This window comes from Coregonus lavaretus (genome assembly GCF_964263955.1).
Source record: "Coregonus lavaretus genome assembly, contig: HAP1_SCAFFOLD_217, whole genome shotgun sequence".
In the NCBI taxonomy this organism is placed as follows: domain Eukaryota; kingdom Metazoa; phylum Chordata; class Actinopteri; order Salmoniformes; family Salmonidae; genus Coregonus; species Coregonus lavaretus.
This window is the reverse complement of record NW_028165332.1, coordinates 646,453-718,541: the sequence shown is the minus strand read 5'-3', so window position 1 is coordinate 718,541 and position 72,089 is coordinate 646,453. Positions and strand designations below refer to the sequence as shown.

Sequence of the window (72,089 nt, the reverse complement as noted above, 5' to 3'; positions counted from 1 at the left end):
ACAGTAGTTACAGTAGAGGATGTATAATGACAGTAGTTACAGTAGAGGATGTATAATGACAACAGTTACAGTAATGGATGTATATTGACAGTAGTTACAGTAGAGAATGTATAATGATAGTTACATAGAGGATGTATAATGACTGTAGTTACAGTAGAGGATGTATAATGATAGTTACAGTAGAGGATGTATAATGACATTAGTTACAGTATAGGATGTATAATGACAGTAGTTACAGTAGAGGATGTATAATGATAGTAGTAATAGTAGAGGATGTATAAAGATAGTTACAGTAGAGGATGCATAATGACAGTAGTTACAATAGAGGATGTATAATGACAGTTGTTACAGTAGAGAATGTATAATGATAGTTACATAGAGGATGTATAATGATAGTTACATAGAGGATGTATAATGACTGTAGTTACAGTAGAGGACGTATAATGATAGTTACAGTAGAGGATGTATAATGACATTAAATACAGTATAGGATGTAAATTGACAATAGTTAGAGTAGAGGATGTATAATGACAGTAGCTACAGTAGAGGATACATAATGATAGTAGTTACAGTAGAGGATATATAATGATAGTAGTTACAGTAGAGGATGTATAATGACAGTAGTTACAGTAGAGGATGTATAATGACAGTAGCTACAGTAGAGGATGTATAATGATAGTTACAGTAGAGGATGTATAATGACAGTAGTTACAGTAGAGGATGTATAATGATAGTAGTTACATTAGAGGATGTATAATGATAGTAGCTATAGTAGAGGATGTATAATGATAGTAGTTACAGTAGAGGATGTATAATGACAGTAGTTACATTAGAGGATGTATAATATAGTAGTTCAAATAGCGGATGTATAATGATAGCAGTTACAGTAGAGGATGTATATTGACAGCAGTTACAGTAGAGGATGTATAATGATAGTAGTTACAGTATAGGATGTATAATGACAGTAGTTACAGTAGATGATGTATAATGATAGTTACAGTAGAGGATGTATAATGACAGTAGTTACAGTATAGGATGTAAAGTGACAGTAGTTACAGTAGAGGATGTATAATGACAGCAGTTACAGTAGAGGATATGTAATAATACTATTTACAGTTGAGGATGTATAATGATAGTAGTTAAAATATAGGATGTATAATGATAGTTACAATAGAGGATGTATAATGATAGTAGTTACAGTAGAGGATTTATAATGACTGTAGTAACAGTAGAGGATGTATAATGATAGTTACAGTAGAGGATGTATAATGACAGTAGTTACAGTATAGGATGTATGATGACAGTATTTACAGTAGAGGATGTATAATGATAGTAGTTACAATATAGGATGTATCATGATAGTTACAATAGAGGATGCATAATGATAGTAGTTACAGTAGAGGATGTATAATGACTGTAGTTACAGTAGAGGATGTATAATGACAGTTACAGTAGAGGATGTATAATGATAGTTACAGTAGAGGATGTATAATGATAGTAGTTACAGTAGAAGACGTATAATGATAGTAGTTACAGTAGAGGATGTATAATGATAGTTAAAATAGAGGATGTATAATGATAGTAGTTACAGTAGAGGATGTATAATGACTGTAGTAACAGTAGAGGATGTATAATGATAGTTACAGTAGAGGATGTATAATGACAGTAGTTACAGTATATGATGTATAATGACAGTATTTAAAGTAGAGGATGTATAATGATAGTAGTAATAGTAGATGATGTATAAAGATAGTTACAGTAGAGGATGTAAAATGACAGTTGTTACATAGAGGATGTATAATGACAGTAATTACAGTAGATGATGTATTTTAGAGGATGTATAATGACAGTTACAGTAGATTATGTATAATGATAGTAGTCACAGTAGAGGAAGTATAATGACAGTAGTTACAGTATAATATGTATAATGACAGTAGTTACAATAGAATATGTATAATGAAAGTAGTTACATTAGAGGATGTATTTAGAGGATATATAATGATAGTTACAGTACGGTAAACTAGAGGATGTATAATGACAGTAATTACAGTAGAGGATGTATAATGACAGTAGTTACAGTAGAGGATGTATAATGACAGTAGTTACAGTAGAGGATGTATAATGATAGTTACAGTAGAGGATGTATAATGATAGTAGTTACAGGAGAGGATGTATAATGATAGTAGTTACAGTAGAGGATGTATAATGACAGTAGTTACAGTAGAGGATGTATAATTATAGTATTTACAGTTGAGGATGTATAATGATAGTAGTTACAATATAGGATGTATAATGATAGTTACAATAGAGCATGTATAATGACAGTAGTTACAGTAGAGGATGTATTGTGACAGTAGTTACAGTAGAGGATGTATAATGATAGCTACAGTAGAGGATATATAATGATAGTAGTTACAATAGAGGATGTATAATGACAGTAGTTACAGTAGAGGATGTATAATGATAGTAGTTACATTAGAGGATGTATAATGATAGTAGCTACAGTAGAGGATGTATAATGATAATAGTTACAGTAGAGGATGTATTATGACAGTAGTTACATTAGAGGATGTATAATATAGTAGTTAAAATAGCGGATGTATAATGATAGTAGTTACAGTAGAGGATGTATAATGACAGTAGTTACAGTAGAGGATGTATAATGATAGTAGTTACATTAGAGGATGTATAATGATAGTAGCTACAGTAGAGGATGTATAATGACAGTAGTTACAGTAGAGGATGTATAATGATAGTTACATAGAGGATGTATAATGATAGTAGCTACAGTAGAGGATGTATAATGTCAGTAGTTACAGTAGAGGATGTATAATGATAGTTACAGTAGAGGATGTATAATGACAGTAGTTACAGTATAGGATGTAAAGTGACAGTAGTTACAGTAGAGGATGTATAATGACAGTAGTTACAGTAGAGGATATATAATAATACTATTTACAGTTGAGGATGTATAATGATAGTAGTTACAATATAGGATGTATAATGACAGTAGTTACAGTATAGGATGTATAATGATATTAGTAATAGTAGATGATGTATAAAGATACAGTAGAGTATGTAAAATGACAGTAGTTACATAGAGGATGTATAATGACAGTAGTTACAGTAGAGGATGTATAATGATAGTTACAGTAGAGGATGTATAATGACAGTAGTTACAGTAGAGGATGTATAATAATACTATTTACAGTTGAGGATGTATAATGATAGTAGTTACAATATAGGATGTATAATGATAGTTACAATAGAGGATGTATAATGATAGTAGTTACAGTAGAGGATGTATAATGACTGTAGTTACAGTAGAGGATGTATAATGATAGTTACAGTAGAGGATGTATAATGACAGTAGTTACAGTATAGGATGTATAATGACAGTATTTACAGTAGAGGGTGTATAATGATAGTATTTACAATATAGGATGTATAATGATAGTTACAGTACAGGATGTATAATGACAGTAGTTACAGTATAGGATGTATAATGACAGTATTTACAGTAGAGGATGTATAATGAGAGTAGTAATAGTAGATTATGTATAAAGATGGTTACAGTAGAGGATGTAAAATGACAGTAGTTACGGTAGAGGATGTATAATGACTGTAGTTACAGTAGAGTATGTATAATGATAGTTACAGTAGAGGATGTACAATGACAGTAGTTACAGTATAGGATGTATAATGACAGTAGTTACAGTATAGGATGTATAATGACAGTATTTACAGTAGAGGTTGTATAATGATAGTAGTTACAGTATAGGATGTATAATGATAGTAGTAATAGTAGATGATGTATAAAGATAGTTACAGTAGAGGATATATAATGATAGTAGTTACAGTAGAGGATGTATAATGACAGTAGTTACAGTAGAGGATGGATAATGATAGTAGTTACAGTAGAGGATGTATAATGATAGTAGTAATAGTAGAGGATGTATAATGACAGTAGTTACAGTAGAGGATGCACCCCTCCTCAAAAAACCTAATCTCGATCCCTCCGATGTCAACAACTACAGACCAGTATCCCTTCTTTATTTTCTCTCCAAAACTCTTGAGCGTGCCTTCTATAGCCAACTCTCCTGCTATCTCTCTCAGAATGACCTTCTTGATCCAAACCAGTCAGGTTTCAAGCCTGGTCATTCAACTGAGACTGCTCTTTTCTGTGTCACGGAGGCTCTCCGCACTGCTAAAGCTAACTCTCTCTCCTCTGCTCTCATCCTTCTAGACCTATCTGCTGCCTTTGATACTGTGAACCATCAGATCCTCCTCTCCACCCTCTCCAAGTTGGCCATCTCCGGCGCGGCTCACTCTTGGATTGCTTCCTACCTGACAGGTCGCTCCTACCAGGTGGCATGGCAAGAATCTGTCTCCGCACCACGTGCTCTCACCACTGGTGTCCCCCAGGGCTCAGTTCTAGGCCCTCTCCTATTCTCTCTATACACCAAGTCACTTGGCTCTGTCATATCCTCACATGGTCTCTCCTATCATTGCTACGCAGACGACACACAATTAATCTTCTCCTTTCCCCCTTCTGATAACCAGTTGGCGAATCGCATCTCTGCATGTCTGGCAGACATATCAGTGTGGATGTCGGATCACCACCTCAAGCTGAACCTCGGCAAGACAGTGCTTCTCTTCCTCCCGGGGAAGGACTGCCTGTTCCATGATCTCACCATCACGGTTGACAACTCCGTTGTGTCCTCCTCCCAGAGTGCAAAGAACCTTGGCGTGACCCTGAACAACACCCTGTCGTTCTCCGCTAACATCAAAGCGGTGACCTGATCCTGTAGGTTCATGCTCTACAACATTCGTAGAGTACGACCCTACCTTACACAGGAAGCGGCACAGGTCCTAATCCAGGCACTTGTCATCTCTCGTCTGGATTACTGCAACTCGCTGTTGGCTGGGCTCCCTGCCTGTGCCATTAAACCCCTACAACTCATCCAGAACGCTGCAGCCCGTCTGGTGTTCAACCTTCCCAAGTTCTCTCACGTCACCCCGCTCCTCCGCACACTCCACTGGCTTCCAGTTGAAGCTCGCATCTGCTACAAGACCATGGTGCTCGCCTACGGAGCTGTGAGGGGAACGGCACCTCCTTACCTTCAGGCTCTGATCAGTCCCTACACCCAAACGAGGGCATTGCATTCTTCCACCTCTGGCCTGCTGGTCCCCCTACCTCTGCGGAGGCACCCCAATGGTGGAACAAGCTCCCTCACGACGCCAGGACAGCGGAGTCACTGACCACCTTCCGGAGACATTTGAAACTCTACATCTTTAAGGAATACCTGGGATAGTATAAAAGTAATCCTTCTACCTCCCCTACCCCACCCCCACAACAAAAAATATATATATAATAACAATAATAAAATAATAAAAAAATATGTATAATAATAATTAATCATAATAATAAAAAAAGATATATAAAAATAAATAAATAAAATATATATATTTTTTTAATTACAAAACAATTTAAAAAAGAAAACATTATATATAAAACAAAAGAAAATAAAAAATATACTAAAAAATTTAAAAAATTGTAAAGCGGTTGTCCCAATCGCTATCATAAGGTGAATGCACCAATTTGTAAGTCGCTCTGGATAAGATCCCGTCCATCGTCCCTTTGATGCGGTGAAGTTGTCCTGTCCCCTTAGCAGAAAAACACCTACAGCATAATGTTTCCACCTCCATGTTTGACGGTGGGGAAGTTGTTCTTGGGGTCATAGGCAGCATTCCTCCTCCTCCAAACACGGCGAGTTGAGTTGATGCCAAAGAGCTCGATTTTGGTCTCGTCTGACCACAACACTTTCACCCAGTTCTCCTCTGAATCATTCAGATGTTCATTGGCAAACTTCAGACGGGCCTGTATATGTGCTTTCTTGAGCAGGGGGACCTTGCGGGCGCTGCAGGATTTCAGTCCTTCACGGCGTAGTGTGTTACCAATTGTTGTCTTGGTGACTATGGTCCCAGCTGCCTTGAGATCATTGACAAGATCCTCCCGTGTAGTTCTGGGCTGATTCCTCACCATTCTCATGATCATTGCAACTCCACGAGGTGAGATTTTGCATGGAGCCCCAGGCCGAGGGAGATTGACAGTTACTTTGTGTTTCTTCTAATTGCGAATAATCGCACCAACTGTTGTCACCTTCTAACCAAGCTGCTTGGCGATAGTCTTGTAGCCCATTCCAGCCTTGTGTAGGTCTACAATCTTGTCCCTGACATCCTTGGAGAGCTCTTTGGTCTTGGCCATGGTGGAGAGTTTGGAATCTGATTGATTGATTGCTTCTGTGGGCAGGTGTCTTTTATACAGGTAACAAACTCAGATTAGGAGCACTCCCTTTAAGAGTGTGCTCCTAATCTCAGCTCGTTACCTGTATAAAAGACACCTGGGAGCCAGAAATCTTTCTGATTGAGAGGTGGTCAAATACTTATTTCCCTCATTAAAATGCAAATCAATATATAACATTCTTGACATGTGTTTTTCTGGATTTTGTTGTTGTTATTCTGTCTCTCACTGTTCAAATAAACCTACCTTAAAAATGTCTTTGTCAGTGGGCAAACGTACAAAATGAGCAGGGGATCAAATACATTTTTCCCTCACTGTATATAATTATAGTAGTTACAGTAGAGGATGTATAATGATAGTAGTTACAGTAGAGGATGTATAATGATAGTAGTTACAGTAGAGGATGTATAATGATAGTTATAATAGAGGATGTATAATGACAGTAGTTACAGTATAGGATGTATAATGACAGTAGCTACAGTAGAGGATGTATAATGATAGTAGTTACAGTAGAGGATGTATAATGATAGTTATAATAGAGGATGTATAATGACAGTAGTTACAGTATAGGATGTATAATGACAGTAGCTACAGTAGAGGATGTATAATGACAGTAGTTACAGTAGAGGATGTATAATGATAGTAGTTACAGTAGAGGATGTATAATGATAGTAGTTACAGTAGAGGATGTATAATGACAGTAGTTACAGTATAGGATGTATAATGACAGTAGCTAGAGTAGAGGATGTATAATGATAGTAGTTACAGTAGAGGATGTATAATGATAGTAGTTACAGTAGAGGATGTATAATGATAGTTACAGTAGAGGATGTATAATGATAGTAGTTACAGTAGAGGATGTATAATGATAGTTACAGTAGAGGATGTAAAATGTATAATGATAGTAGTTACAGTAGAAGATGTATAATGATAGTAGTTACAGTAGAGGATGTATAATGATAGTTACAGTAGAGGATGTATAATGACAGTAGTTACAGTAGAGGATGTATAATTATAGTTACAGAAGAGGATGTATAATGATAGTTACAGAAGAGGATGTACAATGATAGTTACAGTAGAGGATGTATAATGATAGTAGTTACAGTAGAGGATGTATAATGACAGTAGTTACAGTAGAGGATGTATAGTGACAGTAGTTACAGTAGAGGATGTATAATGATAGTAGTTACATAGAGGATGTATAATGATAGTAGTTACAGTAGAGGATGTATAATGACAGTAGTTACAGTAGATTATGTATAATGATAGTAGTTACAGTAGAGGATGTATAATGATAGTTACAGAAGAGGATGTATAATGATAGTTACAGAAGAGGATGTATAATGACAGTAGTTACAGTAGAGGATGTATAATGACAGTAGTTACAGTAGAGGATGTATAATGATAGTTACAGTAGAGGATGTATAATGATAGTAGTTACAGTAGAGGATGTATAATGATAGTTACAGTAGAGGATGTAAAATGTATAATGATAGTAGTTACAGTAGAAGATGTATAATGATAGTAGTTACAGTAGAGGATGTATAATGATAGTTACAGTAGAGGATGTATAATGACAGTAGTTACAGTAGAGGATGTATAATTATAGTTACAGAAGAGGATGTATAATGATAGTTACAGAAGAGGATGTACAATGATAGTTACAGTAGAGGATGTATAATGATAGTAGTTACAGTAGAGGATGTATAATGACAGTAGTTACAGTAGAGGATGTATAATGACAGTAGTTACAGTAGAGGATGTATAATGATAGTAGTTACATAGAGGATGTATAATGATAGTAGTTACAGTAGAGGATGTATAATGACAGTAGTTACAGTAGATTATGTATAATGATAGTAGTTACAGTAGAGGATGTATAATGATAGTTACAGAAGATGATGTATAATGATAGTTACAGTAGAGGATGTATAATGATAGTAGTTACAGTAGAGGATGTATAATGATAGTTACAGAAGAGGATGTATAATGATAGTTACAGAAGAGGATGTATAATGATAGTTACAGTAGAGGATGTATAATACAGTAGTTACATAGAGGATGTATAATGATAGTAGTTACAGTAGAGGATGTATAATGACAGTAATTACAGTAGAGGATGTATAATGATAGTAGTTACAGTAGAGGATGTATAATGATAGTTACAGAAGAGGATGTATAATGATAGTTACAGAAGAGGATGTATAATGATAGTTACAGTAGAGGATGTATAATGACTGTAGTTACAGTAGAGGATGTATAATGATAGTTACAGTAGAGGATGTATAATGATAGTAGTTACAGTAGAGGATGTATAATGACAGTAGTTACAGTATAGTATGTATAATGATAGTAGTTACAGTAGAGGATGTATAATGATAGTTACAGAAGAGGATGTATAATGACAGTAGTTACAGAAGAGGATGTATAATGCTAGTTACAGAAGAGGATGTATAATGATAGTTACAGTAGAGGATGTATAATACAGTAGTTACAGTAGAGGATGTATAATGATAGTAGTTACAATAGAGGATGTATAATGACAGTAGTTACAGTAGAGGATGTATAATGACAGTAGTTACAGTAGAGGATGTATAATGATAGTAGTTACAATAGAGGATGTATAATGATAGTAGTTACAGTAGAGGATGTATAATGATAGTAGTTACAGTAGAGGATGTATAATGATAGTTACAGAAGAGGATGTATAATGATAGTAGTTACAGTAAAATATATTTTGATTTGTTTAACACTTTTCTGGTTATTACATTATTCAATATCTGTTATTTCATAGTTTTGTTGTCTTCACTATTATTCTACAATGTAAAACATTTTTAAAAGGTGTTTCTAAACGTTTGACTGGTAGTGTACATATATATTCCGGACTCTGACATTACTTGTTCTAATATTTATACATTTCTTAATTCCTTTCTTAACATTTTTGGGATTTACGTGTATTGTTATGTATTGTTAGATATTACTGTACTGTTGGAGTTAGGAACATAAGCATTTCCCTACACCCGCGATAAGCTCTGCAAAATATGTGCATGCAACAAATAAAATTGGATTGTATTTGATTACTACAGCTGCATGAAGTCCTCAATTCAGGGGGAAGATAAGAGAAGGAGGGAAGAGGAGAAAGAAAGAAGTGGATATCAACTTTCATTAACAAGGGTCACTGGCTATTGGCTAACGACCTATGATGACTGGCTAATGGCTAATGACCTAGGATGACTGGCTATTGGCTAACGGCCTAGGATGACTGGCTATTGGCTAATGGCCTAGAGGTGACTGGCTATTGGCTAACGGCCTAGGATGACTGGTTATTGGCTGACGGCCTAGAGATGACTGACTATTGGCTAATGGCCTAGGATGACTGGCTATTGGCTGACGGCCTAGAGATGACTGACTATTGGCTAACGGCCTAGGGTGACTGGCTATTGGCTGACGGCCTAGAGATGACTGACTATTGGCTAACGGCCAGAGGCATTGTCAGGGGGTTGTAACATGCTTTTAACACTCTTGTAGTAGGGAATATATGGATCTTTACAAGGGCTTTCATTGTTTTAATTAAACAGCAAATAAATACACATCTTACACAGACACACCCGCCTGCACATGCACGTTAAACACCCATTCACATCTGCACATGCACATTACACACCTGCACATGCACGTTAAACACCCATTCACACCTGCACATGCACGTTAAACACCCATTCACACCTGCACATGCAAGTTAAACACCCATTCACACCTGCACATGCACATTAAACACCCATTCACACCTGCACATTCACATTAAACACCCATTCACACCTGCACATTCACATTAAACACCCATTCACACCTGCACATTCACATTAAACACCCATTCACACCTGCACATTCACATTAAACACCCATTCACCTGCACATGCACAATAAACAAAGCAAGAAATAAACCGAGTATGACAACAAGTCTCTCTCTCTCTCTCTCTCTCTCTCTCTCTCTCTCACACACACACTCAAAATAAATCTTACACATTCAACTCAGAGAACATGTAGTCTTCCATTCTCAGAAAACACCATTATGGGGCGCTACAATCTAATTCACAATTTTTTCCCCTGTGGCCACTTTCCGATTTTCTCTAAGGAGAGAGCTCCAAATCTGCACAATCTGAATCACAGCAATCATATATTATGGTTGATTTAACAGATAATGAGTTGTATTAGGTTATGGGACATTGTGTGTGTGTGTGTGTGTGTGTGTGTGTGTGTGTGTGTGTGTGTGTGTGTGTGTGTGTGTGTGTGTGTGTGTGTGTGTGCGTGCGTGCGTGCGTGCGTGCGTGCGTGCGTGCGTGCGTGCGTGCGTGCGTGCGTGCGTGCGTGCGTGCGTGCGTGCGTGCGTGCGTGCGTGCTTGCGTGCGTGCTTGCGTGCGTGCGTGTGTCCACAGTCCGTTAGATGTCTGGGTGAACTGACGGGCCTACAGATCAGATCTCCTGCAGTGACGTAAGGTACAGAGAACGGCTCTTCATGATGCCTAAACAGATATAAACTATACCATGACCTCTCTCTGTTACTTGGATATGATTCTCATTCTCACCACCGTCACCATCACCCTTCACCATCACCACCATCCCATCATCATCACCCGCACCATCACCCTTCACCATCACCAACATCCCTCATCATCACCCGCACCATCACCCTTCACCATCACCACCATCCCTCATCATCACCCGCACCATCACCCTTCACCATCACCACCATCCCTCATCACCACCCGCACCATCACCCTTCACCATCACCACCATCCCTCATCATCACCCGCACCATCACCCATAACCACCACCACCATACCCAACACCATCACCACCATCCCAAAATACCATCACCATCATCACCCTCACCACCATCATCACCTTCATCACCATCTTCTATCGTGTTGGCCCAGAGAGACACATCACAGACCACTGAACTGAACCCAGCAACACAGTTACCATGGGAACCCAGAGGAGAGGAGATCCCTATCAAAGTCAGGACCAGGGAGAAGGTTGGACTGTGTACCAAATGGAACCATATTCCACATATATAGGCCCTATAGGCTCTGGTCAAAAGTAGTGCACTACATAGGGAATATGGTGACATTTGGGACATTACCCTGGTCATATCAACACCCTTCTAATCCTACACTAATCCTAGAAGTGGGAGAGAGAGGGGGAGTAGAAGGGGGAGGGATGAGGGCTGAGGGAGAGTAGAGGGAGAGAGAGAGGGATGAGGGAGAGGGAAGAGATAGAGGGATGATGGAGAGGGAGGAGAGAGAGGGAGGAGGGAGAGGGAGGAGGGAGAGGGATGAGGGAGAGCAGAGGGAGGAGAGAGGGATGAGGGAGAGGGAAGAGATAGAGGGAGGAGGGAGAGGGAGGAGAGAGAGGGATGAGGGAGAGGGATGAGGGAGAGGGAGGAGAGGGAGGGATGAGGGAGAGGGAGGAGAGAGAGGGAGGAGAGAGAGGGATGAGGAGAGGGAGGAAAGAGAGAGGGAGGAGGGAAAGGGAAAAGAGAGAGAGGGATGAGGGAGAGGGAGGAGAGGGAGGGATGAGGGAGAGGGATGAGGGAGAGGGAGGAGAGGGAGGGATGAGGGAGATGGAGGAGAGAGAGGGAGGAGAGAGAGGGAGGAGAGAGAGGGATGAGGGAGAGGGAGGAGAGAGAGGGAGGAGAGAGAGGGATGAGGGAGAGGGAGGAGAGAGAGAGGAGAGAGGGATGAGGGAGAAGGAGGAGAGAGGGATGAGGGAGAGGGTGGAGAGAGAGAGAGGAGAGAGAGGGAGGAGAGAGAGGGATGAGGGAGAGGGATGAGGGAGAGGGATGAGGGAGAGGGAGGAGAGATCTTGGATGAGGGAGAGGGAGGAGAGAGGGAGGAGAGAGAGGGAGGAGAGAGAGGGAAGAGAGAGAGGGAGGAGAGAGAGGGATGAGGGAGAGGGAGGAGAGAGAGAGGAGAGAGGGATGAGGGAGAGGGAGGAGAGAGGGAGGAGAGAGAGGGAGGAGAGAGAGGGATGCGAGAGAGGGAGGAGAGAGAGAGGAGAGAGGGATGAGGAAGAGGGAGGAGAGAGGGATGAGGGAGATGGAGGAGAGGGAGGAGAGAGAATGAGGATAAGGGACAATGGAGGGAGAGGGAGGAGAAATAGGAGAGACGAGGGAGAGAGGGAGGGATATCAATAATATGATGGCACGGTATAATAGCTTATTTCAGAGCGCATTGACCAACTACATTAATGTTTCACAGTGCACTCAGAGCAAACACACACTCCCAATTCAACTTTGACAGAAGGATGCGCTGAGGATGTTTAAAATTACTCCAGAACTGCAGAGCAGCCCACTTTTAAACCCTAAAAATAATTTGATGGAACAGACTGAATCTGTTACATTTTCTGCCGTTTCTCAACAAAATAGATTTCTATTGAGTTTATCACAGCTTTATATAATTGACTTTCATCAGAGGTTACACTAGAATTAGAATTAGTCAGACTGTAGACCTGCTGTTCCTATCCTACAGGGGGCAGCGTTGAGCCATGTTAAATCGATATTGATGGGATGCTCTCTCTGTGTCTGTGGCTGTGCCCAAAATGGTATCAAATTCCCTTTATAGTGCACTACTTTTGACCGGGGCACATTACTTGTTAAAAAGTAGGGCACTATATGGGGAATAGGATGCCATTTGGGACTATTTGTCTGAGGTGGCGGAGGAAAGACATTTCTTCAAATATTGAACAAAGGCTGAACTCCACAGGAGCAACTGGTCCCCTACAAAGTGAATCATCACAAATCTCTTACGCACAACCCAGTTCCAGCCACAGTGTCTCTGTTATAGAGAGAGACTTGCAAGATGTGTGACCTGTTGCCACAAGAACCAGTGAAGCACAAATACCATAAATACAAACCATATTATTTATTTATTTGTTCTTGAACTATTTGCACATTGTTACAACACTGTACATAGCCATAATATAACATTTGATATGTCTTTATCCTTTCAAAACTTTGGTGTGTGTAATTTAACTGTTCAGAGAGAGAGCGAGAGGGAGGGAGAGAGAGAGAGAGAGAGAGAGAGAGAGAGAGAGAGAGAGAGAGAGAGAGAGAGAGAGAGAGAGAGAGAGAGAGAGAGAGAGAGAGAGAGAGAGAGAGAGAGAGAGAGAGAGAGAGAGAGAGGAGAGAGAAAGAGAGCGAGAGAGAGAGGGAGGGAGAGAGAGAGAGAGAGGAAGGAGAGTGAGAGAGAGGGGAAAGAGGAGGGAGAGAGAGAGGGGGGAGAGAGAGGAGGGAGAGAGATAGGGGGAGAGAGAGAGGGGGAAAGAGGAGGGAGAGAGAGAGAGGGGGAGAGAGAGGAGGGAGAGAGAAGAAGGAGAGCGAGAGAGGGGGGGAAAGAGGAGGGAGAGAGAGAGGGGGAGATTGAGGAGGGAGAGAGAGAGAGGAGGCGAGAGGAGGGAGAGATAGAGAAGAGATACACTAATAAATAAATATGTATTATTTAAGGGGTATAAATGCCTTTATTCCCGCTAGAAATGCTCAGAATTTGAGAAAATGCACTTTCTCTCTCATGTCAAACTACCAGGAAGTCTGAAAAGACAGACTGAGTGGGCGGGGAGCTCACCTTGACTGGCAGCAGAGTATGTGAGCGGAGCTGGAGCGGAGCGAGGAGTGTAGTGGAGCCCAATTTGACTGGAGAGCGGAGCGAGATTCCCAAAGGCTGGAGCGTCGGCCTTCACGCCCTCTCGAATATCGTTCGCGTCACCAGGCCCAGCATGCATTTGTAGTCTACTTGTGTGCTGCTATAGCCCTTTGCTTTAGCTACCGTCATGGAGTTCAATAAATATATTCATAAAGAAACTGATAAAACACACAAGAGCTAAATTAAGGTGACTTCCAAAGATGAGGACCAAGAGCAAGAGAGGGAAAGTGGTGATGTAATGTCCACAACTAAAGAATCATTGTGGAATCTGAAAAGACACGTACAGTGGGGAAAAAAAGTATTTAGTCAGCCACCAATTGTGCAAGTTCTCCCACTTAAAAAGATGAGAGAGGCCTGTAATTTTCATCATAGGTACACGTCAACTATGACAGACAAATTGAGGAGAAAAAAATCCAGAAAATCACATTGTAGGATTTTTAATGAATATATTTGCAAATTATGGTGGAAAATAAGTATTGTAGCACTCACTTCTGTAATTATTAAGTGCTTTGAGAGGCTCGTTATGGCACACTTTAACTCCACCATCCCAGACACCCTAGACCCACTCCAATTCGCACACCGCCCCAACAGATCCATAGATGACGCAATCTCAATTGCTCTCCACACTGCCCTCACCCACCTTTATAAGAAGAATACCTAGGTGAGAATTCTGTTCATTGACTACAGCTCAGCGTTCAACACCATTATCCCCTACAAGCTCGTCACAAAGCTTAGGACTCTGGGTCTGAACACCTCCCTCTGCAACTGGAAAAAAATATATATATATATTATTATATTTTTTGTGTATATATATATTAGCTAGCTACAGTGCAGGCTAACTCAAATGAGCTGCTAACGTAGCAAGCTAGCTACTGTATCTAGCCAACTTTACATACTATATAGCTAGCTACAGTGAGGGAAAAATGTATTTGATCCCCTGCTGATTTTGTACGTTTGCCCAATGACAAAGAGCAGTGAGAGACAGAATAACAACAAAACTATCCAGAAAAACGCATGTCAAAAATTGTATGAATTGATTTGCATTTTAATGAGGGAAATAAGTATTTGACCCCCTCTCAATCAGAAAGATTTCTGGCTCCCAGGTGTCTTTTATACAGGTAACGAGCTGAGATTAGGAGCACACTCTTAAAGGGAGTGCTCCTAATCTCAGCTTGTTACCTGTATAAAAGACACCTGTCCACAGAAGCAATCAATCAATCTGATTCCAAACTCTCCACCATGGCCAAGACCAAAGAGCTCTCCAAGGATGTCAGGGACAAGATTGTAGACCTACACAAGGCTGGAATGGGCTACAAGACCATCGCCAAGTAGCTTGGTGAGAAGGTGACAACAGTTGGTGCGACTCCCTCGGCCTGGAGCTCCATGCAAGATCTCACCTTGTGGAGTTGCAATGATCATGAGAACGGTGAGGAATCAGCCCAGAACTACACGGGAGGATCTTGTCAATGATCTCAAGGCAGCTTTGACCATAGTCACCAAGAAAACAATTGGTAACACACTACGCCGTGAAGGACTGAAATCCTGCAGCGCCCGCAAGGTCCCCCTGCTCAAGAAAGCACATATACAGGCCCGTCTGAAGTTTGCCAATGAACATCTGAATGATTCAGAGGAGAACTGGGAGAAAGTGTTGTGGTCAGATGAGACCAAAATCGAGCTCTTTGGCATCAGCTCAACTCGCCGTGTTTGGAGGAGGAGGAATGCTGCCTATGACCCCAACAACACCATCCCCACTGTCAAACATGGAGGTGGAAACATTGTGCTTTGGGGGTGTTTTTCTGCTAAGGGGACAGGACAACTTCACTGCATCAAAGGGACGATGGATGGGGCCATGTACCGTCAAATCTTGGGTGAGAACCTCCTTACCTCAGCCAGGGCATTGAAAATGGGTCGTTGATGGGTATTCCAGCATGACAATGACCCAAAACACACGGCCAAGGCAACAAAGGAGTGGCTCAAGAAGAAGCACATTAAGGTCCTGGAGTGGCCTAGCCAGTCTCCAGACCTTAATCCCATAGAAAATCTGTGGAGGGAGCTGAAGGTTCGAGTTGCCAAACGTCAGCCTCGAAACCTTAATGACTTGGAGAAGATCTGCAAAGAGGAGTGGGACAAAATCCCTCCTGAGATGTGTGCAAACCTGGTGGCCAACTACAAGAAACGTCTGACCTCTGTGATTGCCAACAAGGGTTTTGCCACCAAGTACTAAGTCATGTTTTGCAGAGGAGTCAAATACTTATTTCCCTCATTAAAATGCAAATCAATTCATAACATTTTTGACATGCATTTTTTTGTTGTTATTCTGTCTCTCACTGTTCAAATAAACCTACCATTAAAATTATAGACTGATTATGTCTTTGTCAGTGGGCAAACGCACAAAATCAGCAGGGGATCAAAAACTTTTTTCCCTCACTGTAGTTAAAATCTGGACCCCTGTAAATCATCTGGGCTAGACAATCTGGACCCTTTCTTTCTAAAACTAGCCGGCAAAATTGTCGCAACACCTATTACTAGCCTGTTCAACCTCTCTTTCGTAACGTCTGAGATCCCCAGAGATTGGAAAGCTGCTGCGGTCATCCCCCTCTTCAAAGGGAGTGACACTCTAGATCCAAACTGTTACAGACCTATATCCATCCTGCCCTGCCTTTCGAAAGTTTTTGAAAGCCAAGTTAACAAACAGATCACCGACCATTTCGAATCCCACCGTACCTTCTCCGCTATGCAATCCGGTTTCCGAGCTGGTCATGGATGCACCTCAGCCACGCTCAAGGTCCTAAACGATATTATAACCGCAATCGATAATAGACAGTACTGTGCAGCCGTCTTCATCGACCTGGCCAAGGCTTTCGACTCTGTCAACCACTGCATTCTTATTGGCAGACTAAATAGCCTGGGTTTCTCAAATGACTGCCTCGCCTGGTTCACCAACTACTTCTCAGATGTGTCAAATCGGAGGGCCTGTTGTCTGGACCTATGGCAGTCTCTATGGGGGTGCCACAGGGTTTAATTCTTGGGCCGACTCTTTTCTCCGTGTATATCAATGATGTCGCACTTGCTGATCCACCTCTACGCAGACGACACCATTTTGTATACATCTGGCCCTTCATTGGACACTGTGTTAACAAACCTCCAAACAAGCTTCAATGCCATACAACACTCCTTCAGTAGCCTCCAACTGTTCTTAAACACTAGTAAAACTAAATTCATACTCTTCAATCGAACGCTGCTGGCACCCGCCCACCCGACTAGAATCACTACTCTCGACGGGTCTGACCTAGAGTATGTGGACAACTACAAATACCTAGGTGTCTGGTTAGACTGTAAACTCTCCTTCCAGACTCACATGAAGAATATCCAATCCAAAGTTAAATCTAGAATCGGCTTCCTATTTCGCAAGAAAGCCTCCTTCACTCATGCTGCCAAACATGCTCTCGTAAAACTGACTATCCTACCGATCCTTGACTTCGGTGATGTAATTTACAAAATAGCCTCCAACACTCTACTCAGCAAATTGGATGTAGTCTATCACAGTGCATCCGTTTTGTCACCAAAGCTCCATATACTACCCACCACTGTGACCTGTACGCTCTTGTTGGCTGGTCCTCACTACATATTTGTCGCCAAACCCACTGGCTCCAGGCCATCTATAAATCACTGCTAGGCAAATCCCTGCCTTATCTTAGCTCATTGGTCACCATAGCAACACCCACCCGTAGTATGCGCTCCAGCAGGTATATCTCACTGGTCATCCCCAAAGCAAACACTTTGGCCGCCATTCCTTCCAGTTCTCTGCTGCCAATGACTGGAACGAATTGCAAAAATCTCTGAAGCTGGAGACTCTTATCTCGCTCACTAACTTTAAGCATCAGTTGTCAGAGCACCTTATCGATCACTGCACCTGTACACAGCCCATCTGAAATTAGCCCACCCAACTACCTCATCCCCATATTGTTATTTATTTTGCTCATTTGCACCCCAGTATCTCTATTTGTACATCATCTCTTGCACATCTATCATTCCAGTGTTAATACTAATTGTAATTATTTAGCACTATAGCCTATTTATTGCCTTACCTCCATAACTTGTTACATTTGCACACACTGTATATATATATTTTCTGTTGTATTTTTGACTTTATGTTTTGTTTACTCCATATGTAACTCTGTGTTGTTGTTTGTATCGCACTGCTTTGCTTTATCTTGGCCAGGTCGCAGTTGTAAATGAGAACTTGTTCTCAACTGGCTTAAACCTGGTTAAATAAAGGTTAAATAAAAATAAATAAAAATAAACATATCACCCCAATTACCTTGACTAATCCGTACCCCTGCACATTGACTCGGACCGGTGCTCCTTGTATATAGCCTCGTTGTGGTTATTTTATTGTGTTACTATTTATTTAGAACATTTATCTTACTTACTTTTTTTAAACCTCTGCATTGTTGGTTAAGGGCTCGTGAGTAAGCATTTCACTGTAAGGTCTACACCTGTTTTATTCGGCGCGTGTGACAAACAAATGTAGATTATGATTGGCTCTGGGATTCAAACAACCTTTCGGTGGCTGGCCCAACACTCTTAACCGCTAGGCTATCTGTCTCCCCTCCAACCATCCACACAGCTCAAGTACTTATCTGCCAGTTGAGACAATCAATCAGGAATGAATACGGCTACTGCATAATTACATCTAGATAAGGTGAAAGATAGAGAGAGAGGTTTGGAGAGAAAGAGCGAGAGAGAGAGAGAGTGTCTGTGTGTTGGTGAAAGGGAGATCAATTCAGAGAGAGAAAGAGAGAGAAAGAGAGAGAGAGGGGAGAGAACAGAGACACAGAGAGACAGAGAGACAGAGAGAGAGAAAGACTGACACAGAACCGCAGACACACAGACAGAGAAAAGGGATTCCACTGCAGAGTGAGATTACTATTTAATGAGGCTATATCGTCCGTCTTTTCTGCCTCCCCACCGTGTGTCAACACTGCTCTCTCTGAGTGTGGACACTCTAACTGTTAGTCTGTCAGACTTCGCTGTCTGCACTGTGTTAGACTGAGATGAGTGATGACAGAATACTACAGTATCCTCAAACAGTAACTTCAGACAGTAACCTCAGACAGTAATCTCAGACAGTAATCTCAGACAGTAATCTCAAACAGTAATCTCAGACAATAACCTCAGACAGTAACCTCAGACAGTAACCTCAGACAGTAATCTCAGACAGTAACCTCAAACAGTAACCTCAGACAGTAACCTCAGACAGTAACCTCAGACAGTAACCTCAGACAGTAACCTCAGACAGTAATCTCAGACAGTAACCTCAGACAGTAACCTCAGACAGTAACTTCAGACAGTAATCTCAGACAGTAATATCAGACAGTAACCTCAGACAGTAACCTCAGACAGTAACCTCAGACAGTAATCTCAGACAGTAACCTCAGACAGTAACCTCAGACAGTAACCTCAGACAGTAATCTCAGACAGTAATCTCAGACAGTAACCTCAGACAGTAACCTCAGACAGTAATCTCAGACAGTAACCCCAGACAGTAACCTCAGACAGTAACCTCAGACAGTACCTCAGACAGTAACCCCAGACAGTAACCTCAGACAGTAACCTCAGACAGTAACCTCAGACAGTAATCTCAGACAGTAATCTCAGACAGTAACCTCAGACAGTAACCTCAGACAGTAACCTCAGACAGTAACCTCAGACAGTAATCTCAGACAGTAACCTCAGACAGTAACCTCAGACAGTAACCTCAGACAGTAATCTCAGACAGTAATCTCAGACAGTAACCTCAGACAGTAACCTCAGACAGTAATCTCAGACAGTAATCTCAGACAGTAATCTCAGACAGTAACCTCAGACAGTAACCTCAGACAGTAACCTCAGACAGTAATCTCAGACAGTAATCTCAGACAGTAATCTCAGACAGTAACCTCAGACAGTAACCTCAGACAGTAACCTCAGACAGTAACCTCAGACAGTAACCTCAGACAGTAATCTCAGACAGTAACCTCAGACAGTAACCTCAGACAGTAACCTCAGACAGTAATCTCAGACAGTAATCTCAGACAGTAACCTCAGACTCCCTCAGGAGGTATATCTGTGTGTGTAGCAGTATATTACAGTCTCCTACCTCTTTCCTACCTCTTTCCGGTGGTATGTGATGGCCAGTTTGAGTCTATCTGTAGTGTAGCAGTTTAGTAATGTAGAGTAGTGTAGTAGTGTAGTAGTGTAGTAGTGTAGTGTAGTAGTGTAGTAGTGTAGTAGTGCACTGTAGTAGTGTAGTAGTGTAGTGTAGTAGTGTAGTGTAGTAGTGTAGTTTAGTAGTGTAGTGTAGTGTAGTAGTGCACTGTAGTAGTGTAGTAGTGTTGTAGTGTAGTAGTGTAGTGTAGTAGTGTAGTGTAGTAGTGTAGTGTAGTAGTGTAGTAATGCAGTGTAGTGTAGTGTAGTGTAGTAGTGTAGTAGTGTAGTGTAGTGTAGTGCAGTGTAGTAGTGCACTGTAGTAGTGTAGTGTAGTAGTGTAATGTAGTAGTGTAGTGTAGTAGTGTAGTGTAGTAGTGTAGTGTAGTAGTGTAGTGCAGTGTAGTGTAGTGCAGTGTAGTAGTGTAGTGTAGTGTAGTGTAGTGTAGTGTAGTGTAGTAGTGTAGTGTAGTAGTGTAGTGTAGTGTAGTGTAGTAGTGTAGTGTAGTAGTGTAGTGTAGTAGTGTAGTGTAGTAGTGTAGTGCAGTGCAGTGTAGTGTAGTGCAGTGTAGTGTAGTGTAGTGTAGTGTAGTGTAGTAGTGTAGTGTAGTAGTGTAGTGTAGTAGTGTAGTGTAGTGTAGTAGTGTAGTGTAGTAGTGTAGTAGTGTAGTAGTGTAGTGTAGTGTAGTGCAGTGTAGTGTAGTAGTGTAGTGTAGTGCAGTGTAGTGTAGTAGTGTAGTGTAGTGTAGTAGTGTAGTGTAGTAGTGCAGTGTAGTGTAGTAGTGTAGTAGTGTAGTGTAGTAGTGTAGTGTAGTGTAGTAGTGTAGTGTAGTACTGTAGTGTAGTAGTGTAGTAGTGTAGTGTAGTAGTGTAGTAGTGTAGTGTAGTAGTGTAGTGTAGTAGTGTAGTGTAGTAGTGTAGTGTAGTGTAGTAGTGTAGTGTAGTAGTGTAGTGTAGTAGTGTAGTGTAGTGTAGTAGTGTAGTGTAGTGTAGTGTAGTGTAGTGTAGTGTAGTGTAGTGTAGTGCAGTGTAGTAGTGTAGTGTAGTGTAGTAGTGTAGTGTAGTAATGCAGTGTAGTAGTGTAGTAGTGTAGTGTAGTAGTATAGTGTAGTGTAGTGTAGTGTAGTAGTGTAGTGTAGTGTAGTGTAGTAGTGTAGTAGTGTAGTGTAGGTTAGTGTAGTGTAGTGTAGTGTAGTGTAGTGTAGTGTAGTGTAGTGTAGTAGTGTAGTAGTGTAGTGTAGTAGTGTAGTAGTGTAGTGTTGTGTAGTAGTGTAGTGTAGTAGTGTAGTGTAGTAGTGTAGTGTAGTAGTGTAGTGTAGTGTAGTGCAGTGTAGAGTAGTAGTGTAGTGTAGTAGTGTAGTAGTGTGGTGTAGTGTAGTACTGTAGTGTAGTAGTGTAGTAATGCAGTGTAGTAGTGTAGTAGTGTAGTGTAGTAGTGTAGTGTAGTGTAGTAGTGTAGTGTAGTGTAGTGTAGTGTAGTAGTGTAGTGTAGTAGTGTAGTGTAGTAGTGTAGTGTAGTGTAGTAGTGTAGTGTAGTGTAGTAGTGTAGTGTAGTAGTGTAGTGTAGTGTATTAGTGTAGTGTAGTAGTGTAGTGCAGTGCAGTGCAGTGTAGTGTAGTAGTGTGGCAGTGTAGTGTAGTGTAGTGTAGTGTAGTGTAGTAGTGTAGTGTAGTGTAGTGGTGTAGTGTAGTGTAGTAGTGTGGTAGTGTAGTAGTGTAGTGTAGTAGTGTAGTATTGTAGTGTAGTGTAGTAGTGTAGTGTAGTGTAGTAGTGTGGTAGTGTAGTAGTGTAGTGTAATAGTGTAGTGTAGTGTAGTGTTGTGTAGTGTAGTGTAGTAGTGTAGTGTAGTATTGTAGTGTAGTGTAGTAGTGTAGTAGTGTAGTGTAGTAGTGTAGTGTAGTAGTGTAGTGCAGTGTAGTGTAATAGTGTAGTGTAGTGTAGTGTAGTGTAGTGTGGTAGTGTAGTGTAGTAGTGTAGTGTAGTGTAGTAGTGTAGTAGTGTAGTGTAGTAGTGTAGTGTAGTGTAGTGTAGTGTAGTAGTTCACTGTAGTAGTGTAGTAGTGTAGTAGTGTAGTGTAGTAGTGTAGTGTAGTAGTGTAGTGTAGTGTAGTAGTGCACTGTAGTAGTGTAGTAGTGTAGTGTTGTAGTGTAGTGTAGTAGTGTAGTGTAGTAGTGTAGTGTAGTGCAGTGTAGTGTAGTAGTGTAGTGTAGTAGTGTAGTAATGCAGTGTAGTGTAGTGTAGTGTAGTAGTGTAGTGTAGTAGTGCACTGTAGTAGTGTAGTAGTGTAGTGTAGTAGTGTAGTGTAGTAGTGTAGTAGTGTAGTAGTGTAGTGTAGTAGTGTAGTGTAGTGTAGTGTAGTGTAGTGTAGTGTAGTAGTGTAGTGTAGTGTAGTAGTGTAGTGTAGTGTAGTAGTGTAGTGTAGTAGTGTAGTGCAGTGTAGTGTAGTAGTGTAGTGTAGTAGTGTAGTGTAGTGTAGTAGTGTAGTGTAGTGTAGTAGTGTAGTGCAGTGTAGTGTAGTAGTGTAGTAGTGTAGTGAAGTGCAGTGTAGTGTAGTGTAGTGTAGTGTAGTAGTGTAGTGTAGTGTAGTGCAGTGTAGTAGTGCACTGTAGTAGTGTAGTGTAGTAGTGTAGTGTAGTAGTGTAGTGTAGTAGTGTAGTTTAGTAGTGTAGTAGTGTAGTGTAGTAGTGTAGTGTAGTAGTGTAGTGCAGTGTAGTGTAGTGCAGTGTAGTGTAGTAGTGTAGTGTAGTGTAGTGTAGTGTAGTGTAGTAGTGTAGTGTAGTGTAGTAGTGTAGTGTAGTGTAGTAGTGTAGTGTAGTAGTGTAGTGTAGTAGTGTAGTAGTGTAGTGTAGTGTAGTGTAGTGCAGTGTAGTGTAGTAGTGTAGTGTAGTGCAGTGTAGTGTAGTAGTGTAGTAGTGTAGTGTAGTACTGTAGTGTAGTAGTGTAGTGTAGTAGTGTAGTTGTGTAGTGTAGTAGTGTAGTGTAGTAGTGTAGTGTAGTGTAGTACTGTAGTAGTGTAGTGTAGTAGTGTAGTGTAGTGTAGTGTAGTGTAGTGTAGTGTAGTGTAGTAGTGTAGTGTAGTAGTGTAGTGTAGTAGTGTAGTAGTGTAGTGTAGTGTAGTGTAGTGTAGTAGTGTAGTGTAGTAGTGTAGTGTAGTAGTGTAGTGTAGTGTAGTGTAGTACTGTAGTGTAGTAGTGTACTGTAGTAGTGTAGTGTAGTACTGTAGTAGTGTAGTGTAGTAGTGTAGTGTAGTAGTGTAGTGTAGTGTAGTACTGTAGTAGTGTAGTGTAGTGTAGTGTAGTGTAGTAGTGTAGTGTAGTAGTGTAGTAGTGTAGTGTAGTGTAGTACTGTAGTAGTGTAGTGTAGTAATGTAGTAGTGTAGTGTAGTGTAGTAGTGTAGTGTAGTGTAGTGTAGTAGTGTAGTGTAGTAGTGTAGTAGTGTAGTGTAGTGTAGTGTAGTAGTGTAGTGTAGTGTAGTAATGTAGTGGTGTAGTGTAGTGTAGTAGTGTAGTAGTGTAGTGTAGTGTAGTAGTGTGGTAGTGTAGTGTAGTAGTGTAGTGTAGTACTGTAGTAGTGTAGTGTAGTAATGTAGTAGTGTAGTGTAGTGTAGTGTAGTAGTGTAGTGTAGTGTAGTGTAGTAGTGTAGTGTAGTGTAGTAATGTAGTGGTGCAGTGTAGTGTAGTAGTGTAGTAGTGTAGTGTAGTAGTGTAGTAGTGTAGTGTAGTAGTGTAGTGTAGTACTGTAGTAGTGTAGTGTAGTAGTGTAGTGTAGTGTAGTAGTGTAGTAGTGTAGTGTAGTAGTGTAGTAGTGTAGTGTAGTGTAGTAGTGTAGTGTAGTAATGTAGTGGTGTAGTGTAGTGTAGTAGTGTAGTGTAGTGTAGTAATGTAGTGGTGTAGTGTAGTGTAGTAGTGTAGTAGTGTAGTTTAGTAGTGTAGTGTAGTGTAGTAGTGTAGTAGTGTAGTGTAGTAGTGTAGTGTAGTAGTGTAGTGTAGTGTAGTGTAGTGTAGTGTAGTAGTGTAGTAGTGTAGTAGTGTAGTGTAGTAGTGTAGTGTAGTGTAGTGTATTACTGTAGTAGTGTAGTGTAGTGTAGTACTGTAGTAGTGTAGTGTAGTAGTGTAGTGTAGTGTAGTGTATTACTGTAGTAGTGTAGTGTAGTGTAGTACTGTAGTAGTGTAGTGTAGTAGTGTAGTGTAGTGTAGTGTATTACTGTAGTAGTGTAGTGTAGTGTAGTGTAGTACTGTAGTAGTGTAGTGTAGCAGTGTAGTGTAGTGTAGTGTATTACTGTAGTAGTGTAGTGTAGTGTAGTGTAGTACTGTAGTAGTGTAGTGTAGTAGTGTAGTGTAGTGTAGTGTATTACTGTAGTAGTGTAGTGTAGTGTAGTGTAGTACTGTAGTAGTGTAGTGTAGCAGTGTAGTGTAGTGTAGTGTATTACTGTAGTAGTGTAGTGTAGTAGTGTAGTACTGTAGTAGTGTATATAGTATAACCTCTAACCTCTTTCTGGTGGTATTTAATAGCCCGTTTGAGTCTAGCCAGGTCATTGTTTGTAGTGTAGTACTGTAGTAGTGTAGTGTAGTACTGTAGTAGTGTAGTACTGTAGTAGTGTAGTGTAGTACTGTAGTAGTGTAGTGTAGTACTGTAGTAGTGTAGTACTGTAGTAGTGTAGTGTAGTACTGTAGTAGTGTAGTGTAGTAGTGTAGTGTAGTGTAGTGTATTACTGTAGTAGTGTAGTGTAGTGTAGTACTGTAGTAGTGTAGTGTAGTAGTGTAGTGTAGTGTAGTGTATTACTGTAGTAGTGTAGTGTAGTGTAGTGTAGTGTAGTACTGTAGTAGTGTAGTGTAGTAGTGTAGTGTAGTACTGTAGTAGTGTAGTAGTGTAGTAGTGTAGTGTAGTACTGTAGTAGTGTATATAGTATAACCTCTAACCTCTTTCTGGTGGTATTTAATAGCCCGTTTGAGTCTAGCCAGGTCATTGTTTGTAGTGTAGTACTGTAGTAGTGTAGTACTGTAGTAGTGTAGTGAAGTACTGTAGTAGTGTAGTGTAGTAGTGTAGTACTGTAGTAGTGTAGTGAAGTACTGTAGTAGTGTAGTGTAGTAGTGTAGTGTAGTAGTGTAGTGCAGTAGTGTAGTACTGTAGTAGTGTAGTGTAGTAGTGTAGTGTAGTAGTGTAGTAGTGTAGTACTGTAGTAGTGTAGTGTAGTAGTGTAGTACTGTAGTAGTGTAGTGTAGTAGTGTAGTGTAGTACTGTAGTAGTGTAGTGTAGTAGTGTAGTACTGTAGTAGTGTAGTGTAGTAGTGTAGTGTAGTAGTGTAGTGTAGTACTGTAGTAGTGTAGTGTAGTGTAGTACTGTAGTAGTGTAGTGTAGTAGTGTAGTAGTGTAGCACTGTAGTAGTGTAGTGTAGTAGTGTAGTGTAGTAGTGTAGTGTAGTGTAGTACTGTAGTAGTGTAGTGTAGTGTATTACTGTAGTAGTGTAGTGTAGTGTAGTGTAGTGTAGTACTGTAGTAGTGTAGTAGTGTAGTGTAGTAGTGTAGTACTGTAGTAGTGTAGTGTAGTAGTGTAGTGTAGTGTAGTAGTGTAGTAGTGTAGTGTAGTAGTGTAGTGTAGTGTAGTGTAGTGTAGTGTAGTGTAGTGTAGTACTGTAGTAGTGTAGTGTAGTGTAGTGTAGTGTAGTGTAGTACTGTAGTAGTGTAGTGTAGTAGTGTAGTGTAGTAGTGTAGTGTAGTAATGTAGTAGTGTAGTGTAGTGTAGTAGTGTAGTGTAGTACTGTAGTAGTGTAGTGTAGTATAGTAGTGTAGTACTGTAGTAGTGTAGTGTAGTGTAGTGTAGTAGTGTAGTGTAGTGTAGTAGTGTAGTAGTGTAGTGTAGTACTGTAGTAGTGTAGTGTAGTAGTGTAGTAGTGTAGTGTAGTACTGTAGTAGTGTAGTGTAGTAGTGTAGTAGTGTAGTAGTGTAGTAGTGTAGTAGTGTAGTGTAGTAGTGTAGTGTAGTAGTGTAGTAGTGTAGTAGTGTAGTACTGTAGTACTGTAGTAGTGTAGTGTAGTAGTGTAGTAGTGTAGTAGTGTAGTAGTGTAGTAGTGTAGTGTAGTAGTGTAGTAGTGTAGTGTAGTAGTGTAGTAGTGTAGTGTAGTAGTGTAGTAGTGTAGTAGTGTAGTAGTGTAGTAGTGTAGTGTAGTAGTGTAGTGTAGTAGTGTAGTGTAGTGTAGTGTAGTGTAGTGTAGTGTAGTGTAGTACTGTAGTAGTGTAGTGTAGTGTAGTGTAGTGTAGTGTAGTACTGTAGTAGTGTAGTGTAGTAGTGTAGTGTAGTAGTGTAGTGTAGTAATGTAGTAGTGTAGTGTAGTGTAGTAGTGTAGTGTAGTACTGTAGTAGTGTAGTGTAGTATAGTAGTGTAGTACTGTAGTAGTGTAGTGTAGTGTAGTGTAGTAGTGTAGTGTAGTGTAGTAGTGTAGTAGTGTAGTGTAGTACTGTAGTAGTGTAGTGTAGTAGTGTAGTAGTGTAGTGTAGTACTGTAGTAGTGTAGTGTAGTAGTGTAGTAGTGTAGTAGTGTAGTAGTGTAGTAGTGTAGTGTAGTAGTGTAGTGTAGTAGTGTAGTAGTGTAGTAGTGTAGTACTGTAGTACTGTAGTAGTGTAGTGTAGTAGTGTAGTAGTGTAGTAGTGTAGTAGTGTAGTAGTGTAGTGTAGTAGTGTAGTGTAGTAGTGTAGTAGTGTAGTGTAGTAGTGTAGTAGTGTAGTGTAGTAGTGTAGTAGTGTAGTAGTGTATATAGTATAACCTCTAACCTCTTTCTGGTGGTATTTAATAGCCCGTTTGAGTCTAGCCAGGTCTATCCAGAAGGCCAAAGTTAGTTACTTTAAGGAGCAGTTCTCTCTCTGTGGGTCTAAGCCCAAGAAGTTCTGGGAAACGGTGAAAGACCTGGAGAATAAACCCTCCTCCTCACAGCTGCTGATGTCCCTTCATGGTGATGATGTGGTCGTTACTGACAAGGAGCGCATGGCTGAGCTCTTTAATCACCACTTCATTAAACTTGGTCTGCTGTTGTGAGGCCAGTTGGACGTACTGCCAAATTCTCTAAAATGACGTTGGAGACGGTCATGGTAGAGAAATTAACATTCAGTTCTCTGGAAACAGCTCTGGTGGACATTCCTGCAGTCAGCATGCCAATTGCACGCTCCCTCAAATCTTGAGACATATGTGGCATTGTGTTGTGTGACAAAACTGCATATTTTAGAGTGGCCTTTTATGTATAATGTGTACCTGTGTAATGATCATGCTGTTTAATCAGCTTCTTGATATGCCACACCTGTCAGGTGGATGGATTATCTCTGCAAAGGAGAAAATGCTCACTAACAGGGATGTATACTAATTTGTGGAAAACATTTTAGAGAAATAAGCTTTTTAGGCCTATGGAAAATTTCTGGGATATTTTATTTCACCTTATGAAAAATGGGACCAACACTTGACATGTTATGTTTATATTTAATTCAGTTGTTGTTTGTAGTGTAGTAGTGTAGTACTGTAGTAGTGTAGTGTAGTAGTGTAGTAGTGTAGTAGTGTAGTAGTGTAGTGTAGTAGTGTAGTGTAGTGTAGTATTGTAGTGTAGTGTAGTAGTGTAGTAGTGTAGTAGTGTAGTGTAGTAGTGTAGTGTAGTGTAGTAGTGTAGTGTAGTAGTGTACTGTAGTAGTGTAGTGTAGTACTGTAGTAGTGTAGTAGTGTAGTGTAGTGTAGTAGTGTAGTGTAGTGTAGTAGTGTAGTGTAGTAGTGTAGTAGTGTAGTAGTGTAGTAGTGTAGTGTAGTGTAGTACTGTAGTAGTGTAGTACTGTAGTAGTGTAGTGTAGTAGTGTAGTGTAGTGTAGTGTAGTGTAGTGTAGTGTAGTGTAGTGTAGTAGTGTAGTGTAGTAGTGTAGTGTAGTGTAGTGTAGTATTGTAGTAGTGTAGTGTAGTAGTGTAGTAGTGTAGTGTAGTGTAGTAGTGTAGTAGTGTAGTAGTGTAGTGTAGTAGTGTAGTAGTGTAGTAGTGTAGTGTAGTAGTGTAGTGTAGTGTAGTACTGTAGTAGTGTAGTACTGTAGTAGTGTAGTGTAGTAGTGTAGTGTAGTAGTGTAGTGTAGTGTAGTGTAGTGTAGTGTAGTACTGTAGTGTAGTGTAGTAGTGTAGTGTAGTGTAGTAGTGTAGTGTAGTGTAGTGTAGTATTGTAGTGTAGTGTAGTGTAGTGTAGTAGTGTAGTGTAGTGTAGTGTAGTGTAGTAGTGTAGTGTAGTGTAGTATTGTAGTGTAGTGTAGTAGTGTAGTAGTGTAGTAGTGTAGTAGTGTAGTGTAGTGTAGTAGTGTAGTGTAGTGTAGTAGTGTAGTGTAGTAGTGTAGTGTAGTACTGTAGTAGTGTAGTAGTGTAGTGTAGTGTAGTAGTGTAGTGTAGTGTAGTAGTGTAGTGTAGTACTGTAGTAGTGTAGTAGTGTAGTGTAGTAGTGTAGTGTAGTAGTGTAGTAGTGTAGTGTAGTGTAGTAGTGTAGTGTAGTAGTGTAGTGTAGTAGTGTAGTAGTGTAGTAGTGTAGTGTAGTGTAGTAGTGTAGTAGTGTAGTGTAGTGTAGTAGTGTAGTGTAGTGTAGTGTAGTGTAGTAGTGTAGTGTAGTGTAGTGTAGTAGTGTAGTGTAGTACTGTAGTAGTGTAGTAGTGTAGTGTAGTGTAGTAGTGTAGTAGTGTAGTAGTGTAGTGTAGTGTAGTAGTGTAGTGTAGTGTAGTAGTGTAGTGTAGTGTAGTGTAGTAGTGTAGTGTAGTACTGTAGTAGTGTAGTAGTGTAGTGTAGTAGTGTAGTGTAGTAGTGTAGTGTAGTAGTGTAGTGTAGTGTAGTGTAGTGTAGTACTGTAGTAGTGTAGTGTAGTAGTGTAGTGTAGTACTGTAGTACTGTAGTAGTGTAGTAGTGTAGTAGTGTAGTAGTGTAGTAGTGTATATAGCATAACCTCTAACCTCTTTCTGGTGGTATTTAATAGCCAGTTTGAGTCTAGCTAGGTCGTTGTTTGCCTCCTCCTCCAGTAGGTTGAGGTCGTCTCTGTAGTTCAGGATCATCTCCAGCTCTCTGGAGCTCCTGGTCTGATCCAGAAGGTCTTTAGCAAACTGCTTACACTGTTGGGATAACTCCTCATACTCCGACTTAAACTCATTCTCCACCTGGAATAAAGGGAGAGCAGAGTATATTCATTAATTAATTCAATGAAAAACCCTGGGCCCTAAAGATCATCATAAGTTTAGCATGGAGGCAAGGGATATTCATTTACAAAATCAACCAACCAGCCGGCCAGCCAATTGGCCAATAAGCCAACCAACCAGCCAGCCAGCCAGCTAATAAGCCAACCAACCAGCCAACTAACCAATCAGCCAATCAGCCAGCTAATCAGCCAATCAACCAATCAGCCAACCAACTAATCAATCAGCCAATCAACCAATCAGCCAATCAACCAATCAGCCAACCAACTAATCAATCAGCCAATCAACCAATCAGCCAATCAACCAATCAGTCATTCGCCTCCTTGATCAAGCCTCACCTTACTGAGTTCCTCTAGTTCCCAGCTCAGTCTGAATGCTGTGAGGAAGGGGTCTTCACTGGAAAGGGCGATGAGGGAGGGGCTGGACAGGGCTCGGTAGATGTTGAGACGGGATCGGGAGTGGCGAAGGCTGTCCACATCCGAGCTGGACACACACTCCACACAGTTACAACGCACCTGGAGACATGATTACAAGTTGGACATCTGGATCAAAAAGTTCCGAACAGAAAAGCAGCAGGACTCCTTTATCTGCTTCCATAATGTCAACACCTTTATATCAAACCCACCTCAAGTGGACACCCCTTTCTGCACCACACACACAAAAACAATGCTGTATTAAAAACAACTCAATTTGGGTAAATATTGGACATAATAACCCATTGCCAGTGCCCAGGTTGGGTCGTTGATGCTGGGTTATTGAACTACGATCAGAGATGGGCAGTATCTTTTGTCACATATATTTGAAATACGTATTTTAATTACTTCTGAGTATTTTGTATGTTGTACTACACTGGGCTGAACTACACTCCAATGTATTTTGTAAAAAAATACTTTCAAAAGCTGCAAATTGTATTTTCAAAATACAAAATACTTTCCTATACTGTATAATATAATATAGCACTATACTACTTAAAAATATACTATACCACTATACTACTTCATAATTTCCATACCATTATACTACTGTATCATGTACTATACCACAATATAATATACTATACCATTATACTACTGCATAATATACTATACCACTATATAATATACCATTATACTACTGCATAATATAATATACCACTATACTACTGCATAATATACTATACCAATATACTAATGTATCATATACTATACCACTATATAATATACTATACCACTATACCACTATATAATATACTATACCACTATACTACTGTATCATGTACTATACCACTATACTACTGTATTATATACTATACCACTATACTACTGCATTATATACTATACCACTATACTACTGCATAATATACTATACCAATATACTACTGTATCATATACTATACCACTTTACTACTGCATAATATACTATACCAATATACTACTGTATCATATACTATACCACTATACTACTGCATACTATACTATACCACTATACTACTGTATTATATACTATACCACTATACTACTGTATAATATACTATACCACTATACTACTGTAGTATATACTATACCACTATACTACTACATAATATACTATACCAATATACTACTGTATTATATACTATACCACTATACTACTGCATAATATACTATACCAATATACTACTGTATCATATACTATACCACTATACTACTGTATCATATACTATACCACTATACTACTGCATAATATACTATACCAATATACTACTGCATAATATACTATACCAATATACTACTGCATAATATACTATACCACTATGCTCCTGGTATGGTTAAAGTACCTCGTGTGGTTGTGGAACAGCCACTCCTTTCTGCACCAGTAGTTTGATGATCTCATAGTTGTTGGTGTGAGCTGCCAGAATGATGGGTGTGATGTCAGGAGTGAAGTCAGAGAACTGCTTGTCCAATAGGATCGGAGGAACCTGGAGAGAGGGCGGGGCAGAGGGAAAGCCAGGTAGGGATCAGTCAAACAATCCATCCACCAATCAACCAATCAATCAATCAACCAACTAACCAACCAATCAATAAATCAACTCATCAACCAATCATTCAACTAATCAATCAATCAATCAATAAATTAACAAATCATTCAATCCATCCATATTAATAATGGTATTATTTTTTTACATCAACAGTAGTCACAAAGTGCTTTACAGTAACCTGGCCAAGAGCAAGCAGAATCAGAGTGGATTAGGGGTATTCAGTGAGGAAGGGAGGGGGGGGGGGGGTTCTACTAAGCTATCATATGGAATTGTTTTAAGATGGTCATACCATGGATCATTTGGCTATTTGATTTAGAATTTTAGGCCTGCTGCAGGTATCCCAGAAAAATATTTAACAATTATTTGATAAAATATTGTATTTGGCCTTTACTGCTATAGCCCAGAGAAACACATTCAATAACACATTCATAAATGGCAAAACAGTCAATAAATACATCATAAAGGTTTTGAAGTGTCTGTCGTATATATCTAGGAGATTTAAGAAAGCACAGGAAATATACATGTACAGTTGAAGTCGGAAGTTTACATACATTTAGGTTGGAGTCATTAAAACACGTTTTTCAACCACTCCACAAATTTGTTGTTAACAAACTATAGTCTTGGCAAGTCGGTTAGGACATCTACTTTGTGCATGACACAAGTAATTTTTCCAACAATTGTTTACATACAGACTATTTCACTTATTATTCACTGTATCACAATTCCAGTGGTTCAGAAGTTGACTGTGCCTTTAAACAGCTTGGAAAGTTCCAGAAAATGATGTCATGGCTTTAGACGCTTCTGGTAGGCTAATTGACATCATTTGAGTCAATTGGAGGTGTATCTGTGGATGTATTTCAAGGCCTACCTTCAAACTCAGTGCCTCTTTGCTTGACATCATGGGAAAATCAAAAGAGATCAGCCAAGACCTCAGAAAAATTATTGTAGACCTCCACAAGTCTGGTTCATCCTTGGGAGCAATTTACAAATGCCTGAAGGTACCACGTTCATCTGTACAAACAATAGTACGCAAGTATAAACACCATGGGACCACGCAGCCGTCATACCACTCAGGAATGAGACGCGTTCTGTCTCCTAGAGATGAACGTATGTTGGTGCGAAAAGTGCAAATCAATCCCAGAACAACAGCAAAGGACCTTGTGGAGATCCTGGAGGAAACAGGTACAAAAGTATCTATATCCACAGTAAAACGAGTCCTATATCGACATAACCTGAAAGGCCGGTCAGCAAGGAAGAAGCCACTGCTCCAAAACCGCCATTAAAAAAAAGACAGACTACGGTTTGCAACTGCACATGGGGACAAAGATCGTACTTTTTGGAGAAATGTCCTCTGGTCTGATGAAACAAAAATAGAACTGTTTGGCCATAATGACCATCGTTGTTATGAGTGTGATAGAAGGAGTCAGGCGCAGGAGGGTAAATCACCGAATACAGAGTTTATTCCGTCGTACACAATTGCGCTAGATAGCGACACATGAAAACAGGCACAGGGAAAACCATCTACCCCGGCAATACAAGGTACGAGTAGCTCCACCGAGCTACACTACTCTCACAATAAACAATTACCCACAAGGACAAGGGTGCAGAGGGAACACTTATACACGGACTAATGAGGGGATTGTGTGATTGACAAGACAAGACAAATGGAATGATGAGATATGGAGCGGCAGTGGCTAGAAGGCCGGTGACGACGAACTCCGAAGCCTGCCCGAACAAGGACGGGAGGCAGCCTCGGCGGAAGTCGTGACAATCATTATGTTTGGAGGAAAAAGGGGGTTGCTTGCAAGCCGAAGAACACCGTCCCAACCGTGAAGCACGGGGGTGGCAGCATCATGCTGTGGGGGTGCTTTGCTGCAGGAGGGACTGGTGCACTTCACAAAATAGATGGCATCACGAGGAAGGAAAAGTATGTGGATATATTGAAGCAACATCTCAAGACATCAGTCAGGAAGTTAAAGCTTGGTCGCAAATGGGTCTTCCAAATGGACAATGACCCCAAGCATACTTCCAAAGTTGTGGCAGAGTGGTTTAAGGACAACAAAGTCAAGGTATTGGATTGGCCATCACAAAGCCCTGACCTCAATCCTATAGAAAATGTGTGGGCAGAACTAAAAAAGCGTATGCGAGCAAGGAGGCCTACAAACCTGACTCAGTTACACCAGCTCTGTCAGGAGGAATGGGCCAAAATTCACCCAACTTATTGTGGGAAGCTTGTGGAAGGCTATCCGAAACATTTCACCCAAGTTAAACAATTTAAAGGCAATGCTACCAAATACTAATTGAGTGTATGTGTCACGCCCTGGCTCTGGGACTCTGTTATGTTGAGCCAGGGTGTGTAGTTTCTATGTGTTTGGGTTATAGGTTCTTTATCTAGCTCATGTGTTTCTGTGTTGGCCGGGGTGGTTCTCAATCAGAGGCAACGAGTGTCAGCTGTTGCTTGTTGTCTCTGATTGGGAACCATACTTAGGCAGCCTGTTTTGCCACAGTGTTTGTGGGATCTTGTTCCGCCTGTCAGTAGGTGCCGTGTTTATTTTGCTCCTATGTTTGGAGAGTAGACGCACTGTTTGCGTATCAGTTGTATATTTGGTGTTTTGCGCACTGTTGCGTAATCGCTCGCCTCCGGGCTCATAGAGGCCCGTTAGTTTGTATTGTTGTCGTTGACTAAAGTCTGTTGGACGAAGCTTCTGTGTCCTGCGCCTGATTCCTACACCACATCCACATTCAGCCCGTGACAGAAGATCCCACCAAAACTGGACCAAGCAGCGTGTCCAGGAGCCAACGCCAGAGGTAACTCTAGCGGATATCCACCTCGACTGGGTCAAGCAGCGTGTCCAGGAGCCAACGCCAGAGAGGACTCTTATGGATATCAACCTCGACTGGGTCAAGCAGCGTGTCCAGGAGCCAACGCCAGAGAGGACTCTTATGGATATCAACCTCGACTGGGTCAAGCCGCGTGAGGAGGAGAGAGGTTGGACTTGGGAGCAGAAGATGGAGAGTCTGGCGAGAGCCATGGAGGCAATAGCCACGAGGGAGAGACAAACACAATACATTTTTAGGGGGGGGCTCACACCGTGGACGACGGGGCTGCTGGAGGCAGATAAGGGGCGAGTTAGTGGATGAGGAGAGAAGGCCACCGGGTTACGGGAGCCATTGGCGAGTAGAGGGAAGGAAAATGTAGAGGCACGGCGAGAGGTACTGAGGTGTGTTGCCAGTCCGGTCCGGCCCGTTCCTGATCCCCGGGTAAGGCCAGTGGTGTGTTCCCAGTGCAGTCCGGCCTGTTCCTGTCCCTCGCACCAAGCCTGTGATGCGCGTCACCAGCCCGGTCCGGCCTGTTCCTGCCTCTCGCACCAAGCCTATCCAGTCCAGCTCCAGCCAGTGGGGCTAGACCAAACCAGGGGCACTACGGGGGGGTTAGTAGAGGGTGGTGGTCAAGCCCGGAGCCGGAACCGCCTCCGAGGAGGAATGCCCACCCAGCCCTCCCCTGTTCGGTGATGTTTAGGCGCGGTCGCAGTCCGCGCCTTTAGGGGGGGGGTACTGTCACGCCCTGGCTCTAGGGACTCTTTTAAGTTGAGCCAGGGTGTGTAGAGTTTATGTTTTGTGCTCGTTGTGTCTAGTCTAGTTTTTGTATATCTATGTTGGCCAGAGTGGTTCTCAATCAGAGGCAACGAGTATCAGCTGTTGCTGGTTGTCTCTGATTGGGAACCATATTTAGTCAAGTGGTTTTCCCACAGTGTTTGTGGGATCTTGTTCCATGTTGGTTTGTATTTTGCACCTGTGGACGTCACGTATCGATTTGTTTTTTTGTTCGTGTATCATTTAATAAATAAGTATGTTCACCTTCCACGCTGCGCCATGGTCCTCTATATCCGACGATCGTGACACATCTAGTTTGGGCTTAGTGGGACTATCATTTGTTTTTCAACAGGACAATGACCCAACACACCTCCAGGCTGTGTAAGGGCTATTTGACCAAGAAGTAGAGTGATGGAGTGCTGCATCAGATGACCTGGGCTCCACAATCCCCCGACCTCAACCAAATTGAGATGGTTTGGGATGAGTTGGACCGCAGAGTGAAGGAAAAGCAGCCAACAAGCATATGTGGGAACTCATTCAAGACTGTTGGAAAAGCATTCCAGGTGAAGCTGGTTTAGAGAATGCCAAGTGTGTGCAAAGCTGCCATCAAGGCAAAGGGTGGCTATTTGAAGAATATCAAATATCAAATATATTTGGATTTGTTTAACACTTTTTGGGTTACTACATGATTCCACTACATGTGTTATTTCATAGTTTTGATGTCTTCACTATTATTCTACAATGAAGAAAAAAGTAAAAATAAAGAAAAACCCTTGAACGAGTAGGTGTGTCCAAACTTTTGACTGGTACTGTATATATACGGTTGAAGTCGGAAGTTTACATACACCTTAGCCAAATACATTTAAACTCTGTTTTTCACAATTCCTGACATTTAATCCTAGTAAAACTTCCCTGTCTTAGGTCAGTTAGGATCACCACTTTATTTTAAGAATGTGAAATGTCAGAATAATAGTAGAGAGAATTATTTATTTAGGCTTTTATTTCTTTCATCACATTCCCAGTGGGTCAGAAGTTTACATACTGTCACGATCGTTGGAGGAAGTGGACCAATGTGCAGCGTGATGAGTGAACATACTTTTTTTTATTATTCCACACGAAACAAAACAACAAAACGATACGTGAAGGTAACAGACACTAACACGGAACAAGATCCCACAAACACTGTGGCAAAACAGGCTGCCTAAGTATTGGTCCCAATCAGAGACAACAAGCAACAGCTGACACTCGTTGCCTCTGATTGAGAACCACACCGGCCAACACAGAAACACATGAGCTAGATAAAGAACCTATAACCCAAACACATAGAAACTACACACCCTGGCTCAACATAACAGAGTCCCAGAGCCAGGGCGTGACAGAACCCCCCCCCAAAGGCGCGGACTGCGACCGCGCCAAACATAAACCGAACAGGGGAGGGCCGGGTGGGCATTCCTCCTCGGAGGCGGTTCCGGCTCCGGGCTTGACCACCACCCTCCAACAATTCCCCCGTAGCGCCCCCTGGTCCGGTCTGGCCCCGCTGGCTGGAGCTGGACTGGACATCGGTGGAGCGGATTGCTTAGGCTCCGATGTGGAGCAGCTGACCGTACCTGACCAGGCACCGGTGACCCAGGCACGGGCTGTGCCGGACTGACTACGCGCACCACAGGCTTGGTGCGGGGAGCAGGAACGGGCCGGACCGGGCTGACGACGCACACCACAGGCTTGGTGCGGGGAGCAGGGACGGGCCGAACCGGGCTGACGAAGCGCACTACAGGCTTGGTGCGGGGAGCAGGAACAGGCCGGGCCGGGCTGGCGACGTGCACCATTGGCTTGGTGCGGGGAGCAGGAACAGGCCGGGCCGGGCTGGCGACGCGCACCATTGGCTTGGTGCGGGGAGCAGGAACAGGCCGGGCCGGGCTGGCGACGCGCACCATTGGCTTGGTGCGGGGAGCAGGAACAGGCCGGGCCGGGCTTGCGACACGCACCATAGGCTTGGTGCGGGGAGCAGGAACAGGCCGGGCCGGGCTGGCGACGTGCACCATTGGCTTGGTGCGGGGAGCAGGAACAGGCCGGGCCGGGCTGGCGACGCGCACCATAGGCTTGGTGCGAGGGGCAGGAACAGGCCGGGCCGGGCTGGCGACGCGCACCATAGGCTTGGCGCGATGGACAGGAACAGGCCGGACCGTACTGGGAACACACACCACTGGCCTTACACGGGGATCAGGAACGGGCCGGACCGGACTGGCAACACACTTCAGTACCTCTCGCCGTGCCTCTACATTTTCCTTCCCTCTATACACCAATGGCTCCCGTAACCCGGTGGCCTTCTCTCCTCGTCTACCAACTCGCCCCTTATCTGCCTCCAGTGGCCCCGTCGTCCCTGCCATGTGCCCCCCCCTAAACATTTCTTGGGGGTGCCCCTCGCCTGTCTGACGACTGCCCGGTTGGCGCCGCTTCTCCTCTCCTGCCTGGGCACGCTGCTTGGTCCTGTATTGGTGGGATCTTCTCTCACGATCGTCAGATATAGAGGACCAAGGCGCAGCGTGGAAGGTGAACATACTTATTTATTAAATGATACACGAACAAAACAACAAATCGATACGTGACGTCCACAGGTGCAAAACACAAACCAACACGGAACAAGATCCCACAAACACTGTGGGAAAACCACCTGACTAAATATGGTTCCCAATCAGAGACAACCAGCAACAGCTGATACTCGTTGCCTCTGATTGAGAACCACTCTGGCCAACATAGATATACAAAAACTAGACTAGACACAACGAGCAAAAAACATAAACTCTACACACCCTGGCTCAACATAAAAGAGTCCCTAGAGCCAGGGCGTGACAAGATGGGATGGCGTATCGCTGCAGAATGCTGTGGTAGCCATGCTGGTTAAGTGTACCTTGAATTCTAAAATAAATCACAGACAGTGTCACCAGCAAAGCACCCCCACACCATAACACCTCCTCCTCCATGCTTTACGGTGGGAACTACACATGTAGAGATCATCCATTCACCCACACCACGTCTCACAAAGACACGGCGGTTGGAACCAAAAATCTCAAATTTGGACACCAGACCAAAGGACAAATTTCCACCGGTCTAATGTCCATTGCTTGTGTTTCTTGGCCCAAGCAGGTCTCTTCTTCTTATTGGTGTCCTTTAGTAGTGGTTTCTTTGCAGCAATTCAACCATGAAGGCCTGATTCACACAGTCCCCTCTGAACAGTTGATGTTGAGATTTGTCTGTTACTTGAACTCTGTGATGCATTTATTTGGGCTGAAATCTCTGAGGCTGGTGACTATAATGAACTTATCCTCTGCAGCAGAGGTAACTCTGGGTCTTCCATTCCTGTGGCGGTCCTCATGAGAGCCAGTTTCATCATAGCGCTTGATGGTTTTTGCGACATCACTTGAAGAAACCTTCAAAGATCTTGTAATTTTCCGTATTGACTTACCTTCATGTCTTAAAGTAATGATGGACTGTCATTTCTCTTTGTTTATTTGAGCTGTTCTAACTTGGTCTTTTACCAAATAGGGCTATCATCTTGTATACCCCCCCTACCTTGTCACAACACAACTGATTGGCTCAAACGCATTAAGGAAAGAAAGACATTTCACAAATTAACTTTTAAGAAGGCACACCTGTTAATTGAAATGCATTCCAGGTGACTACCTCATGAAGCTGGTTGAGAAAAACTCAAGAGTGTGCAAAGCTGTCATCAAGGCAAAGGTTGGCTATTTGATTTGTTGAAAACCTTTTTGGTTACTACATGATTCCATATGTGTTATTTCATAGTATTGATGTCTTCACTATTATTCTACAATGTAAAAATAAAGAAAAACCCTTGAATGAGTAGGTGTGTCCAAACTTTCGACTGGTAGTGTATATTGGACACATATTTAACCACTTTGTTGGCACAAAACTACTTCCATACTTCCATAATTTTTTTAAAACTGGTACTGGTTACTTTCAGATGTAGAGCAAAAGGGAGAACACCATCGTGTTCGTGAGAGTCTCCCCTTTCCATAGAGGGGTCATATTAGTTTGTAGCCCAAATAGTTTGGACACTACAGACAGAAGTTTGGCACATCGGCGGTACCGACTTCAGACGAGTCCCGTGGGGCTTGTGGGGGTCGTAGAGCAAAACGGAGAACATCCAATGTGTTCGTTATTCAAACGGTTCATACGCTACAGACGTTTTCGTGAGAAGACAGATTTTCGGGATGTCTCCTGGTCTGACAAACATTCCTGTAGCTCTGCCACATTCTACCACAGATGCGGAAGGACGACGTCGGCGGATGTGGTGGATTGAGACACAGCCCATTAAAAAAACCTCTCTCTTGCTTACTACACGGACAGACTTGAATTGGGATTATTTTATTATGTTAATTCAATTGATGTACATTTGAGTCAAAAGACAATTTTCTAACCATAGACGTCAAATGGTTCTGGGATTGATTGCTCTGGCCTGCACAGCCCATTTATTTATTCATTTTATTTTGTATTGGTTGCAATTGTGAACAATACTCAGCCCTGTGTTATAGAGATGAATAGAGAGCACTCAGCCCTGTGTTATAGAGATGAATAGAGAACACTCAGCCATGTGTTATAGAGATGAATAGAGAGCCCTCAGCCCTGTGTTATAGAGATGAATAGAGAGCCCTCAGCCCTGTGTTATAGAGATGAATAGAGAGCACTCAGCCCTGTGTTATAGAGATGAATAGAGATCACTCAGCCCTGTGTTATAGAGATGAATAGAGAGCACTCAGCCCTGTGTTATAGAGATGAATAGAGAGCACTCAGCCCTGTGTTATAGAGATGAATAGAGAGCACTCAGCCCTGTGTTATAGAAATGAATAGAGAGCACTCAGACCTGTGTTATAGAAATGAATAGAGAGCACTCAGCCCTGTGTTATAGAAATGAATAGAGAGCACTCAGCCCTGTGTTATAGAAATGAATAGAGAGCACTCAGCCCTGTGTTATAGAGATGAATAGAGATCACTCAGCCCTGAGTTATAGAAATGAATAGAGAGCACTCAGCCCTGTGTTATAGATATGAATACAGAGCCCTCAGCCCTGTGTTATAGAGATGAATAGAGAGCACTCGGCCCTGTGTTATAGAGATGAATAGAGAGCACTCGGCCCTGTGTTATAGAGATGAATAGAGATCACACAGCCCTGTGTTATAGAGATGAATAGAGAGCACTCAGCCCTGTGTTATAGAGATGAACAGAGAGCACTCAGCCCTGTGTTATATAGATTAATAGAGAGCCCTCAGCCCTGTGTTATAGAGATGAATAGAGAGCCCTCAGCCCTGTGTTATAGAGATGAATAGAGAGCACTCAGCCCTGTGTTATAGAGATGAATAGAGATCACTCAGCCCTGTGTTATAGAGATGAATAGAGAGCACTCAGCCCTGTGTTATAGAGATGAATAGAGAGCACTCAGCCCTGTGTTATAGAGATGAATAGAGAGCACTCAGCCCTGTGTTATAGAAATGAATAGAGAGCACTCAGACCTGTGTTATAGAAATGAATAGAGAGCACTCAGCCCTGTGTTATAGAAATGAATAGAGAGCTCTCAGCCCTGTGTTATAGAAATGAATAGAGAGCACTCAGCCATGTGTTATAGAGATGAATAGAGATCACTCAGCCCTGAGTTATAGAAATGAATAGAGAGCACTCAGCCCTGTGTTATAGATATGAATACAGAGCCCTCAGCCCTGTGTTATAGAGATGAATAGAGAGCACTCGGCCCTGTGTTATAGAGATGAATAGAGAGCACTCGGCCCTGTGTTATAGAGATGAATAGAGATCACACAGCCCTGTGTTATAGAGATGAATAGAGAGCACTCAGCCCTGTGTTATAGAGATGAACAGAGAGCACTCAGCCCTGTGTTATATAGATTAATAGAGAGCACTCAGCCCTGTGTTGTAGAGATGAATAGAGAGCACTCAGCCCTGTGTTATAGAGATGAATAGAGAGCACTCAGCCCTGTGTTCTAGAGATGAATAGAGAGCACTAAGCCCTGTGTTATAGAGATGAATAGAGAGCACTCAGCCCTATGTTATAGAGATGACTGGAGAGCACTAAGTCCTGTGTTAGAGATGAATAGAGAGCACTAAGCCCTGTGTTATAGAGATGAATAGAGAGCACTCAGCCCTGTGTTATAGAGATGAATAGAGAGCACTCAGCCCTGTGTTATAGAGATTAATAGAGAGCACTCAGCCCTGTGTTATAGAGATGAATAGAGAGCACTCAGCCCTGTGTTATAGAAAAGAATAGAGAGCACTCAGCCCTGTGTTATAGAGATGAATAGGGAGCACTCAGCCCTGTGTTATAGAAATGAATAGAGAGCACTCAGCCCTGTGTTATAGAGATGAATAGAGAGCACTCAGCCCTGTGTTATAGAGATGAATAGAGAGCACTCAGCCCTGTGTTATAGAGATGAATAGAGAGCACTCAGCCCTGTGTTATAGAGATGAATAGAGAACACTCAGCCCTGTGTTATAGAGATTAATAGAGAGCCCTCAGCCCTGTGTTATAGAGATGAATAGAGAGCCCTCAGCCCTGTGTTATAGAGATGAATAGAGAGCACTCAGCCCTGTGTTATAGAGATTAATAGAGAGCACTCAGCCCTGTGTTATAGAGATGAATAGAGAGCACTCAGCCCTGTGTTATAGAGATGAATAGAGAGCACTCAGCCCTGTGTTATAGAGATTAATAGAGAGCACTCAGCCCTGTGTTATAGAGATGAATAGAGAGCACTCAGCCCTGTGTTATAGAGATGAATAGAGAGCCCTCAGCCCTGTGTTATAGAGATGAATAGAGAGCACTCAGCCCTGTGTTATAGAGATGAATAGAGAGCACTCAGCCCTGTGTTATAGAGATTAATAGAGAGCACTCAGCCCTGTGTTATAGAGATGAATAGAGAGCACTCAGCCCTGTGTTATAGAGATTAATAGAGAGCACTCAGCCCTGTGTTATAGAGATGAATAGAGAGCACTCAGCCCTGTGTTATAGAGATTAATAGAGAGCACTCAGCCCTGTGTTATAGAGATGAATAGAGAGCCCTCAGCCCTGTGTTATAGAGATTAATAGAGAGCACTCAGCCCTGTGTTATAGAGATTAATAGAGAGCACTCAGCCCTGTGTTATAGAGATGAATAGAGAGCACTCACTTTACACGTCATAAACGTAGTAGAGCCAGTCAGCTGTTATTCCTGACCATTTCAGGAAGGTAATGGGAGTTCTAGGCAGTTGCTGACTACCAATCCAGTCCATTCTCCTTCCCCTAACACTCTCTCTCTCTGAGCCCCCAACATGTTTAGTGTTGTTCCAAAGCAGTGTAGGTAAAAACCATTCAGGGAGTAAGATAACCTCTGGGATATAGGGAACAGACGAACGCAGCCCCAGTCACGCAGAGGATCAGGACCTCTGGGATATAGGGAACAGACGAACGCAGCCCCAGTCACGCAGAGGATCAGGACCTCTGGGATATAGGGAACAGACGAACGCAGCCCCAGTCACGCAGAGGATCAGGACCTCTGGGATATAGGGAACAGACGAACGCAGCCCCAGTCACGCAGAGGATCAGGACCTCTGGGATATAGGGAACAGACGAACGCAGCCCCAGTCACGCAGAGGATCAGGACCTCTGGGATATAGGGAACAGACGAACGCAGCCCCAGTCACGCAGAGGATCAGGACCTCTGGGATATAGGGAACAGACGAACGCAGCCCCAGTCACGCAGAGGATCAGGACCTCTGGGATATAGGGAACAGACGAACGCAGCCCCAGTCACGCAGAGGATCAGGACCTCTGGGATATAGGGAACAGACGAACGCAGCCCCAGTCACGCAGAGGATCAGGACCTCTGGGATATAGGGAACAGACGAACGCAGCCCCAGTCACGCAGAGGATCAGGACCTCTGGGATATAGGGAACAGACGAACGCAGCCCCAGTCACGCAGAGGATCAGGACCTCTGGGATATAGGGAACAGACGAACGCAGCCCCAGTCACGCAGAGGATCAGGACCTCTGGGATATAGGGAACAGACGAACGCAGCCCCAGTCACGCAGAGGATCAGGACCTCTGGGATATAGGGAACAGACGAACGCAGCCCCAGTCACGCAGAGGATCAGGACCTCTGGGATATAGGGAACAGACGAACGCAGCCCCAGTCACGCAGAGGATCAGGACCTCTGGGATATAGGGAACAGACGAACGCAGCCCCAGTCACGCAGAGGATCAGGACCTCTGGGATATAGGGAACAGACGAACGCAGCCCCAGTCACGCAGAGGATCAGGACCTCTGGGATATAGGGAACAGACGAACACAGCCCCAGTCACGCAGAGGATCAGGACCTCTGGGATATAGGGAACAGACGAACGCAGCCCCAGTCACGCAGAGGATCAGGACCTCTGGGATATAGGGAACAGACGAACGCAGCCCCAGTCACGCAGAGGATCAGGACCTCTGGGATATAGGGAACAGACGAACGCAGCCCCAGTCACGCAGAGGATCAGGACCTCTGGGATATAGGGAACAGACGAACGCAGCCCCAGTCACGCAGAGGATCAGGACCTCTGGGATATAGGGAACAGACGAACGCAGCCCCAGTCACGCAGAGGATCAGGACCTCTGGGATATAGGGAACAGACGAACGCAGCCCCAGTCACGCAGAGGATCAGGACCTCTGGGATATAGGGAACAGACGAACGCAGCCCCAGTCACGCAGAGGATCAGGACCTCTGGGATATAGGGAACAGACGAACGCAGCCCCAGTCACGCAGAGGATCAGGACCTCTGGGATATAGGGAACAGACGAACGCAGCCCCAGTCACGCAGAGGATCAGGACCTCTGGGATATAGGGAACAGACGAACGCAGCCCCAGTCACGCAGAGGATCAGGACCTCTGGGATATAGGGAACAGACGAACGCAGCCCCAGTCACGCAGAGGATCAGGACCTCTGGGATATAGGGAACAGACGAACGCAGCCCCAGTCACGCAGAGGATCAGGACCTCTGGGATATAGGGAACAGACGAACGCAGCCCCAGTCACGCAGAGGATCAGGACCTCTGGGATATAGGGAACAGACGAACGCAGCCCCAGTCACGCAGAGGATCAGGACCTCTGGGATATAGGGAACAGACGAACGCAGCCCCAGTCACGCAGAGGATCAGGACCTCTGGGATATAGGGAACAGACGAACGCAGCCCCAGTCACGCAGAGGATCAGGACCTCTGGGATATAGGGAACAGACGAACGCAGCCCCAGTCACGCAGAGGATCAGGACCTCTGGGATATAGGGAACAGACGAACGCAGCCCCAGTCACGCAGAGGATCAGGACCTCTGGGATATAGGGAACAGACGAACGCAGCCCCAGTCACGCAGAGGATCAGGACCTCTGGGATATAGGGAATAGACGAACGCAGCCCCAGTCACGCAGAGGATCAGGACAAATCAGAGGCATATTTAATACATGTCTTGTATTGAAGATTCCTTTTATTTCATATCTTTTCAGACAATAATTTAGCTTAAGAGCAAACTCAGTCTCTGATCAGCTTATCTCCTTCTGTCTAACCCCCTCGGATAACTGCTGTCACTCACACCGACTGGAAGACAGGAGTGTGTGAATGTGTGTAAAATAGATTCCATCTCTTTATTTTAATGAAAACATCCTTTATCTGATCTCACTGATGGAGAGAGCAAGGAAAAAAATAAAGGACAAATGGAGGGAGAGAGGAAAATAAGGTGGTTGCCTTTCCCATTGCCCTTTGGGCCCCGGTTAAAAGTAGTGAACTAAGGAGAAAAGGCCAGGGTGTCATTTGGGACAAAGACAGGGTTAGTCACAGACAGGGTTAGTCACAGACTGTGTTAGTCACATACAGGGTTATTAGTTACAGACAGGGTTATTAGTTACAGACAGGGTTATTAGTTACGGACAGGGTTATTAGTTACAGACAGGGTTATTAGTTACGGACAGGGTTATTAGTTACAGACAGGGTTATTAGTTACAGACAGGGTTATTAGTTACGGACAGGGTTATTAGTTACAGACAGGGTTATTAGTTACAGACAGGGTTATTAGATGCAGACAGGGTTATTAGTTACAGACAGGGTTATTAGTTACGGACAGGGTTATTAGTTACAGACTGGGTTATTAGTTACAGACAGGGTTATTAGATGCAGACAGGGTTATTAGTTACAGACAGGGTTATTAGTCACAGACTGGGTTATTAGATGCAGACAGGGTTAGTAGTCACAGACAGGGTTAGTCAGAGACAGGGTTAGTCACAGACAGGGTTATTAGTTACAGACAGGGTTAGTCACAGACAGGGTTAGTTAGAGACAGGGTTAGTTAGAGACAGGGTTAGTTAGAGACATAGTTATTAGTTACGGACAGGGTTAGTTACAGACAGGGTTAGTTAGAGACAGGGTTAGTCAGAGACAGGGTTAGTTAGAAACAGGGTTATTAGTTACGGACAAGGTTAGTTAGAGACAGGGTTATTAGTTACGGACAGGGTTAGTCAGAGACAGGGTTAGTTAGAGACAGGGTTAGTTAGAGACAGGGTTAGTTAGAGACAGGGTTATTAGTTACAGACAGGGTTAGTTAGAGACAGGGTTAGTTAGAGACAGGGTTAGTCAGAGACAGGGTTAGTTAGAGACAGGGTTAGTTAGAGACAGGGTTAGTCAGAGACAGGGTTAGTTAGAGACAGGGTTAGTTACAGACATAGTTATTAGTTACGGACAGGGTTAGTTACAGACAGGGTTAGTCAGAGACAGGGTTAGTTACAGACAGGGTTAGTCAGAGACAGGGTTAGTCAGAGACAGGGTTAGTCAGAGACAGGGTTAGTTAGAGACAGGGTTAGTTACAGACATAGTTATTAGTTACGGACAGGGTTAGTTACAGACAGGGTTAGTAAGAGACAGGGTTAGTCAGAGACAGGGTTAGTTAGAGACAGGGTTAGTTACAGACATAGTTATTAGTTACGGACAGGGTTAGTTACAGACAGGGTTAGTCAGAGACAGGGTTAGTCAGAGACAGGGTTAGTTACAGACATAGTTATTAGTCACAGACAGGGTTAGTTACAGACAGGGTTAGTCAGAGACAGGGTTAGTTACAGACATAGTTATTAGTTACGGGCAGGGTTAGTTACAGACAGGGTTAGTCACAGAGAGGGTTAGTCAGAGACAGGGTTATTAGTTACAGACAGGGTTAGTCAGAGACAGGGTTATTAGTTACAGACAGGGTTAGTTACAGACAGGGTTATTAGTTACAGACAGGGTTAGTCACAGACAGGGTTAGTCACAGACAGGGTTATTAGTTACAGACAGGGTTAGTCACAGACAGGGTTAGTTACAGACAGGGTTAGCACAGACAGGGTTAGTCACAGACAGGATTAGTCACAGACAGGGTTATTAGTTACAGACAGGGTTAGTCACAGACAGGGTTAGTTACAGACAGGGTTAGCACAGACAGGGTTAGTCACAGACAGAGTTAGTTACAGACAGGGTTAGTCACAGACAGGGTTAGCACAGACAGGGTTAGTCACAGACAGGATTATTAGTCACAGACAGGGTTATTATTCACATATGGGGTTATTAGTCACATACTGTGTTAGTCACAGACAGGGTTATTAGTTACGGACAGGGTTATTAGTTACAGACAGGATTATTAGTTACAGACAGGGTTATTAGTCACAGACTGGGTTATTAGATGCAGACAGGGTTAGTAGTTACAGACAGGGTTTTAAGTCACAGACAGGGTTAGTCACAGACAGGGTTAGTCAGAGACAGGGTTAGTCAGAGACAGGGTTAGTTACAGACAGGGTTATTAGTTACGGACAAGGTTAGTTACAGACAGGGTTAGTCAGAGACAGGGTTAGTCAGAGACAGGGTTAGTTACAGACAGGGTTAGTCACAGACAGGGTTAGTCACAGACAGGGTTAGTTACAGACAGGGTTAGTCACAGACAGGGTTAGTCACAGACAGGGTTAGTTACAGACAGGGTTAGTTACAGACAGGGTTATTAGTTACGGACAAGGTTAGTTACAGACAGGGTTAGTCAGAGACAGGGTTAGTCAGAGACAGGGTTAGTTAGAGACAGGGTTAGTTACAGACAGGGTTAGTCACAGACAGGGTTAGTCAGAGACAGGGTTAGTTACAGACAGGGTTAGTCACAGACAGGGTTAGTGACAGACAGGATCACAGACAGGAAAATAAATTCATAGTGCTTTTGCGTGGTAGGCAAGGGCACATATCAAACTTCTCATCAGGTCTTGCTTGACTGATACCCAGCCTAATGTTGGGTATCTCTGAAATATGCCACAAACAAATCACATTTAGATGTTGAGGAAAGTTCACATAGGTTTGCAGGGGTAGGATTTATCATCAAATAATCTACACCTAATGGCTGCACACTGTGCACCGACACAGACTGGGGTGTGTGTGTGTGTGTGTGTGTGTGTGTGTGTGTGCACGTGTCGGTGTTGGTTTGGTCGGTGTCGGTATGGTTGGAGAGATGGTGCTTTATGCTAATAGCGGTGCAGGAATGAAATGAAATGATAGCCCACTCGTCCATGTAATGTTTATTCATTACGTTACTCATATTGAGGACAGGAGAAGAGAGGCCTGCACAATATTGATGATGAATATGAATGCAACCACACAGTGTGTGTGTGTGTGTGTGTGTGTGTGTGTGTGTGTGTGTGTGTGTGTGTGTGTGTGTGTGTGTGTGTGTGTGTGTGTGTGTGTGTGAAGGGGTAAGAGTAGCTGTTAGATCAGACAGTGTAGGGCAGTGTGTCCCAAACTCGGTCCTGGGAACCCCAAGGGGTGCACGTTTAGGTTTTATGCCCTAACACTATACAGCCAATTCAAATAATCAAAGCTTAATGATGAACTCATTATTTGAATCAGCTGTGCTAGTGCTAGGGCATAAAACCTAAACGTGCACCCAGGCAGGGCCCCCAGGACCGAGTTTGGGAAACCCTGGTGTCGGGTGTCCACCAACTCTGCCCAGAGGGTGATGAAATGTCACTTCCTTATGTTATAAAATCAATTTCACCAAGACAAATATGATTATTCATGTCTCTCCTCTTCTGTTCTCTCCTCCTCTGTTCTCTCCTCCTCCTCTGTTCTCTCCTCTTCTGTTCTCTCCTCCTCCTCTGTTCTCTCCTCTTCTGTTCTCTCCTCTTCTGTTCTGTCCTCCTCCTCTGTTCTCTCCTCCTCTGTTCTCTCCTCTTCTGTTCTGTCCTCCTCTGTTCTCTCCTCTTCTGTTCTCTCCTCTTCTGTTCTCTCCTCTTCTGTTCTCGCCTCCTCTTCTGTTCTCTCCTCTTCTGTTCTCTCCTCTTCTGTTCTCTCCTCTTCTGTTCTCGCCTCCTCTTCTGTTCTCTCCTCTTCTGTTCTGTCCTCCTCTGTTCTCTCCTCTTCTGTTCTCTCCTCTTCTGTTCTCTCCTCTTCTGTTCTCTCCTCCTCTGTTCTCTCCTCCTCTGTTCTCTCCTCCTCTGTTCTCTCCTCCTCTGTTCTCTCCTCTTCTGTTCTCTCCTCTTCTGTTCTCTCCTCTTCTGTTCTCGCCTCCTCTTCTGTTCTCTCCTCTTCTGTTCTCTCCTCTTCTGTTCTCTCCTCTTCTGTTCTCGCCTCCTCTTCTGTTCTCTCCTCCTCTGTTCTCTCCTCTTCTGTTCTCTCCTCTTCTGTTCTCTCCTCTTCTGTTCTCTCCTCTTCTGTTCTCTCCTCCTCTGTTCTCTCCTCTTCTGTTCTGTCCTCCTCTGTTCTCTCCTCCTCTGTTCTCTCCTCTTCTGTTCTCTCCTCTTCTGTTCTCGCCTCCTCTTCTGTTCTCTCCTCTTCTGTTCTCTCCTCCTCTGTTCTCTCCTCTTCTGTTCTGTCCTCCTCTGTTCTCTCCTCCTCTGTTCTCTCCTCTTCTGTTCTCTCCTCTTCTGTTCTCGCCTCCTCTTCTGTTCTCTCCTCTTCTGTTCTCTCCTCCTCTGTTCTCTCCTCCTCTGTTCTCTCCTCCTCTGTTCTCTCCTCTTCTGTTCTCTCTTCTGTTCTCGCCTCCTCTTCTGTTCTCTCCTCCTCTGTTCTCTCCTCTTCTGTTCTCTCTTCTGTTCTCGCCTCCTCTTCTGTTCTCTCCTCTTCTGTTCTCGCCTCCTCTTCTGTTCTCTCCTCCTCTGTTCTCTCCTCCTCTGTTCTCTCCTCCTCTGTTCTCTCCTCCTCCTCTGTTCTCTAATACTCTCTTCTCTCCTGCAACTACAGTAGTGATTCTGATTCTGACAGAGATTCTGATGCTTTTGAGGAGAGAGAAACAAGGTTGACTGATCTCTGTTTTGAAACGTTAAATTAAAAATAATATTAAGAAAACAACTTAATGAAAGATCCCTTTTCAGTCTGTCTTTTATATATCTACACAGAAAATGCTATATTATTCTCCAGATATGCGTCCACATATTTCAGCGTTAGATTTACACACTGCTTAGTGTAAAGCCTTATTTGTATATTTCCCAGAGTGCCTTTGAGGTGAATTGTAGAGTTACCAACAATAACTTTATTTGTTAGTGACAGACACATGGTTGTTGCTTTCACCCATTTTCAGTCCTGTGGCCTTCAAATGAGATCCTAAGCTAATATGTTATCATTCAAATTAAATGCTTGAACACAGTACGTATTAAGGACTAGTACAGTGGCCATAAACCCTTAAGAGTCTATTGACATACCAGTGCGTCAATCTAAGTAACATAATTCAAAAAAATCAACCTGTAATAGAGCATGCTGGGAAATATGATAATGATGGGCGTGGTTTTTGTTGAACACTGGTTATTAACTCCAACACTGGGGTTCTTTTACACCAATGAGTGTTCATTTAATACTTAAATAGTTAATTTAACACCTGATTCAACACTGGCCAATTTGATGTGTACTCTCGTATAGATAAGAGTCGCGATCTTCCAGGCTTTGTATACATTCATCTAAAATTCATGCTGCAACAACTACAGTCCTCCTATCTCCATCCTGTTAAGTAGGAAAACCCTTCACAACAACAAGACGAATGTGGAGTCAACTCTGTAGATGTCACGTTCGTTAACAGACGAGACGGACCAAGGCGCAGCGTGATAAGCATACATGTTTATTTAACGAATAAACACCACGACAAAACAACAAACGAAACGTGAAGTCCAAGGTAGCATATACACACACAACATACCTTACACGGAACAAGATCCCACAACTAACAGGTGCCAACACCCTGCCTAAGTATTGTCTCCAATCAGAGACAACGAGCGACAGCTGTCTCTGATTGGGAACCACCCCGGCCAACATAGATCTACACATACTAGATCTACACATAGAAAATCAACATAGCACAACACAACACAGAAAATACACACCCTGACTCAACAAATACGAGTCCCTAGAGTCAGGGTGTGACAGTAGAGCTTGATAAAAGGAATTCAGTCAAACATACAACTGAAGGGAGCGTCCCAAATGGCACCCTATTCCCTTCACAGTGCACTACTTTTGACCAGGGGAGCCCATTGGGAATAGGGTACAATTTGGGATGCACAACTGAAATATCTCTTAATAACAGAAGCCTTGGGAGCCACAAGGGCTGTGAAGCTAGGATCCAAATCATTCCCATCAATGGGGGGCCAGTATAAAAAAAAAATGTATTCACTGACTGTAAGTCGCTCTGGATAAGAGCGTCTGCTAAATGACTAAAATGTAAATGTAAATGTAATATAAACAGGAGAAAATAAAGACACAATAGATGGCCTGCAACACTGCAGAAGTGTTATAGAGGAAACATCGGTCAGACAGCTGCGGGCAGCAAGACTAACACAGACCCCAAAATCAATCTGGGGATTAATAAATCTCCCGGCAGAAGATGACAATAGCAATAAATGGGATGCACAATTTTCTCTCTCTCTCTCTCTCTTCTCCCCCTCCCCCTCCCCTCCCCTCCCTCTCTCTCTCTCTCTCTCTCTCTCTTCTCTCTCTCTCTCTCTCTCTCTCTTTCTTCTCTCTCTCTCTCTCTCGCTCTCTCTCTCGCTCACTCACTCAAAGGGAGGTATTGGCAAAGCAACTGAAATAGATAATAAACAAAAGTGAGAAGACAAAAAAGTAGTACGAATAGTAGAGGAAGATAAAGAAACAGATAAATAGAATAATATGGGTTGTATTTACAATGTTGTTTATGCTTCACTGGTTGCCCTTTTCTCATGACAACGGGCCACAAATCTTGCTGCTGTGATGGCACACTGCGGTATTTCGCCTAACAGATATGGGAGTTTATCAATGTTTGATTAGTTTTCAAATTTTTTGTGGGTCTGTGTGATCTGTGGGAAATATGTGTCTCTAATATGGTCATAAATTTGGCAGGAGGTTAGGAAGTGCACCTCAGTTTTCCACCTCATTTTGTGGGCAGTGTGCACATAGCCTGTCTTCTCTTGAGAGCCAGGTCTGCCTACGGTGGCCTTTCTCAATAGCAAGGCTATGCTCACTGAGTCTGTACATAGTCAAAGCTTTTCATAAGTTTGGGTCAGTCACAGTGGTTAGGTATTCTGCCACTGTGTACTCTCTGTTTAGGACCACATAGCATTCAAATTTGTTCTTTGGTTGATTCTTTCCATTGTGTCAAATTATATTTTTGCTTTCTCATCATTTGGTTGGGCAACGGGTTCTATAACTGATTCAATTATTTTGAGCCAGATCCTAATTGGGATGTCGAGTTTTATGTTCCTTTTGATGGCCTAGAAGGCCCTTCTTGCCTTGTCCCTTAGATATATACACATACAGTGGGGAAAAAAGTATTTAGTCAGCCACCAATTGTGCAAGTTCTCCAACTTAAAAAGATGAGAGAGGCCTGTCATTTTCATCATAGGTACACGTCAACTATGACAGACAAAATGAGAAAAAAAATTCCAGAAAATCACATTGTAGGATTTTTAATGAATTTATTTTCAAATGATGGTGGAAAATAAGTATTTGGTCAATAACAAAAGTTTCTCAATACTTTGTTATATACCCTTTGTTGGCAATGACACAGGTCAAACGTTTTCTGTAAGTCTTCACAAGGTTTTCACACACTGTTGCTGGTTTTTGGCCCATTCCTCCATGCAGATCTCCTCTAGAGCAGTGATGTTTTGGGGCTGTCGCTGGGCAACACAGACTTTCAACTCCCTACAAAGATTTTCTATGGGGTTGAGATCTGGAGACTGGCTAGGCCACTCCAGGACCTTGAAATGCTTCTTACGAAGCCACTCCTTCGTTGCCCGGGCGGTGTGTTTGGGATCATTGTCATGCTGAAAGACCCAGCCACGTTTCATCTTCAATGCCCTTGCTAATGGAAGGAGGCTTTCACTCAAAATCTCACGATACATGGCCCCATTCATTCTTTCCTTTACACGGATCAGTCGTCCTGGTCCCTTTGCAGAAAAACAGCCCCAAAGCATGATGTTTCCACCCCCATGCTTCACAGTAGGTATGGTGTTCTTTGGATGCAACTCAGAATTCTTTGTCCTCCAAACACGACGAGTTGAGTTTTTACCAAAAAGTTCTATTTTGGTTTCATCTGACCATATGACATTCTCCCAATCCTCTTCTGGATCATCCAAATGCACTCTAGCAAACTTCAGACGGGCCTGGACATGTACTGGCTTAAGCAGGGGGACACGTCTGGCACTGCAGGATTTGAGTCCCTGGCGGCGTAGTGTGTTACTGATGGTAGGCTTTGTTACTTTGGTCGCAGCTCTCTGCAGGTCATTCACTAGGTCCCCCCGTGTGGTTCTGGGATTTTTGCTCACCGTTCTTGTGATCATTTTGACCCCACGGGGTGAGATCTTGCGTGGAGCCCCAGATCGAGGGAGATTATCAGTGGTCTTGTATGTCTTCCATTTCCTAATAATTGCTCCCACAGTTGATTTCTTCAAACCAAGCTGCTTACCTATTGCAGATTCAGTCTTCCCAGCCTGGTGCAGGTCTACAATTTTGTTTCTGGTGTCCTTTGACAGCTCTTTGGTCTTGGCCATAGTGGAGTTTGGAGTGTGACTGTTTGAGGTTGTGGACAGGTGTCTTTTATACTGATAACAAGTTCAAACAGGTGCCATTAATACAGGTAATGAGTGGAGGACAGAGGAGCCTCTTAAAGAAGAAGTTACAGGTCTGTGAGATCCAGAAATCTTGCTTGTTTGTAGGTGACCAAATACTTATTTTCCACCATAATTTGCAAATAAATTCATAAAAAATCCTACAATGTGATTTTCTGGAAAGAAATTTCTCAATTTGTCTATCATAGTTGACGTGTACCTATGAGGAAAATTACAGGCCTCTCTCATCTTTTTAAGTGGGAGAACTTGCACAATTGATGGCTGACTAAATACTTTTTTTCCCCACTGTATATGCTCTGTAGCTCAGCTGGTAGAGCACGGTGCTTGTAACGCCAAGGTAGTGGGTTCGATCCCCGGGACCACCCATACACAAAAATGTATGCACGCATGACTGTAAGTCGCTTTGGATAAAAGCATCTGCTAAATGGCATATTATTATTATTATTATTATATTTAAGTGATTTAAAATGTCTGCCCCTCTTACCTGACAGGGCTGTTCCACAACGGAGAGGCTTTAATAGAGAACATATTGGTTCTGCATCTAGGAACCCTAAGCAGACCGGTTCCTTGGGAGCAGAGCACCCTCACTGGGTTGTATGGAACAAGCATGTCTGTCAGATAAGAGGGGCCAAGGCCATGCAGGAATTTAAAATCAGACCAAGATTTGACAGGCAGCCAGTGTAGTGCAGATAAAAACTGCTCTTTCCTTCAAGTGTTGGTTAAAGTCCCCGCTGCAGTGTTCTGGACAAGTTGTATGCTTCTAATAGTAGAGTCTGAGCAGCTGGACAGGAGGACATTACAGTAGTCTAGATTATATTACAGTCTGAGCAGCTGGACAGGAGGACATTACAGTAGTCTAGATTATATTAGAGTCTGAGCAGCTGGACAGGAGGACATTACAGTAGTCTAGATTATATTAGAGTCTGAGCAGCTGGACAGGAGGACATTACAGTAGTCTAGATTATATTAGAGTCTGAGCAGCTGGACAGGAGGACATTACAGTAGTCTAGATTATATTAGAGTCTGAGCAGTTGGACAGGAGGACATTACAGTAGTCTAGATTATATTAGAGTCTGAGCAGCTGGACAGGAGGACATTACAGTAGTCTAGATTATATTAGAGTCTGAGCAGCTGGACAGGAGGACATTACAGTAGTCTAGATTATATTAGAGTCTGATCAACTGGACAGGAGGGCATTACAGTAGTCTAGATTATATTAGGGTCTGATCAGCTGGACAGGAGGACATTACAGTAGTCTAGATTATATTAGAGTCTGATCAACTGGACAGGAGGGCATTACAGTAGTCTAGATTATATTAGAGTCTGAGCAGCTGGACGGGAGGACATTACAGTAGTCTAGATTATATTAGAGTCTGAGCAGCTGGACAGGAGGGCATTACAATAGTCTAGATTATATTAGAGTCTGATCAGCTGGACAGGAGGACATTACAGTAGTCTATGTTATATTAGAGTCTGATCAGCTGGACAGGAGGACATTACAGTAGTCTAGATTATATTACAGTCTGAGCAGCTGGACAGGAGGGCATTACAGTAGTCTAGATTATATTAGAGTCTGATCAGCTGGACAGGAGGACATTACAGTAGTCTAGATTATATTACAGTCTGAGCAGCTGGACAGGAGGGCATTACAGTAGTCTAGATTATATTAGAGTATGATCAGCTGGACAGGAGGACATTACAGTAGACTAGATTATATTACAGTCTGAGCAGCTGGACAGGAGGACATTACAGTAGTCTAGATTATAGTAGAGTCTGAGCAGCTGGACGGGAGGACATTACAGTAGTCTAGATTATAGTAGAGTCTGATCAGCTGGACAGGAGGACATTACAGTAGTCTAGATTATATTAGAGTCTGAGCAGCTGGACAGGAGGACATTACAGTAGTCTAGATTATATTAGAGTCTGAGCAGCTGGACAGGAGGACATTACAGTAGTCTAGATTATATTAGAGTCTGAGCAGCTGGACAGGAGGACATTACAGTAGTCTAGATTATATTAGAGTCTGAGCAGCTGGACAGGAGGACATTACAGTAGTCTAGATTATATTAGAGTCTGAACAGCTGGACAGGAGGACATTACAGTAGTCTAGATTATATTAGAGTCTGAGCAGCTGGACAGGAGGACATTACAGTTGTCTAGTCTAGATGAAACAAATGCATGGACCAGAGATGAAGTGTCTAATTCTGATATGTTGTTCTGGATATGCTTTTTATGTGGTTATCAAAAGTTAGGTTAGGGTCAAAGGTAACAACCAAGGTTTTTAACAACCATGTTAGGTGTAATGACGCAACCATCAACGTTGAGAGTGAGGTCTGACACAGCCTTGTGGAAGTTACCTGTGGTGTTGATGTTTAGGCCGAGGTATGTATAATTATTTGTGAGCTCTAGGGAAATGGTGTCTAAATGGAATTTGTATCTGTTGTCCTGGCAACTGTACCTTTTTTGGAACACCATTATTTTTGTCTTACTGAGATTTACTGTCAGGGCCCAGGTCTGACATAATCTGTGCAGAACATCTAGGTGCTGCTGTAGGCCCTCCTTGGTTGGGGACAGAAGCACCAATTAATCTGCAAACAGTAAACATTTGACTTCTGATTCTAGTAGAGTGAGGCTGGGTGCTGCAGACTGTTCTAGTGCGCTCGCCAATTCATTGATATACAGTATACTGTATGTTGAAGAGGGTGGGGCTCAAGCTGATTGATTAATTGATTTTATAATGTCATATGATTTTCCCCCAACACCGCATTCCATAATTTTGTATAGCAGACCCTCATGCCAAATTGAGTCAAAAGCTTTTTTGAAATCAACAATGCATGAGAAGTCCTTCCTTTTGCTTATTTGTCAATTAGGGTGTGCAGGGTGTATACGTGGTCTGTCGTACGGTATTTTGGTAAGAAGCAAATTTGACATTTGTTCAGGACATTGTCTTCACTGAGGAAATGTTGGAGTCTGCTGTTGATGGTACTGCAGAGGATTTTTCAAAGATTACTGTTGATGCAGATTCCACTGTAATTATTGGGGTCAACTTTGTCTCCACTTTTGTGGATTGGTTCCAAATATTGGGGAAGATGCCAGAGCTGAGGATGATGTTAAAGATGTTAAGTATAACCAATTTGAATTTGTGGTCTATATATTTTATCATTTCATTAAGATACCATCAACACCACAGGCCTTTTTTGGGCTGGAGGGTTTGTATTTTGTCCTGTAGTTCATTCAATGTAATTGGATAATCCAGTGGGTTCTGGTAGTCTTTAATAGCTGATTCTAAGATTTGTAGTTGATCATGTATATGCTTTTAATGTTTGTTCTTTGTTCTAAAGCCGAAAATATTTGAGAAGTGGTTTATCCATACATCTCCATTTTGGATAGATAACTCTTCGTGTTGTTGTTTTTCAGTGTGTTCCCAATTTTCCCAGAAGTGGTTCGATTCTATGGATTCTTCTATTACATTGAGCTGAATTCTGATGTGCTGTTCATTCTTTTCTCATAGTGTATTTCTGTATTGTTTTAGTTTTTCACCATATTGAAGACGTAGGCTCAGGTTATCTGGGTCACTATGTTTTTGGTTAGATAGGTTTCTCAATTTCTTTCTTATGGCTTTGCATTCTTCATCAAACCATTTGTCATTGTTGTTAATTATCTTGGGTTGTCTGCTTGACATTTTTAGATTTGATAGTGAAGCTGAAAGGTCAAATATACTGTTTAGGCTTTCTACTGCCATGTTTACACCTTCACTAATGCAGTGGAACGTTTTGTCCAGGAAGTTGTCTGAAAGGGATTGGATTTGTTGTTGCCCAATTATTTTTTGATGGGTTTCTACACCACTTTCCTTCCCTGTATAGTGCTGACTGAACTCTCTGAGAGACTCTGGGTTGAGGTCAGTGATAAAGTAGTCTACAGTACTACTGCCAAGGGATGAGCTGTAGGTGTACCTACCGTAGGAGTCCCCTCGAAGCCTATCATTGACTATGTACATATCCAGCGTGCGACAGAGCTGAAGGAGTTGTGACCCCTTTTTGTTGGTTGTTTTGTCGTATTTGTGTCTATGGGGGCATATTTGGGAGGGAATGCTGTCACCTCCAGGTAGGTGTTGGTCCCCCTGTGTCAGGTTCTTGTCCAGTTCTGGCGTTTAGGTCACCACAGACTACTAGTACATGTCCCTGGGCCTGGAAATGGTTGATCTCCCCCTCTAGGATGGAAAAGCGGTCTTCATTAATGTCTGGGGATTCTAGTGGGGGGATATACTGTAGATAGCGCACAGCAGGAGATTTTTCTCTGTCGCGATAATTTCCTTTTGAATTTCTAGCCAAAAGGAAATTAATGTTCCTGTTTTGATTAATTTCATAGTGGATAAGGTCTGCTCTATACCAAATTAGCATACCCCCTGAATCTCTTCCCTGTTTCACACCTGGTAGTTTAGTGGATGGGACTACCAGCTCTCTGTAACACTCTCCCTCTCCATTCTACCTCTCAATAGATGAGATGTACTTTCCTCTCCGACAACCTTTTAGAGTAATAGATGAACCACTCTATACAGGACAGGGAAATTCAGAGGCAATTTAAGGGCTTTATTGGCATGGGAAACATATGTTTACATTGCCAAAGCAAGTGAAATAGATAATAAACAAATGTGAAACAAACAAAATTCTCTCTCTCTCTCTCTCTCTCTCTCTCTCTCTCTCTCTCTCTCTCTCTCTCTCTCTCTCTCTCTCTCTCTCTCTCTCTCTCTCTCTCTCTCTCTCTCTCTCTCTCTCTCTCTCTCTCTCTCTCTCTCTCTCTCTCTCTCTCTCTCTCTCATTATGTAGCCCATTAATGTAAAGAGACAAAGCCCTGAGGACAGTTTGGAGCGAATCACCTGGTCGGTTTTATCTCTCTGTCCCTCTGAGTAAATCCAATAAGCAGTGTCCATCTCTCTCCTCTCTCTCCACACACACACACAGACACACACACACACACACACACTTTGTCCTCCTCTCTTTCTCTCTCCCTCCACACACACACACACACACACACACACACACACACTTTGTCCGCCTCTCTTTCTCTCTCCACACACACACACACACACACACACACACACACACACACACACACACACACACACTTTGTCCGCCTCTCTTTCTCTCTCTCTCTATTTCACCCTGTCTGTCCCTCTGGCTCTCTCACTTTCGCTTCATCTCAGCCTCTCTCCCTCCCAAACTGAAGTAACAACATGGGAACCAACAACCCCCCGTGGCCCTGGCTGCCAGCTGAAGTAACAACATGGGAACCAACAACCCCCCGTGGCCCTGGCTGCCAGCTGAAGTAACAACATGGGAACCAACATCCCCCCGTGGCCCTGGCTGCCAGCTGAAGTAACAACATGGGAACCAACAACCCCCCGTGGCCCTGGCTGCCAGCTGAAGTAACAACATGGGAACCAACAACCCCCCGTGGCCCTGGCTGCCAGCTGAAGTAACATTAACATATTGTATTAGTGTTTGCATGTGTGCGTGTGCGTGTGTGTGTCACAGTATTAGCATATTGTGGCAATTGTAATTGTGTTTGATGAATTAAAACCAACACAAAAACTGGTGGTCCCTGAGCAGGTGCTGAGAGAGACAGAGAGACAGAGAGAAGAGAGAGAGAGAGCGAGAGAGCGAGAGAGCGAGAGCGAGCGAGAGAGAGAGAGAGAGAGAGAGAGAGAGAGAGAGAGAGAGAGAGCAGGTTACAGAGAGAGCGAGAGCGCGTGCGCGAGAGAGAGAGAGGGTTACTGATAGAGACGGAGAGAGAGCAGCATTGTCTTCTTCAAACAGTAATCAGTAGCTTCATCTCCTGTTTCTGTAGCGTGAGGCAGCTTGATGTACAAGTACGCTCCTTGGACAGGACGCTAGTCTATCGCAGGGCCCTACCCCCAATCTATCCATTTAATGCTGAGTGCCAAGCAGAGACACATTGGGTCCCACTTTTCCCATCTTTGGTATGACTCTGCAGGGATCAAACTCCCAACCTTCCAATCTCAGGATGGACACTTACTACAAGGCCATTGAGTTGGTTTCCCACAGCTCTAAATACAGACTCCTAAACATTTCCCCACACCTGTAAGTGATAGTGGTAGGTAGCCTCAAGGTTACTAGTTCGAATCCGGGAGCCGACAAGGTAAAAAATCTCTTTCTGTGTCCTTGAGCAAGGCAGTTAACACCGGTGACCTTGGCTGTGACCCCACTCTCAGGGGGATCCACTGGGCACACACTGGTTGAATCAATGTTGTTTCCACGTCATTTCAATGAAATTACGCTGAACCAACGTGGAATTGACATCTGTTGCCAGTGGCGAGTTGGGATATGCAAGAAACACATTTCCATTTCACACTTGTACAAGTGTGTAACAGGACTAGGGCTGTTGCGGTGACCCCAGTAAAACTCCACGTGACTGTTGAATCATGATAATCTCCTCTTATGCACTCTGGACATGCATTGGTGGTACTCAACTCGCTATCGACCATCAGGTCCTAATGGCCTGGTACTCAGGGCTCTATTGTCCCTCTAACCATCAGGTCCTAATGGCCTGGTACTCAGGGCTCTATTGTCCCTCTAACCATCAGGTCCTAATGGCCTGGTACTCAGGGCTCTATTGTCCCTCTAACCATCAGGTCCTAATGGCCTGGTACTCAGGGCTCTATTGTCCCTCTAACCATCAGGTCCTAATGGCCTGGTACTCAGGGCTCTATTGTCCCTCTAACCATTCTGACACCAACGCAACCGTGAATCACATCAAACACATCATCAAAACAGTATTGTGCTTTTAAAACTCACCTCACTGTGATGATCAATTTTGAAGAAAGAAGTTCAACAACAGGTTGAAACTGAGTGGAAAACATGATCGTTGTGGATGTTGTTTCAAAAGCTTAACACAACGAAATGGACAGCGCTTTCTAAGGTGATGATTCATTCACAACCCTCATATGCATATTAGAGCTTACGCATAGGCCTCTAAATGAGCCCAAGCCCCCCCAAAAAAAACCTTAATTAAAATAATGTTTGTTCCGTTATACAATACATAGCCTACCACATATTACGCACGGCAGAAAAACATCAACAAAACAAAAAACGGATTTAAGATGTCTTTGGTACATAATTGGACTAGCCTACACTCCAAAATTAAACTAATTGTAGTAATTGCCTTTGGTTGTGGAATGTGCTATTATGCACTCTGGATGGACTGGTTACCTTATGCTACGCTGCAAACTTTCTATCCATGAGTCTGGGAGAGAAGGTATAGGTCTAGGCCATGCTGTTGGTTCATTGGGAGAGAAGGTATAGGTCTAGGCCATGCTGTTGGTTCATTGGGAGAGAAGGTATAGGTCTAGGCCATGCTGTTGGTTCATTGGGAGAGAAGGTATAGGCCTAGGCCATGCTGTTGGTTCATTGGGAGAGAAGGTATAGGCCTAGGCCATGCTGTTGGTTCATTGGGAGAGAAGGTATAGGCCTAGGCCATGCTGTTGGTTCATTGGGAGAGAAGGTATAGGCCTAGGCCATGCTGTTGGTTCATTGGGAGAGAAGGTATAGGTCTAGGCCATGCTGTTGGTTCATTGGGAGAGAAGGTATAGGTCTAGGCCATGCTGTTGGTTCATTGGGAGAGAAGGTATAGGCCTAGGCCATGCTGTTGGTTCATTGGGAGAGAAGGTATAGGCCTAGGCCATGCTGTTGGTTCATTGACTGTGCAGAGCGGCTTACAGAGTTAGTCTACAATTTTAGTGAATTTTATTTTGAATATCCTAGTAATAGGGCTTTTTTTTTTTCATAATTATTAAGCTGACACATAACCTTTAGCTACAGTAATATCTCACCAGCGCTCTCCTTCCTTCCAAGCGCAGAGAGAGGGCTGTTGCGGTGACCAACAGTTTAATGAAATATGTTTAGTTGTGAAAACATGTTGCTATCGATGTTACGGAACTGATTTCACTTGGTTTCCCAAATTAAGCACTGGGTAGCTGCAGGAACAGGGTTGGAGAGCCCAGTGGCATACAGCGTTTAGGCAGGATATCACCTGTCGCGCAGGCTGCATGCTCATCAAACAGCCGTTGATGGTGGAGTGAAATAACCGAACTAGCATTATTGAAAAACGAAAACGGCGGGAAAGCAGCCTCCATTTGCTATTCCAGTGCATAGGCCTACAGATTAAATATATTTTTTTCCCCTGCCCCTGTTCCTGCCCATTTGATAAATGGACCATTCAAAAATCGATTTGACATTTTAGTAAAGACAACATTAAATTGAGAATAGTCTGATGGGTGAAAATATGATCACTTGATGAGAGAACAGTGTGTGCAGCCTGATGCAAGCTTATTTTGCGACTTTCTCAAATCATCAATAGCCTATATTCGTATCATGCAGCCCATATCTGTTTTTGATTTCTAAGAAATTCAAAGATTTGTATCATTCACAACTAAAGTTGCCTAAAATCTCTAAATCTAGCATATACAGTAGGACCTGTCTCAAATGATCACTTTTACGCTCAACAAAGCCACGTCATATGCAACATTGCAATTTCTTTAAATATCATTTTTTATTTTATTCAGTTAAGTTTAATTATAGTCTTCTTACTATAAAATCATATAAAATAAATATTTAATAATTGATAAATAACATAAAATAATAGTATGGAACTTAAACACATCTTGTCAGTTAAATGAACAAGCCTACAGCATACAGCAACTAACACAGCTACACCTACAGCCAGCTAACTAACACACAGCAGGCAACTCACATTCTGTACTTTTGAAATACATTTTCTTCATTTCATAATGTTTCTTTTTTTTTTTTTTTTTTTTTTTACCTGCCTAAAATAAATAACGGATTTGTTGTGATGGCGTATATTAAATCGATTTATTATACTTTATGTAGATGTTCCAAAGGAGCGCACAAGCGTCTTGTATGGAGCTCGTATGCACGGAGGGCATGGAGATGCTAAATGTGTTTCTGTTAATTAACGGTCAATTACCATGAGATCCGGCATCTTTTGCATGACAATAACCAGCTGACAAAATGACCGCCACAGCCCTAAACAGGACAAATATAAGCCCCAACAATTTATTATTACTATTACCCCCCCCCCCCCCCCCCCCTTACCTGCATGCCTCCGCTGGATTTCTTGTGGTTGAGCAGAAGCTCCACGGCCCCCACCACCTCTTTGCGGATGGCGTGCAGCAGAGCATCACCAACATACACGTTAAAGCTCAGCAGTAGTTCTATGATCTCCAGGTTCTCGTTCTCTATGGCGATCAGCAGAGCTGTGCGGCCCAACGGGTCTATACAGTTAATGTTGATCTTGAAGTAGATCTCAGCCTCCTATGGAGAAGGGACAAAGAGATAGGATTTTTTGAGTCATGAAAACTCAGGGATGATTGGGAAGGGATGATAATGGCAGTTCCATATCAAAATAATTATCATGGTAAGTAACATTGAAGGTCAACTTACAGTGCCTTCGGAAAGTATTCAGACCCCTTGACATTTTCCACATTTTGTTACGTTACAGCCTTATTCTAAAATGGATTAAAGAAATACAAATCCTCAGCAATCTACACACAATACCCCATAACGACAAAGCAAAAACAGGTTAAGAAATGTTAGCAAATTTATAACAAATAAAAAACAGAAATACCTTATTTACATAAGTATTCAGACCCTTTGCTATGACACTCGAAATTGAGCTCAGGTGCATCCTGTTTCCATTGATCATCCTTGAGATGTTTCTACAACTTAATTGGAGTCCACCTGTGGTAAATTCAATTGATTGGACATGATTTGGAACCAAAAACCAAGCCATGAGGTCGAAGGAATTGTCCGTAGAGCTCAGAGACAGGATTGTGTCAACGCACAAATCTGGGGAAGGGTACCAAAACATTTTTGCAGCATTGAAGCCACTCCTCAGTAAAATGCATTTGACAGCCCGCTTGGAGTTTGCCAAAAGGCACCTAAAGACTCTCAGACCATGATAAACAAGATTATCTGGTCTGATGAAACCAAGATTGAACTCTTTGGCTTGAATGCCAAGCATCACGTCTGGAGGAAACCTGGCACCATCCCTACGGTGAAGCATGGTGGTGGCAAAATCGTGCTGTGGGGATGTTTTTCAGCAGCAGGGACTGGGAGACTAGTCAGGATCGAGGCAAAGATGAACGGAGCAAAGTACAGAGAGCTCCTTGATGAAAACCTGCTCCAGATCGCTCAGGACCTCAGACTGGGGCAAAGGTTCACCTTCCAACAGGACAATGACCCTAAGCACACAGCCAAGACAACGCAGGAGTGGCTTCGGGACAAGTCTCTGAATGTCCTTGAGTGGCCCAGCCAGAGCCCGGACTTGAACCCGATCGAACATCTCTGGAGAGACCTGAAAATAGCTGTGCAGCAACGCTCCCCATCCAACCTGACAGAGCTTGAGAGGATCTGCAGAGAATAATCGGAGAAACTCCCCAAATACAGGTGTGCCAACCTTGTAGAGTCATACCCAATAAGATTCTATGCTGTTATCGCTGCCAAAGGTGCTTCAACAAAGTACTGTGTAAAGGGTCTGAATACTTATGTAAATTTGATATTTCAGTTTCTTATTTTGAATAAATTAGCACCAAAAAAATCAATTTAATCAATTTTAGAATAAGGCTGTAACGTAACCAGATGTGGAAAAAGTCAAGGGGTCTGAATACTTTCTGAAGGCACTGTATATGAACTCTCTTTTGAATAAGTTATTTCTTACCTCAACCTTTAATTGAAGGTGCTGACCATCAATCCACCGAAAACTTCCAAGCACACACGCACATGCACACACACACACATTCCCACCAATCCATCCATCCCTACCTCCAGGGCCTGTTTGACACTGCCGTAGTCTCCCTTCTCCACGGTTCCCAGATAGGCCTTCTCCAGGGAAGACAGCTCCGACTCAGACCGGACGATCCGCAGAGGGATACGGTCCCGGTACGAAGAGCTGTCTGTCCGCCGGTAGAACAGCTGAGACATCTCACCTCACTTCAACTCAGCTTTTACGGCAGGTGCTGTTGTGAGTGATGCTGTGGCTAGGGCATCACAGACTGTGGCGGGACAGAGAGGGTGTGAGAGGGGCAATGAGAGAAGCCCAAGAGACGCTGGGTGAGACATTTATTGAGAGATAATGGGGTAGGGGTGATATAATCAAGTAAGTCTTTATTAGTTGTGTACATTGTGTTGTATATTGATGGTTGACGTAACCAAAACCAAGAGAGAGAACAAGATAGATAGAGAGAGAGTGATAGAGAGGGGAAGAGAGAGAGATAGAGATAGTGAGAGAGAGATAGTCATTAGCAAATGTCAAATTGGCTTCTTACCAAAATACCATTTGACAGACCACGTATATACCCTGAACACCCGTATTGACAAACAAACAAAGCAAAACAAAAGCAAAGTCTTCCCATGCTTTGTTGATATCAAAAAAAGCTTTTGACTCAATTTGGCATAAGGGTCTGCTATACAAATTGATGGAAAGCGGTGTTGGAGGAAAAACATGACAATATAGAATTAATGTACACAAAAAACAAGTGTGCAGTTAAAATTGGCAATAAACACACATTTCTTTCCTCAGGGTCGTGGGGTGAGACAGGGATGCATCTTGAGCCCCACCCTCTTCAACATTTATATCACCCTACTAGAATCTGAAGACAAATGTCTACTGTTTGCTGATGATCTGGTGCTTCAGTCACCAACCAAGGAGGGCCAACAGCAGCACCTGGGTCTTCTGTACAGATTCTGTCAGACTTGGACCCTGGGGAATGCTGTCTCCTCTGGGGTAGAACACCGAGCCCCTCGGTTCTAGCAGACCTTGAGGACGTCTATCCGGTTAGCAACCTCTCACTACCTCTAAGCTCTCCCCTGTACTGCCCTCCTGGAAGCTTTATGGGCCCTGTACGGCCTTCCTGGAAGCTTTATGGGCCCTGTACGGCCCTCCTGGAAGCTTTATGGGCCCTGTACGGCCCTCCTGGAAGCTTTATGGGCCCTGTACGGCTGGTGAGCAATCAGCCCCTTGAATACTCACCAGCCTCAATCAGCCCCAGATAGTCCCAGCCGGAGGACCCGTCGAGACCTGGCACGTCCAGCAGAGGGAGACACCGCCGTGTGATGTAGACTCCGTCTGTCACCAGCCTCCACGAGTCTCCCCCTGGTGGCTTGTCCGCGGTACGCCACAACAGGTATAATTAATATGGTATTGGTCAAGCCTACTCTCAGAAAGAATATCGGAGGCCTTTTCACCACATTGCTTGTTACACCTATACATTCCTGTCATATCTCCACCATGGCATCGAGGTTACAGTATTGTTAGGGGTTAGTTTGGAATTGGTTTTCCCAGTGGCCTATAAGACCACAGATCAGAACTAAGAAGACCAGAGCTCTATATTATTATTAAATATTTTTGTATGTTTTGGTAAAAGGTTAAGAGCACCAGAAAAAGAGATTGATTTAGATATATTCTACAATAGGGCTAAAGTAAATCTTACTTTTGAAACACATTCTCCTGGAGTAGCTATCCAGGACCAGGAGCCCTTTTCCTTTCGTCCAGTGCCATCTGATGACCTACTGATACTGGTCATGTTAGGTAACATGACTGGACAAAGTTGTTTGTTATCAAATAAATAGTAAGCGGGCGTGAATAGTATAAAAGACAACCCTCAATATAATTATAAAAATGTGTCCCGCGAAAACGCAACAGAAGGAATAAAATGTCGTTTTAGTTATACTGTATGAGTCATAACTTTTTAACAGCTGGGTCTAGAGACGAGGTTTGGTCTAGAGACAAGAGGTTTGGTCTAGAGACAAGAGGTGTGGTCTAGAGACGAGGTTTGGTCTAGAGACGAGGTTTGGTCTAGAGACGAGGTCTGGTCTAGAGACGAGGTTTGGTCTAGAGACGAGGTTTGGTCTAGAGACGAGGTTTGGTCTAGAGACGAGGTTTGGTCTAGAGACAAGAGGTTTGGTCTATAGACAAGGTTTGGTCTAGAGACGAGGTTTGGTCTAGAGACAAGAGGTTTGGTCTAGAGACAAGAGGTTTGGTCTAGAGACGAGGTTTGGTCTAGAGATGAGGTTTGGTCTAGAGACGAGGTTTGGTCTAGAGACGAGGTTTGGTCTAGAGACGAGGTTTGGTCTAGAGACGAGGTTTGGTCTAGAGACAAGAGGTTTGGTCTAGAGACGAGGTTTGGTCTAGAGACAAGAGGTTTGGTCTAGAGACGAGGTTTGGTCTAGAAACGAGGTTTGGTCTAGAGACAAGAGGTTTGGTCTATAGACGAGGTTTGGTCTAGAGACAAGAGGTTTGGTCTATAGACGAGGTTTGGTCTAGAGACGAGGTTTGGTCTAGAGACGAGGATTGGTCTAGAGACGAGGTTTGGTCTAGAGACAAGAGGTTTGGTCTAGAGACGAGGTTTGGTCTAGAAACGAGGTTTGGTCTAGAGACGAGGTTTGGTCAAGAGACGAGGTTTGGTCTAGAGACAAGAGGTTTGATCTAGAGACAAGAGGTTTGGTCTAGAGACAAGAGGTTTGGCCTAGAAACAAGAGGTTTGGTCTAGAGACAAGAGGTTTGGTCTAGAAATGAGAGTTTTGGTCTAGAAACAATAGGTTTGGGCTAGAAACAAAAGGATTGGTCTAGAGGCTTTTATATATTTCAAAGTGGCCTCCTATACTGTATGTTCAGGGACCGATCACATCAGGAATACAAAACATGACATGATGTGATTGGTAGATGATTTGCAACATTGTTGTTTCGTATTCACATTGTGATAGGTCCCTGAACCATTTTGAAACGTATAAAACCCTCATATTCTTAATCTGTAAAACCCCAATGAAGGCTGAAGCACATTGTCCTAAAATAATAATTTGTATTAACTTCCAGTTTCCTCCAAGAGTTGTCTCTTACAGGTGAGGTGAAATGATACAAAGACTTTGATTGAGATGCGGACCACTCAGATGATGATACAAATGTAAAGACTTTGCTGCTCTCACAAAAATATAATTGGTCCTCTGTAGCTCAGCTGGAAGAGCACGGCGCTTTAACGCCAAGGTAGTGGGTTCAACCCCCAGGACCACCCATACACAAAAATGTATGCACGCATGACTGTAAGTCGCTTTGGATAAAAGCGTCTGCTAAATGGCATATTATTATTATATTATTTAAAGACTTTGCTGCTCTCACAAAAATATAATTTAGCCATTTAATGTGTTATCTGGGTGAATATTTTGGTAGGCCAATGACACTACCAAATCAAAATTCCAGGACACACAGCAAAAATATTTAGGAACATACAGTTGAAGTCGCAAGTTTACATACGCCTTAGCCAAATGCATTTAAACTCAGTTTTTCACAATTCCTGACATTTAATCCCAGTAAAAATTCCCTGTCGTAGGTCAGTTAGGATCACCACTTTATTTTAAGAATGTGAAATGTCAGAATAATAGTAGAGAGAATTATTTATTTCAGCTTTTATTTATTTCATCACATTCCCAGTGGGTCAGAAGTTTACATACACTCAATTAGTATTTGGTAGCATTGCCTTTAAATTGTTTAACTTGGGTCAAATGTTTCGGGTAGCCTTCCACAAGCTTCCCACAATAAGTTGGGTGAATTTTGGCCCATTCCTCCTGGCAGAGCTGGTGTAACTGAGTCAGGTTTGTATGCCTCCTTGCTCGCACACGCTTTTTCAATTCTGCCCAAAAATGTTCTATAGGATTGAGGTCAGTGCTTTGTGATGGCCACTCCAATAACTTGACTTTGTTGTCCTTAAACCATTTTGCCACAACTTTGGAAGTATGCTTGGGGTCATTGTCCATTTGGAAGACCCATTTGCGACCAAGCTTTAACTTCCTGACTGATGTCTTGAGAATTTCCCTTCCTCATGATGCCATCTATTTTGTGAAGTGCACCAGTCCCTCCTGCAGCAAAGCACCCCCACAGCATGATGCTGCCACCCCCGTGCTTCAAGGTTGGGATTGTGTTCTTCGGGTTGCAAGCAATCCCCTTTTTCCTCCAAACATAACGATGGTCATTATGGCCAAACAGTTCTATTTTTGTTTCATCAGACCAGAGGACATTTCTCCAAAAAGTACGATCTTTGTCCCCATGTGCAGTTGCAAACCGTAGTCTGGCTTTTTTTATGGCGGTTTTGGAGCAGTGGCTTCTTCCTTGCTGAACGGCCTTTCAGGTTATGTCGATATATGACTTGTTTTACTTAGGATATAGATACTTTTGTACCTGTTTCCTCCAGCATCTTCACAATGTCCTTTGCTGTTGTTCTGGGATTGATTTGCACTTTTCGCACCAAAGTATGTTCATCTCTAGGAGACAGAACGCGTCTCCTTCCTGAGCGGTATGACAGCTGCTTGGTCCCATGGTGTTTATACTTGCGTACTATTGTTTGAACAGATGAATGAGGTACCTTCAGGCATTTGGAAATCGCTCCCAAAGATGAACCAGACTTGTGGAGGTCTACAATTTTTTTCTGAGGTCTTGGCTGATTTCTTTTGATTTTCCTATGATGTCAAGCAAAGAGGCACTGAGTGTGAAGGTAGTCCTTGAAATACATCCTCATTTACACCTCCAATTGACTCAAATGATGTCAATTAGCCAATCAGAAGCTTCTAAAGCCATGACATCATTTTCTGGAATTTTCCAAGCTGTTTAAAGGCACAATCAACTTAATGTATGTAAACTTCTGACCCACTGGAATTGTGACACAGTGAATTATAAGTGAAATAATCTGTCTGTAAACAATTGTTGGAAAAATTACTTGTGTCATGCACAAAGTAGATGTCCTAACCGACTTGCCAAAACTATAGTTTGTTAACAAGAAATTTGTGGCATGGTTGAAAAAAAAGTTTAATTGACTCCAACCTAAGTGTATGTAAACGTCCGACTTCAACTGTTTTAGTTCGCAATTTATAGCCCAAAGCCATGGGAATGGTAGCCTGAAACAAATGATCATTGCAATCAAAGAAGCCAAAGGACTAGGTCTAGCATTGACGAATCTGTTCGTTCAATCGTTCAATCGATTTCAATTATCACGAGGTAAAGAAATAGTGTAACTATCTATTGGTTGGAAAGATTGTATCAGATTACTAACATGTAAATGTAATATGATAGTAAAGGAATATGACCACCTGTTATAGACTCATCTATTACAACATGCAACCCTAACCAATAACACATCAATCCCTATATACTTTATGACCACCAGCTACAGTGCCTTGCAAAGTATTCATCCCCCTTGGCGTTTTTCCTATTTTGTTGCATTTCAACCTGTAATTGAAATTGATTTTTATTTGGATTTCATGTAATGGACTTACACAAAATAGTCCAAATTGGTGAAGTGAAATGAAAAAAATAATGGAAAAGTGGTGCGTGCTTATGTATTCACCCCCTTTGCTATGAAGCACCTAAATAAGATCTGGTGCAACCAATTACCTTAAGAAGTCACTTAATTAGTAAAATAAAGTCCACCTGTGTGCAATCTAAGTGTCACATGATCTGTCACATGATCTCAGTGTATATACACCTGTTCTGAAAGGCCCCAGAGTCTGCAACATGTCACGATCGTCAGGGAGAGACCAATGCGCAGCGTGATGAACGAACATGTTACTTTATATAATTAAAGTGCACACACGAAACAACAAAACAATAAACGACTCGTGAAGTCCACGGTAACAATGACCGACACGGAACAAGAACCCACAAACACAAAAGGAAAACAGACAGTATAAATATGGCTCCCAATCAGAGACAACCAGCCAACAGCTGACACTCGTTGCCTCTGATTGGGAGTCACTCAGGCCAACATAGAAATACACAACCTAGAACCCCCAACATAGAAATAGAACACATAGAATGAACACACCCTGGCTCAACATATAGAGTCCCAGAGCCAGGGTGTGACACAACACCACAAAGCAAGGGGCACCACGAAGACCAAGGAGCTCTCCAAACAGGTCAGGGACAAAGTTGTGGAGAAGTACAGATCAGGGTTGGGTTTTTTAAAAATATCTGAAACTTTGAACATTGGAGTATCTCTCCATAGGACCACTTTAAGCCGTACACCCCTCAGAGCTGGGCTTTACGGAAGAGTGGCCATAAAAAAGCCATTGCTAAAATAAATAAATAAGCAAACACGTTTGGTGTTCGCCAAAAGGCATGTGGGAGACTCCCAAAACATATGGAAGAAGGTGAGACTAATTTGAGCTTTTTGGCCATCAAGGGAAACGCTATATCTGGCGCAAACCCAACACCTCTCATCACCCTGAGAACACCATCCCCACAGTGAAGCATGGTGGTGGCAGCATCATGCTGTAGGGATGTTTTTCATCGGCAGGGACTGGGAAACTGGTCACAATTGAAGGAATGATGGATGGCACTAAATACAGGGAAATTCTTGAGAGAAACCTGTTTCAGTCTTCCAGAGATTTGAGACTGGGACGGAGGTTCACCTTCCAGCAGGACAATGACCCTAAGCATACTGCTAAAGCAACACTCAAGTGGTTTAAGGGGAAACATTTACATTTCCTAGAATGGCCAAGTCAAAGCCCAGACCTCAATCCAATTGAGAATCTGTGGTATGACTTAAAGACTGCTGTACACCAGCGGAACCCATCCAACTTGAAGGAGCTGGAGCATTTTTGCTTTGAAGAATGGGCAAAAATCCCAGTGGCTAGATGTGCCAAGCTTATAGAGACATACCCCAAGAGACTTGTAGCTGTAATTGCTGCAAAAGGTGGCTCTGTGAAGTATTGACTTTGGGGGGGTGAATAGTTATGCACGCTCAAGTTTTCTGTTATTTTTTGTCTTATTTCTTGTTTGTTTCACAATAAAAAATATTTTGCATCTTCAAAGTGGTAGGCATGCTGTGTAAATCAAATGATACAAACCCCCAAAAAATCAATTTTAATTCCAGGTTGTAAGGTAACAAAATAGGAAAAATGCCAAGGTGGGTGAATACTTTCGCAAGCCACTGTATAAACTAATCTAACCCCTTATAACATGCAACCCTAACCAATAACACAATCACTATGTTCTTTATGACCACCAGCTATAGACTCATCACCCTAAAGAGCTAAAGATGAAAACCTTTCCTATGGCATTATTATATTATTGATTGATTGACTATGGCTTTCCAAATCGCCCAATGTTTAATTGTCAATTAGGATTGCAAGCAAAGTTTACAAGTGCAGCAGGCCTTTTATTTTTTGTTATTTTGCCAGGCAAGTCAATTAAGAACAATTTCCTATTTACAATGACGACCTTCACGTGTTGCCTACACTACTGTTTTCCTTTGTAACATTGCTGAGGGGATTTTAGGACCTTTTTTTTAAATTTAATTTGTTGAAATAGTTAGATGCATTAGCCTAATGCATTTAGGCATAGGTTACTAGGGAGAATTCAGCAGGGATGTAGCGACTGCAGGGACTAACAGCCAGAACAGGATTTAAACCAGCAACTCAGCCTTTATAAAGGGCACAATCACCTGTGCTATTAAGGTCCAGACCTCCCCACACAGTACAACGATTACACCTGCGCATACAGGTAGACTAGGGACCCACTTTCTTGGTTGAAGAATGCCAGGTGACTCATCCTATATAGCTTCCAATTCAAAAGTTATTGGACATTAACCTCCCGAGTGGCGCAGTGGTCTAAGGCAGTGCTAAGCTGTGCCACTAGAGATCCTGGTTCGAATCCAGGCTCTGTCGTAGCCGGCCGCGACCGGGAGACCCATGGGGCGGCGCACAATTGGCCCAGTGTCGTCCAGGGGAGGGGAGGGAATGGCCGCCAGGGTATGTAGCTCAGTTGGTAGAGCATGGCGTTTGCAACGCCAGGGTTGTGGGTTTGATTCCCACGGGGGGCCAGTGTGATTTTTTAAAATAATGTATGCACTGTAAGTCGCTCTGGATAAGAGCGTCTGCTAAATGACTAAAATGTAAATGTAAATGTAATTAAAATATGACATAATT

At 42.8% G+C, this 72,089-nt stretch overlaps 1 protein-coding gene across 1 annotated transcript; it reads right to left on the bottom strand.

Annotated features, from left to right (window-relative positions):
- Positions 1 to 29,138: 29,138 nt before the first annotated feature.
- Positions 29,139 to 64,100, bottom strand: LOC311115974 (short transient receptor potential channel 4-like; the record flags this gene model as incomplete). The annotated part of the gene is made up of 5 exons (XM_084191090.1): positions 29,139 to 29,339; positions 29,714 to 29,890; positions 31,171 to 31,311; positions 62,214 to 62,432; positions 63,942 to 64,100. Coding segments are annotated over 5 exons (897 nt in total), but the record flags the coding sequence as incomplete, so codon positions are not given.
- Positions 64,101 to 72,089: the final 7,989 nt, after the last annotated feature.